The following is a 72,089-nucleotide window of genomic DNA, read 5'->3' on the forward strand; positions in this document are numbered from 1 at the left end:
CGCTCTGCTGTTATCTCAAAAGCTATACGTCAGTTAGGATTCATTACAAAAATCGCTCGAGACTTCAAAGATCCCCACTGCTCGAAAACGCTATATTGCTGGTTGGTAAGGCCTCTGATCGAGAATGTCTCTCCAATTTGGTGCCCTCATCAGCTAGTGTGGAACGTGTACAGAAAAGGTTTCTGCGATTTGCGTTGATAGATCTACCTTGGCGGGATCCTGTAAATCTTCCACCGTATCCTGACCGTTGTCGTCTACTCGGCCTTGACCCACTGGAACGACGAAGAAAAATTCAACAGGCTGTATTTATTGCTAAGTTAATGAACAACAAAACTGACTCTCCGAAAACGCTCCATGTTAAACTTCCGGGCTTCACAGAGAACCCTTCGCTCTACCGGACTGCTGGATGCAACGAACCAAAGACTGCCTGTATTCGTACCTTCTCTGTTGTAGAAAACTTGTTCGAATTTGAAGATCCAACATTAATGTTTAAAAGAAGATTTAATAATACCTCACTTTTATGATTTTGACCGCACAACATTTAATAAGACATTTGTCAGTTAAATAGCATTAAATGAATAAATAAATAAATAAACATACACTTTACTGTTTCGCCTTTCTCCAAGAAAGGTATAGCAACTACTGGTAAAACCAAAGGTATAAAAGTGATCCAAATGGCCGAATGTCATATACCACTCGACTCAGTTCGACAAACTGAGCATTTTCTGTATGAATGTATGTTCGAGTGGCCGCATTTTTTAAGGCCGTTTTTGAAACTATCAATCTTAAGAGTGCCGGGCTGAGAGGGTTTCCTTTTGACCTCTATAATAAGCCACGAAAATTTGAAATTGATAGGTATTTGCTAAATAGACTCACAAAGCGCTTATAATCCAAATTGATTTACATGGACATTGTACATTTTTTTGCTTTTTTAACAAATATTTCTCGATAAACCTATCCAAATACACCTGTATTTTTTAATAGTAGTAATATTATTAATCTGAGTTAAGTTTAAAATGATCTACAGTCTACAGTGGACCGTCGTAATAGTAAAATGTCGCAATAAAACGAAAAAAATATGTAGTGGTAAAAAGATGAGACCGCTCTGCGAGGCAAGACCGCCCACCGTAGTTTAACTGCCAATTTTTATAACAATTGAAAAATTTCCTTAATAGATACGTTACAATATAATTGCATAACCTTTTGCACCCCTTTCTTCTTTGATAGTGCGCGAACGGTCACAGAAATAATCAAAAACAACCTTTCAGCTGGCAACCGGTCAATGCGCTATTGTTTTGCGGCAACGGGACTTAAGGTTTCATTGTCTAAAAATCTATTGTTTTGTTTGCGAATATACGTTTAATCGGTTGCCTGAATTTGTCTTCTTTAGGAAATATCGAAAGCCGTGAGTGATCTTGTTTGACTACTTTTTCGGTGGAATCGTGGAATACACATCAAATTCCCGAAAGCCAATTTCAGTAATCTTTACTGAAATGCAACAATAAAAGCCATATACTTAAATTTCAGCAATTTAATAGTGTACTGAAAATTCAGCAACTCCTTTTGCCTTACTGACATTCAGCAATCTTTATTTCAATTGCTAAATATTCGGTATCTATCATCGACTGCTTCGTACTGCGGCAGTCAAAATGAAGAAAAAAATAGTTTGTTGTCAATTTGTTTAATAAGCGTAGATTTTTCGGGAAGAAGTTTATTTTAAAAATGGGTCCGGACCTCGAGGAAGTGCTTCAGAACCTGAAAGTCGACCATTGCGATGTGGAGAATCTGCTTGGTGAGTAGAATAGTTAATTATTCTCGTATTTTCAGTACGCTGTACAGTAGAGGGCATTGGCATATGTTCCTCGGCCATCGAATGGACTTCGGAGGCGCATTTTACAATAAAAATGGTCATATTTGTACAATAAGGGTAAGATGAAATAAATCTTAAGAAAAAATAGATTTTAAACGTGTTTTCAAACCCATATGAAGAATTCCCACTCAACTAATATTTCAGTAATCTGACGGACCTTTGCTGAATTCTATCAGCAAAGTACTGTCAAAATATGCGGCGGCAGACATTGCTGTATGTTCGGCAACGCTTTGAAAATTGCTGCAAATTCAGTTAAAGTCTGTCAAACATGGATGACATTTCATATTGCTGAAAATTTAGTAAAGTCCCGTCAAACAGAAAGGCATTTCAAATTGCTGAAACGTTCAGTAATTTTTTATTGCTGAATGGATTACTGATGTTTTAGCGTGGCAAAATTCAGTGAAAGTTTATCAAATTTCAGCAAAAAAAATTTTGTGTGTATGAAATTGTTCCACTGAGGGTAAAGCCGCCCACTATACATGAGATAAAACCGCCACGCATACAACTGTTTGTTGTTTTGCTTGAAGACCCAAATGACTCGAAACTACAAAGGGAATATTGACAGGATCGGTAAAGCAATTTCAAACCACATAAAACAACGATGTTAATTGACCAATTTCGATTTGGTTAAGGCTTTTTAAGTAATATTTTTTAACAAGACTAATTTTTGGAAAAAATAAACTTGTTTAAAAATGGTCTTAATGAACAAAAAATAATTTTGGAGCCAGGACGGTTTGTTTGATCTTCGGCAGAGTTGAAAATAGTAGCTTTGTCCTTACGAAAAATGATATACACTGTAAAAAAAATAACAAGAATATTTTATTGAATATTGAGAATAGGTTATGTTTCCATTCCATTCTAATACAAAAAATCGAATACCCTTTAATCGAATAAAGCAGATACGTATTTCGGTTGCTACATACAACCATCATCAGTGCTTATGTGGACTGTTGAAGAGCATAACTGAGTAACCCGTAGTCATATTGAGTTTTTAAATAGTTTATTTGACACGGCACGATGGTCAAACACTGAATAGAGTTGAATACGTAAAGGATCTTGGTGTGACACTCGATTTTAAACTGACTTTTGTTCATCATCGCGCGATAGCTATTTCGAAAGCTACCCGTCAGCTAGGATTCATTTCCAAAATCGGACGCGACTATAAATACCCGTACTGCCTAAAATCACTGTATTGCGCTCTTGTCCGTCCTGTCCTCGAAAATGCAAACCTTGTTTGGATGCCCCACAAGCTCCATTGGAATCTACGTATAGAACGTGTGCATCGAAGATTCATACGTATGGTTCTTCGGGACCTGCCTTGGCGACAACCTGACAATCTGCTCCGTAGTCAGACCGCTGCTGCTTGCTCAACCTAGATACTTTGGAACGTCGCCGCAAGATGCAACAGGTGTTGTTTGTGGCAAGGTGCTAAATGGTGAAGTAGATTCTCCCAAACTTCTTTCCTTGTTGAATTTTCGTGCACCTCATAGAGCCTTAGGACCTTCATCACTATTAACAAACCGTTATCATCGCAAGAACTTCGGTCGCAATGAACACATTGCCTCATGCATTCGTTTGTTCAATCGAGTGGAGGAATCTTTCGAATTTGGTGAACCTTCGTTTAAATTGAAGAAAAAGCTAGCACGTATAAGATTTTATTATTTTATATTAGTTTTATACTGGTTCATTAAGACTATCAGTCAGATGAATTTTATACACAAGTGAATAAATAAGCAAATTGTTAGCTAATTGGCTATAAAGAGAACTAGTCGTAGCAATTGAGGATTGCAACGAATTTTGTCGAAAATTGTTAATAATTTTATTTGACATAGCTTCTAATGTTTCAACACCAGTAAGTCAATGTAATTCGAGTATACAAAACCAAGGAGTACGCTTCAAAAACATTTTCAGAATTTTATTCTGAATTCTTTGAAGCGTTTTACTGTTTCCTTGTTAAACATCAACTTGACCAGATCGGTACAGCATGAAACTGATTTTCACATTTAGCTGCCCCCTAAGACCCTATTGATTTTTATCACGTTTTGAAAAAAAAAACATATTCCAAAGACTGTTTATTCTCACTCTTTTTCCTCGGAGATGGTTAGATGGATTTTCACAAAGTTAGTGTCAAATAACCAGATGTCCAGCTACCCCATAATACACAATTTAGTTACATTGTAATCTTGTAACTTTGTCCGTTATGTACCAAAATGTGAGAATCACAAACCTTCATTACCACCACTACACAACCGATCTGAACAAAGAATTTCATAATGATTGGACATGTGGTTCAAAAGTTATGAAAAGTAATGTACTTCGAAGACTTTCTAAACTCACTAACTTTCCTCGGAGATCGGTTTTGACATTCTTAGAGTCAAATAAAAGGTCTAGTTGCCCCAAAAAATCTAAATTATTATAGTACAGTCATACTGTTACTTTAAGCATTATGTATCAAATTGTCAAAACAACGGAAGCCTCTTATCTCGAAGATTAGGGGTAAGCGGAGTAAGAGTGGTCCATTAAGCAATTCTGTGTATAGAAAAAAACCAAAATTAATCCACCTAGCGGTTAGACCCAGCCTTACTCATTCAAACTTTTATTTGTAAAAATAAATTTACACGAACGCTTCAATCCAGTAAATGTATATTCACTCTTTAGGTTCCAAAATATTGATGTTGTAATCTATACACACAAAAATTCAGTCCGGTCTGTCTGCCTGTCTGATCTATATAGGCTCAAAAACTACCGAACCGATCGACGTGAAAAATTGTATATAGGGGTTTTTGGTGCCGATAAAGGTTCCTATGATAGTTTGAGACCCCTCTTCTCGAAGAGAGGGGTCCCATACAAATGAGAAATTAATTTCTGCACAACTCAAGAACAAACCAAGCAAATGAAACCGAATGTGGCATGTGGATGTTTTAAGAGGTAACAAATATGTCCATAATAGTTTGACGCCCCTCCCTTTTCTGGAAGGGAGGGATTCCATACATACAAATATCTTAAAATAACAATATAGTTCACTCTCTAATTTCCCATATATTTCCGTAAAGACAGACAGGGAACACCCCCTCTTGAGGTGAAAAAGGTAACTAAACTCATTGCACAGTGGTACAGTAAGGTAATTTATGCGGACATAAGCTTTTCGTTGCGATTTTGGTTTGCGATTTAAAGCCATAGTTTTTGTAAAAAGTTGTTTCTTATACATAGTCCTCTATTTATGTGCGAATGAAAATTAGGGTGGTCCTAAAATCAACGAAATAAAAACAAACTAACTTGGTTTTATTTGCATAAATAATTGTAAACCAACTAATTCTAAGCCTTTTCGCTCTATTTTTCAATTCAAATTTAAAAACAAAATTTTTCTTCGGTAACTATAATCAAAAATACGCCAATTTTGATGAAAAAACATTGTCGATATATTGTACAGATGGACTCTTCACTATTTCTATTTTAAAAATAGGCCCTTTTGATATATTGATGTTTCCGTTTAGGGCAAATATAAATTTTTTTTTGTATCATATGAAAGAACAAATATTGTATAAATATTGTGAAGAAATACCGAAATTTGCTTAAAATTAGTTGATCTACAACTGTGCCGATGAATGTATACATTTATTTCTGCAAATAAAAAACTTAGTATTTTTATTTAGTCGATTTCAGGACCACTCTAATTTTCATTTGCACATAAAAAATAGACTAAATATAAGAAACAAGTTCTTAGAAAACATTTTACTCTAAAACCACAAAATCGCATCGAAAAACTCATGTCCGCCTACATTGCCTTACTGTACCACTGTGCATTGTTGTTGAATTTCTGTGAGCGTGTGACCGACATTTTCACACACGAAACTGAATTTACTCAGTTTTAGATTTAGTTGACTCAATTTCATACTTTCACAGAAAAAAATATGTTGCAGATTTCGTGCGTATATTGTTGGTATGTAAAACTAACGCCATTCCGGGAGTTAAATATTGATAATATAATGTGATGTAGCTTATCGAGGCACTTAGAAGAAATATTCAAATAATCAGGCCATGACGTGTAAATGGTAAACTAATCCCAAGTTGCTATATACGTGGTTCCCTGTGTAACTTCACTAGCTCAGATCCATCACGGGAAGCAACTACGAAATGTGCGTCCGTCAAGCTCAAGCTCAATGATCAGGCCACGAAGTGTACAATTAAATGAAGGTTTCAATTACTCGTGGAGAAGATAAAAGGAGAAACCGCACAATGGTTGTCAATAGTCGTATATGGTTGTTGTGCAACTTTTAGCTTAGATAACATTTGAATGTTCTATCAATTTAACAATTTAAGTATGGATACATATAATGTTGTAATTGGTTTAAAAGCTTTATTATATTATATATAAAAGATGTTCAACAAAACAAACATAATTAGTGATAACAACTGTTATGCAAAAACTATTATTTAATGTTTAGTTTTCTTCGCTTTGAAAGTTTTTTTTTTGTTTTTTTTATCCATCCAAATTTTTTGCTTTCGAGTTCTAATCTTCGTATTAATCACTTGCAGCTTTGCTTTAACCAGCATATTTATGTATTTACTAGCTGACCCGGAAAACTTTGTCCCGCCCATTTTTGTGTTTAATTTAATAATTTTCAACATTCCAAATTCATTGATTTCTTGCGATTTGTTTATATCGTTTGAAATTATTGGTCGTAGTATTCGGCTGTTTCCCAGAAGTTGCCATCTCACAATTCAAAATGGTGTCTGAGGTCAATTTTTAGCTCCATGCATTATTCTGGTTAAAGAAACACTCATATTGGGTGGTATTTGGTCACTTTAGGCTATTTTCCAGAAACCGGAAGTCACCACCCTGGATTTTAAAATGGCATTTGGAGACAATTTCTGCCCCCTGAGCTTCATTCTGGTTTAAGAAACACCAATAATAGGTGTTATTTAGTCATTTTCGGCTGTTTTCCAGAAACCGGGAGTCACCATCTTAGAATTCAAAATGGTGTCTGTGGTCGATTCTAGGTCCTGCGTATCATTCTGGTATCGAAGCATCTCACATTGGATGGAAATCGGCCGGTTGAAGAAATACCCATATTGGGTGGTATTTGGTCATTTTCGGCAGTTTCCCATTCACCGGAGGTCGTCATCTTACAATTCATAATGTTGTCTGAGGTCGATTTGTAGCTTCAGTGCATCATAACAATCCCGGAAATACCCATAATGAGTGTTATTTGGTCTTCTGCCACTGTTGTTTAGGAACCGGAAGTCGCCTTATTGGATTTCAAAATGGCATTTGGAGACAATTTCTGGCCTCTGAGCATCATTCTGGTCAAAGAAACACCCATATTTGGTTGTTTTTGGGTCATTTTCGGCAGTTTTCCAGTCACCAAAAGTCGCCATTTTACAATTCAAAATGTTGTCTGAGGTCGATTTGTGATTTCAGTGCATCATCACGATTTCAGAAATACCCATATTGGGTGGTATTTGGTCATATCTCACTGTTACTTAGAAACCGGAAGTCGCCATCTTGGATTTCAAAATGGTATTCAGAGACAATTTCTGGCCTCTGAGCGTCATTCTGGTTAAAGAAACATCCATATTAGGTGGTATTTGGTCATTTTCGTCTCTTTTCCAGTCACTGGAAGTCGCCATCTCACAATTCAAAATGTTGTCTGAGGTCGATTTGTGGCTTCAGTGCATCATAACAATCGCGGAAATACCCATATTTGGTCATTTGCCGCTGTTTTTCAGAAACCGGAAGTCGCCATCTTGGATTTCCAACTGGCATTTGGAGACAATTTCTGGCCTCTGAGCGTCATTCTAGTTAAAAAACACTCATATTAGGTGGTATTTGGTCATTTTCGGCAGTTTTCCAGACACCGGAAGTCGCCATTTTACAACTCAAAATATTGTCGGAGGTCGACAAACGTACAAACCGTGGAACACCACCCATGGATTGCCTCATACGTAGGCGAACTTTATTATTATTAAATTTTCGGCCGAGTCCACTTCAGAATAAAAAATGCATTTTTTTCAGTGTACCCTTTAGGGTAATATTATTGTTAAAGTTACTCTTTTTCGCATGTCGTGTAGAACAAAATCAGAAGTGGCGCACCTAGCGGTCGAAAAGGTGACTAACGCTTCTGTCATTTTCAATTTGTCTTCATAATTTCACGTAAGTGAACTATATTGGTATTTAAGATATTTGATACATATGAAACGCAAATTTCTGCACATCTCGAGAAATAACCGAGTAAATGGAACCAAATTTAGCATGTGAATGTTAGGGGTAACAAATATGTTCATAATAGTTCGACAACTCTCCCTTTTCTGGAAGGGAGGGGTTCCATACAAATGAAACACAAATTTCTCCTCATCTCGAAAACTAACCAACGAAATGGAACCGAATTTGGCAGGTGAATGTTTTTAGAGGTAACAAATATGTGTAAATGTTATATTTTGTTAAAATTATAGATTGAAAAATTTCCTCTAACAGCGGCAAAATTTAAAATACGCAATCAACCTATCTCAAAATCAATATAACAGAGCTTTTTCATTTACTTTTACCTTTAACAAAAGTATTGACGCAATATTTTCTTCCGTTACATCAGTGAAGTTTAAATTTCAATTATTTCTGACTTCGCTATCTTTTGGTATCTAATTCTTCTAACAATTTTTAAACTGTTACGCAACAGAAAATAAATAGCGATTTTGTTCATGGACTGGTAATATCTATTTGTTTGGTTTTATTTCAACCATGTCATGCAGTCTCTAATTTGACCGTGTTTCGTGTGAGAAGATAGAATACAGAAACATCTTAACAGCATAAGAATTGTCAAAACAATTTATCAATCTACAAAATTGGCGTTTTAAAAATATTTCCGCAAAACCAATCGGAGCTTGAGTAAATAAAAACTGGATAAAACTAGCAAATATCTGAAAAAATGGAAGATTTTGGGAATAAACTGTTTGACTGGATCACTTGAGAAAAACTGGAGGAATCCAATTTAAACTGGAATATTGGCAACCCTGGGTATGTGAATGTTTTTAGAGATAACAAATATGTCCATAATGGTTCGACGCCCCTCCCTCTTCAGGAAGCACATGTTTCTGCAAAAATTTCTGCACATCTCGCGAAATAATCAACTAAATGGAACCATATTTGGCAGGTGAATGTTTTTAATTGGAAGATGGCAACTTCCGGTTTCTAGGAAACAGCTGAAAATGACCACACACCACCCAATAATTTCTTTAACCAGAATGACGTTCAAAATCCAGAAATTGTCTCCAAATGCCATTATGGAATCCAAAATGGCGACTTCCGGTTCCGGAAAAACAGCGGCAAACAACCAAAAACCACCCAATATGGGTATTTCCGGAATCGTAATTATGCACTGGAGCCTCAAATCGACTTCAGACAACATTTTGAATTGTAAGATGGCAACTTCCGGTTTCTGAAAAACAGCCTGAAATGGACGATTTCCATTAAATATGAGTATCTCCGGAACCAGAAAGATGCACAGAAGCTAAAAATTGATCACAGACACAATCTTGAATTTTAAGATGGTGACTTCCGGTGTCTGGCAAACAGCCGGAAATGACAAAATACCATTCAATATGAATGTTCTCGGAACTAGAATTACACCCAGATGGAAAGCAGCCAAAAATGCCGATTTCCGTCTAACATGAGTATCTCCGGATCTAGAATTATACACATCAGCTGAAATCGACCACAAACCCCATTTTGGATTCTAGGTTGGCGACTTCCGGTTCCTAGGAAACAGCCGAAAATGATCGAATAACACCCAATATGGCTGTTTTTTTTTTAATCTGCATGACGCTCAGAGGCCAGAAATTATCTTAAATACCATTTTGAAATCCAAGATGGCGACTTCGGGTTTGTAAAAGACAGCCTAAAATAACCAAATATCACCCAATATGAGTATCTATGGAATCAGAATGATGCAATGAGCTAACAATTGACCTCAGGCACCATTTTGAATTGCTAAATGGCAACTTCTAGGAAACAGTTGTAAATGACCGAATAATACTCAATAGAGATGATGCATAGAAACCAAACATGGACCCTGGACACCATTTTGAATTCAAAGACGACCACTTTTAGTTTCTGGAAAACAACCAAAATAACTAAATACCTCCCAATATGGGTATTTCCGGTGTCATATTGATGCCAGAAAATCTGCTGAAAATTACCGAATACCCCCCCATATGAATATATTCAGAATTGAGGCGATGTACAGAATCCAAGTTTCGAGGACTTTGTCATTTAGATAAAACCAATCATTTCAAACGATTTGTTATTTGACTTTGATCATATCCTATGGCCGATTCGTCATGCATTTGCAGACTTTAAACACATCGCAAGAAATCAATGAATTTGGAACGTTCTAATAGTACGATACCACTTTAAAATTATGTTGAGGCCACACATATCGATCAAAGCAGGTATAGTTTCAAATAGACTTTGAATTTCTTTTCTTTCCATAACTTTTGTGCCATATATCGAATTGTTATGAAATTTGTTATTTGTAAGTTTGAGAGATGACTCGTTCGTATCACACTTGTTATGTCCAAATTAGGCATTAATCTTCGAGATGATAGACTTTCGTTGTTTTATTAACAACTTAATATAAGTTCGATTATAATCAAATGAAATGGGGACGTAGAGGGCCTCCAAACTTTGAAATCATATGTTCAATCATAGTTCATCAGTTAACCCTTAACTAGCCCGCTCATCTGATGATAATATTGATCAAATCGGTTGTGTAGTTTCTGAGATAATGAAGTTTCGTGATTTTCACATTTCTGTACATTACAGACGAAGTTACAGTCCGATCACCGTCAAATTCAATAGGGTGTTATGAGGTAGCTAGACTTATTAATTGACACTGATTTTGTGAAAATCGGGTCAGCCATCTCTGAGAAAAGTGAGTAAGTTCAAGTATTCTTCGGAATATGTTCCTTTTCATAGCTGGATTTCACATTTTTAAACATAACAGGCAAAGTTATAGTCCGATTGCAAAACAAATCAACAGTATTTTATGTGGCAACTTGACCTTCCATTTGACACTGATTCCATGATAATCGGTTCAGCCATCTCTGAGAAACATGAGTGAGATTAAACAGTCTTCAGAACACGTTTCTTTTCATAACTTTCGAACCACAAGCTCAATCTTTATAAAATTAAAAAGTTAAGGGTATTTCAAGTAGCCCGTTCATTTGAAACCAGTTTTGCTCAAATCGGTTGTGTAGTTTTTGAGATAATGATGTTTCATGATTTTTACATTTTGATACATAACCTCTAAACCAAAAATCCGTTCTCAATAAAATTGAATAGGGTCTCATGGGACGGCGAGACCATTCATTTGCAAATAATTTCATGAAAATCAGCCAGCCATCTCTGAGAAAAGTGAGTGAGAATAAAAATCTGCACATACACACACACACATACAGGAAATGCTCAGCTCGTCGAGCTGAGCCGAGTGATATATGCCATTCGGCCCTTTGGAGCACTTTTATACTTTCGGTTTTGCAAGTGATTGCTATACCTTTCTAGGAGAAAGGCAAAAAGTTGCCGCTGCAATTTCATTTTTTCTTTGCTAAGATGCTCTTCTATTCAGTACTCGCATCAACAAAATAAGTATGAAAATATTTTTCTCTTTTGGGCGTCTTAGTAGAATGGAATTGTTGGTTATGTTTCCATTTGATTCTACTACAAAAAAATCGAATACCCTTTTACCGTCCGTAGATACGTATTTCGGTTGTTACATACAACCATCATCAGTGCTTATGTGGACTGTTGGAGAGCATAACTGAGCAACCCACTTTTTATATGCGTAGGTAGACGTAAAATTCCTAAATTGAAGTTATGTAGTCATATGTTGTGGTTGTTTTTGTCCTGTACTGGATCTAGGGTTTTCAGGTAGGATTTTGAAAAGCCATGAAAAATGATTACCTACGTCTTCATTGAGCAGTGGGGATGGATGTTGTTTGTAGATTTCTAAACTTTCAGATACGTCCAATTTCCATAAATTATTAACGGGGCGAAGCAGGTGAATGTTATCCGAAGTTAGTGGATGTCCCTCATTAAAGGTATGTTCAGCCACTTTTGATTTGAAAAGGTGTGGTGGATCATTTTTGGAAACTTTGCATGCTTTGGTGACTTCTGCCACATGCTCTTTAAAACGGATTTCTAGGTTTCTTTTGGTTTGTCCAATATAAACCTTGTTGCAGTGGCAACAAGCAACTTTATAAACCCCTACTTTATTTATTCCATCAATTGAGTCCTTGGTGGAGCCCAATATTATTTTGAGTTGGGTATTCCTACTAGTGTAGACAATATCTATGCCAAATCTTTTGAATTTTGAGAGAAGTTGACGTGTTAAGGTCCCATCATATTCCACAGCTATTCTTTTCAGGTCTTCTGAAATTGGGGTGAGTGTTGTAAAAGATTCTCTAAATTGAACTCGCTCCTTTTTGTTTATAATGGCTTGAATGATGCTCTCATTATAACCATTTACTCTTGCAACTTCGAAAATATATTCCAATTCCTTTTTCCTGGCTATTTTACTGAGGGGTAGGGTTTCCATCCGATGTATCATGTGGTGGAAGGATGCTATTTTATGCTAGAAGGAATGGCTTAAAGTGGTGGGTATTACCCGTTTTGTGTTCGTGGGCTTCCTAAAAACTCAATTTTTAAGTCCTTAGACTTTCAAACAACTTCTAGAAAGGGAAAACTATTGTTTTGTTCCTTTTCAATTGTAAATTTTATATCTCTGTGAATATTATTAAGGGATATGAAAAACGTTTCAAGTTCCGTCTCTTTCAAAATACAAAAACCTAAATTAATCCACCTAGCGGTCAGACCCAGCCTTTCTCATGCAAACTTTTATTTGTAAAAATAAATTTACATGAACACTTCAATCCAACAAATGTATATTCACTCTTTAGTATTTTCATTTAGTATATTAGTATATTCACTACACTCTAAAATATTGATGTTGTAATCTATGCATATAAAAATGCAGTCCGGTCTGTCTGTCTGTCTGATCCATATAGGCTCGAAAACTACCGAACCGATCGACGGGAAAATTTGGATTTTGTGCCGATTGTGGTTCCTATGATAGTTTGAGACCCTCCCTCTTCTGAAAGGGAGGGGTCCCATAGAAATTAATCATAAATTTCTGCACAACTCAAGAAAAAACCAAGCAAAATAAACCGAGTTAGGCATGTGGATGTTTTAAGGGGTAACAAATGTGTCCATAATAGTTGGATGCCCCTCCTTTCTCTGGAAGGGAGGGGTTCCATACAAATAAAACACAAATTTCTGCACATCTCGAGAACTAACCGAGTAAATGGAACCAAATTTAGCATGTGAATATCTTTAGGGATAACAAATATGTCATTAATGGTTCGACACCCCTCCCTTTTCTGGAAGGGAGGGGTTTCATACAAATGAAACACAAATTTCTGCACATCTCGAGAGCTAACCAACTAAATCGAACCAAATATGGCAGGTGAATGTTTTTAGAGGTAACAAATACGTGCATAATGGTTTGACACCCCCCCCCCCTTTTCTATAAGGGAGGGGTCCCATACAAATAACCAATCAACTCATGCAAATAATAGAACCAATCAAGAAAACACAACCAAATTTGATATGAGAATGTTTTTAGAGGTAACAAATATGTCCATAATGGTTCGACGAAATACATGTTTTTGCATTATGGCTTAGGAAGTACATGTTTCTGCACAAATTTCTGCAAAAACTTCTGCACAGCTCACGAACTAATTAATAAACTAATTAAAAATTATCTGGCAGGCGAATGTTTTTAGTGGTAACAAATATGACCAAATACCACCCAACATGCGTGTTTCTTTAACCAGTATGACGTTCAAAATTCAGAAATTGTTTGGCGACTTCCGGTTTCGGAAAAAAGCGACAAACGACCAAATACCACCCAATGTGGGTGGACGTGCCGACGCTTAATTCTTCAGCACTATTTTGCTCAACCCACTGTTAATTTATGCATGCTATAAGAAACGATAAAAGTAGCTCAATTCTCTATTGTTCAGTCACTCGAACACTTGTAATTAAAATCTCAATGCTCTCCGATCACACGCGAGAGCCGAAAGCCAATTTGCATATTGCCAGTTCATTCGAGATCGAAATCAAATGTACAGATCATTACAGAATAAATCGTCAGCTTGACCAGTCGTGTTTTTTGCCCCCTAAAATTGTACAAATTTAATCATTTAAATACAGTCCTCTAAGTAAGAAATTAAGTTAAATTTCTGACGAGAAAGTCCCAGAATTGAACATTTGGTCCGTTTAGCCAGATCGTCGGGAATCGCGAAACACAAGTGATAGTGACAAACAAAAATCCACAAGATCGCGTGGTTAGCGTATTGTTCTCGAGAAGGTGGAACAATAGAACACGTTTAACCCTTTCCCGCTCATGGCGACTCTAGAGCACCATGAATTATAATCATCATATCTTGACATAAAATAGTTTGTTGTGCTTACGATTGTTCCATAAACTTTTATATGCTGCCTCAGAGCATCACTGGGCATTTTCTTCAAAATACTACAGTTGACAGTAATTTTAGTTAGTCTACAAAGTGTTCAGTTTGAATTTTCTCGTTAAGCTATAAATTTTAATGATAAACCTTGTGAGCGGGAGAGGGTTAAAAGGGATGCTGTTCTGCTGCTGGTATTTCGGCGGAAAACGGAGCTGCATTTGAAACTCGCAATCAACATTCCAACGGAGAATTGCATGCGGCATGGTCGAGAATTTGGAAGTTCAGGATAAGTACTGAGAGATAAGCAGGTTTGTCTGTGGCACGAGTCCTTGTTGCATGTGTAACCGTTGCGGGCATGATCACGGGGTTGAGCTGAATAAAATAAGTAAATGAATAAATTAAGCTTGCATGAAATTTGGTGTGGTGTCATTTTTAAGCCGAGTTGAATTTCAATAAGTCATCCTTACGATTATAATCGGTTGTTACTGTTCGCTCTGTTGGTTGGTTTGCTTTGGCGTTGGTCTGCTTTTGTTCCCATTGGCTTGATCTGCTATTGAATCTATTGTTCTGTCACACGCGTGGTCGATCGGTATCGTGATCGAGTGTGATTGGTGGTGAATTATCGTGATTGATTATGCCCCAGAATAAAAACTTACGAATTTTGTCCAAGCAGGAGCGGATGCCTAAAGTTTCCCTAGAGAATGTGAAAGAATACGTACAACTGAAAGGATTAGAACACGATAAAAGTGCATTGGAGCTAAGAATGCATAAGCTCGATGGGCTGTTGGAGAAATTCATCAATGTACGAACCCAAATTGAAATTCTATTGGAGGATACGGACAACGTAGATGCATTCACGGATTCAGAAGAGACTGAAGAAGCGCGGTTACAACGACAGCTATCTTTGCAAACCCGACAAGATCATGAAAACGACAAGATTATTGAAGAGTTTGAGAACGAAGTATATCGCCTGAAGCAGCTTATGACTTACCTGCCTAGTTCTTCAGGAAGCCATACTGTGCAGGGTCCAATAATTCCTGCTGCAGCTGCGCAATCCAAAGAAAAATCACCTGAGCTGAAGCTTCCATGTTTCAGTGGTAGAATGGCTGACTGGGTTACATTTCGTGACACCCATAAAAATCTTATTCACAATGATGATAGGTTGTCTAACATGGACAAGATCACGTATCTACGCACTTCGCTGACCGGAGAGGCTTTGCAGGAGATCGCAACAATAGAAATGTCTGCAGTTAACTATCAAATAGCGTGGGAAGCGTTAGAAAATCTGTACGAAAATAAGAAAATGTTGGTAATGACGCATTTAGAATCGCTTTTTGCACAAGAAGTAATGCCTCAAGAAAGTTTTGAGTCCCTTAATAAATTGGTCAGCGGTTTCGAGAAAAATCTCCAAATGTTAAGCAAAATCGGAGAACGTTCAGATGGATGGAGTACTCTTCTCCAATATATGCTTTGTAAACGGCTTCATCCATCAACCCTTAGACAGTGGGAATAACACTATAACTCTAAAGAAGTTCCCAAGTATAGAGATCTAATTGAATTTCTAAAAAGTTATTGTTCAGTGCTGCAATCTATAACTCCAACCAAGGGAGGCAAATCCGACCATCGTTAAGTCACACAGGCGTTCAGCCTGCTACAGAGCTCTGCCCGTTTTGCGGAGAATCATCTCACTCCGCCTTTAGGTGCTCCAAATTCACCAAATTAAGGATCTCCGAAAGAGTAGACGCAGTTCGAAGAAATTCTCTCTGTTTGAACTGCCTTTCCCCCGCTCACATGGCCAGATTTTGCACTCGTGGGTCATGCCACTATTGTGGTCAACCGCATCATTCACTACTGCATGCGAGCCCATCGACCTACGCAAATCCTCAAGTAAAGTCTGGACAAACTTTGAATAAGAAATGTCAAGGGCAACATACGCCACCACCACAGAATCAAACGAAATCAACACCGACTTATCACTCAGCAGACACACAATCTACACCGAAGACCCATACTAAGTCATTAATATCTACAGCAAGCACAGCTCAATCTCCCAATATAGCCACAGACCGGCCTAGTACAAGCTATCACACTGCTTCCTCAGTTAACAATCCTCACACAACAAACTCCGTACTATTTTCAACCGCAATAGTTAGTCTCGGTGATCAGTACGGGAACACTATTCTAGCCCGCGCCTTGTTGGACTCAGGTTCACAGCGTTGCTATATGTCAGAGAACCTTTCTCAGAAACTTAGGTTTAAGCGTAGTCGAGAGCTCCTTCCAATAGTGGGAATTGGTGGAGCACGAACAGCTTCTACACAAGCAATATTTGCGGACGTTAAATCACTCGTTACGTCTTTTCAAAGGCAGCTAAAGTTCCATATACTCCCAAAAGTAACTGTGGATTTGCCAGTGAGGAGCTTTGCAATTAGGGTTTGCAATCCCGGGAACGATTTTCCGGGAAATAGCTTTTCCCGGGATTGCCGGATCCCGGGAACAGAAATATTGATTCCCGGGATTCCGGGATTCCCGAGTTCTGCGAGAATTTTTGTAAAATTCACTATAGTTTCTTATGCAATTGTGCAATGAAATTTAATTAGTCAAACTGGTGCGACCTGAAATAAATCATTTAATAAAACTCAAAGTCAATATGGTATTTAAACCCAAAAATCATCTTTACATGTTAATTAGTAGATATTCATTTTTTTAAGACTGACTTGTCTTAAGTCGTATTGAACTGAATATTTAATATTTTATCGTTTTTTCCGGTTTGTCTCGGTCACAAAAAACCACCGAATGGCGAAATAACGAAATAACGTAGTTAATCAACCAAAATTCTTCCTCGAAGTCCTAGGTACGCTCCAATCAAGAGGGTTTGAAATGTTTTTCTGTCAATGAAAACTAGATTTGTGACGAAGTTCATTGAAAAAAAAATCGCACCGTGTAATGTTATAGCAAATATATTAAATGAAAAAAAAATCACAGGAGGGTTGTGTGCAAAGCCACGACCGCAAGGTTGAAGTAGAATACTTTTACACAGCTCTACTTACGGGTGTAAATTAACCTACGGCCGGCGTATCGGTTCGCGCTGCTTATCGCGTTTAGCCTGACAGAGGCCTAATGAGCACGGCCAACACAATAGAAAGGTGTTTTCACATTGAAAATTAGACACGGCTTTACTGGAGTAAGTGTTGGCAAATGCATCTACCGCTAATACCGCCGCTATCGTACGAAAAATGACGCGCGTCTAAGAACACCCGAACTGTTTTGCCGTGCCGCTTCCATTTACCTCCTTGTTACATCGGCCTTAGGGAAGTACCGGCTGCACCTACCGCTGAGGCTGTTACCATACTGCTACTGGTACCCAAAGCTATTAACTCTTCAAATTAAGTGTTTTATTTGTCCTCAAAATAACAATTGTTCAATTCCATATCGGATATGATGCAATCGCGTCTCTGTAATATTACCGACAATAATATTCTTCTAAACAAAATGATCCTGCTTTTCCATTAGAGGAAGTGCCGGCTGATGTACCGCAAAAATCTCGCCCGATCGCTCGCGTTGGCGTTCAGCCTGGCAGAGGCCTGAGACGTGGTGACCAACCACAGGGCAAGTGATTTGTTTAATTTGAAGGCAGCCACAGGCGCGACCCGCTGCTATGGTCTGTTACTGCTGAGTGCCAACATCTGCTGTTACTGCTGTCAACGTTGTGGACGGTCCATCCAGTTCACCTTCCGACTAATGAATGTAGCTAGTTTTCCCAGAAACACTCTTTTATAGCCGGAGGGTGCTACGTAATAGGCCACGCCTTTCAGTTCAGGTTTACCATTTCCTTATGTTCTTTAGATGAATTATTCCACAATTCGCATTTGATTTTTGTATCCAGCGAATAAACACCGATGGCGCTCTCACATACGCAACGGTTTTAACCCGTATCTTATTGCGGTTTGTAACATCAAGCGATTTCGTTTGCTCGCTGTTGCGTGTTGCATCATGTTGCAACTTGGCAACTGGGAGACGACGAAATTCTGTTACTGCTGATTGATTGAATCGACTTCATATTAGCTCTGCATAGTCGAACTAACTGTCTTTGTGAATGCGGTCTAACAGGGCAGTTTGTTATTCAAAGTTGGTCATGCTGATCGCAGCCTTTGCGCTGCCCCTACAGTAAAAATAAAGTAAAAGTAAAAATTAGACAACTACAACAGAATTTGATTGCATCCCGCACAGAATGTCTGCTTGTGTTGATGCCAGAAAATTATTAACCTTCAATAATTTTTTTTATTTGCCTTGAAAAAAGCATGTTGCGGTTCAATATCGATTGCTAATTACAACCTTTGAGCTGCCCTAACATTGGGGTAATTAAGATACACTGCACTGCACTGTGGAAGCTATTTTACATTCAGTAAATTAGACGGGTGCGACAAATTTAAATTGCTAGGATGCAACACAGAGTGCTTGCTTGCGTTGACAAAAATTATTAACTTTCAATGACTTGTTTATTTGCCTTGAAAAAGGCATTTTGATTTCCGAAATTGGATTTCTTGATAGCAATCTTCATGCTGCCCCAACACGGGGGTAATAATGGCTGTCTGGCGACACACGCTGAGTAAAACCGCGCTGCTCCTGAGACGTGGTGACCAACCACAGGGCTAGTGCTGCTTCTAAGGAAGGACGTCTGCTGTTGTCGCTGTCTAGAACTATTATGAGCGGCTCCGGCTGAAACAGGCTCTTATATAGACCAAATAGCATGTTTTCAATTGCAAGGTATATGATCCTGTCGACCGTGCCTGGGAAGCAAGCATATAACGACCAATCAGAGGTCGAATTTTTCGTTTTGACAAGGCTTGACTATTTTCAATAGGACAATAGTGTGAATAATAAAATTACAATTATCTTATTTTGGGAAGAATCTTAGAAGATTTTCCAATCTATTGCTGCAAGAACGAAGGAAATCCATCGAATACTAACCGATTTATTAGCATTTGAAATTGGACATATTTTTCACTTTTTTCGGTTTGAGATTTTCATTTCACATCCCTATGTAGCCGAACTTCCTGAGAGAAGTATTCTACTTCAAAAATAGCGAATAGGTTTGCTACCGCTCAAGTAAACAGTAAACATTAACTGTAGTGTACAACATATTTTGCCCCGTACCAAATATAGCAAATATTTTCCTCGTCCAATGCATGCCTAACGCTCAGTTTTCTCTTCAACAAACTGAAAGCCTGGATACCAGTTTTCAATTAAATGTAGCAAGAGCTGAAATCGGTGATTTAAAAGTGTTCTAGAAATCGAACATCAGCGGTAATTCAGCGGACTTGAGCAAAGTCTTACAGAAGGAAATAACATTTTTGAACTTAACGGAAATTTGTAGCGGATCTGAAGCGATTGTTTGACGACATAAGGACCTTTAATCCTCCTCTTCGGCAAATATATGCTACAAAAATCGATCACGAATTTTTGTCGTTAACTTGAATATGTTTTGTTTTTCATTTGTTTCTTTTTTTTTTTGTTTTTCATGCGAATTGTATGAAATTGAAATCAATTTTTTGTTACCTTTTACTGATGAACTTCGTTTAAAATTAGCTAAAAATTGTTTTTTGCTAAAAATTTTCCGTTCTCAGTTCCCGGGAATTCCCGGGAAATGAGATTTTTCATTCCCGTTTCCCGGGAAATCGATTTCCGGGAATATTGCAAACCCTATTTGCAATAAGCTCTTTGCAACTTCCAAAAGGGATCATTCTGGCTGATCCAACGTTTACCGAATCAGGAGCAGTTGATCTCATAATCGGAGCTGAAGTTTATTTGGAGCTAATTATATCCGAGCAACAAGTGAAATTGAACGAATTTGGTCCGGTACTACAGAATATGTACTTAGGGTAGATCGTGGCGGGTGTAGTCGCTGAAACCTCAATTTGTTGCAACGCCGTAACATCTGATCCATCGGAGCAGCTGGAAAACCAACTGGCACGATTTTTCGACCTCGAATCGTGTCGAACTACAAGCGTCTTATCATTAGAGGAATCCGCATGTGAAGCATTTTTTGAAGACACTACTACGAGAGATTCATCGAGAAAATTTGTAGTGCAGCTACCCAAAAAGAAGTTATTGCTGAGTCGTCTAGGAGATACTAGAAAGACGGCACTTCGATGTTGCTTTAAAGAGGCGTTTAAGTTCTGATTCAGTCGTGAAGGGAGGTTCCGGCAGAAGAAGAGGAATCTTCAACCGTAAGACCATATTATTTGCCACACCATGTGGTAATTAAACCCGACAGTACAACAACGAAACTACGTGTAGTTTTTGATGCGTCTTGTGATTCGCGGGATCTCACTCAACGACACACTGATGGTAGGCCCGGTAGTTCAACGGGGTCTCTACTCAATCATTTTCTCTTTCCGACTGCGGAAATTCGCCATTACAGCGGACATCGAGAAGATGTATCGCATGATAATGGTGCATCCTGCCGACCACCACTTACAACGAATTGTATTGAGAGATGATCCTTCAAAACTTGTTCGGACGTATGAACTACTGACAGTGACATATGGTACGTCCCCTGCACCATATTTGGCTACTCGTTGCTTAAAGCGATTGGCGGAAGATTTGGCATCAAATAACCCCACTGTAGCAGAAACGATTCTCGATAATTACTATGTCGATGATCTTTTGAAAAGTGTCGACAGTATCGCTGATGGTCAAAAGGTTTGTGCGGAACTGATAACGCTGCTGATTTCTGCTGGGTTCACTCTACACAAATGGAGCTCCAATTCACGAGAAATACTAGACCAAATACCTCGACACTCAAGAGACGAGCGCATGACCACGGATATCGAATCCTCAGAAATAAAAACACTAGGATTGAAATGGGAGCCGCGATCGCATATCTTCAAATTTTCTGTTTCTATGTGGAGCTCTACTACCTTTGCTGCACATCAGTTGCCGATAGTGTTCGAGTTTTGCTGTTGACATCGAAATCGCGGTTGCTCCTCTCGATGACGTCGCGAAGAAAAGGAAAAAAATCTCCATTCCCCGTCTGCCGTTAACCTCCGCACGAGTTTGCAGTCACTTGTTTGAAAAGGTTGTCCAAGGAATAAATATCACCGCCCAACCGTATTTTTGGACGGACTCGATGATCACAAAATGTTGGCTCTCTTCTCCCCTATCTCGTTGGGACGTATTTGTCGCTAACCGAGTGTCAGAAATCCAACATATCACACGAAATGGAATTTGGAACCATATTGCAGGATCAGAGAATCCTGCCGATGTCTTGTCACGTGGAATGACTCCGGATCAATTAACAGGTCATCAAATCTGGTGGCAAGGGCCATCATGGCTACATCTGAGAAAGAAGTACTGGCCAAGAACAGCACAAATCTATGTCGACGGCGTAGACTCTACTCTATTGGAAGAAAGAACAACCGTATCAATCTCAGTCAAATTATTCCGCCTAGTCCAATTTTTGCTTTAAGATCATCGTTTACGGACACTGCCCGAATTGCGGCACTGTTGTTAAGGTTTAAATTCAACTGCACACACAAGCAAGGTCACAGACTAGGGTTTCTGACATGTCAAGAAAAAGAAGAGGCACTCTCCGCACTGATCTCGTTGGCTCAACGAGAATGTTTTGTAGAGGATATAGACGAAATCCAATGAACTGGTGAAGTGAAGACATCGTCAAGACTTAAGTCACTAGCCCCTTGTCTTTTCGGAAGATCACAGAACTCTCTGTTGTACAAAGGAATAAACTTTTTCAATTCGATGCCCAGGTAAGTAAAACGTGCAGCAACAATTACAGAGTTTAAACGGCTTTGTATTTCACACATAAAGTCTGATTTGTAGACAGCATAGATTTTTTGTAAATTTATAAAGAAGATTGTAAAATTGAAATATTTTTTTTAAATTTATGTGGTACATTAAGTTATTATGTTCATTGATGATGATGGATTTTTTTTGAATATAGTTATATAATATTAAATAGTAGAGTAAAAACAAAAAGTGTCGGCTACACATGTTTGAGTCACGCGCGCGGAGACTAACATAGACAATCTTGACATGAGTACATCAGGTTTGAACCCCTGAAATGGAAACAAAAAGCATATCGGGTTGACAAATTGCTTTTTGGCTTGTAATATTTTCTAAATTATTTTACTTTCTTTTTAACAATTCATCTGTTTTCACAATTTAAACTGAAAAGGCTTGAGTTTGCCTGTGATCTGTAGAGCTCGTTATCGAGAACTATAGTATCATTGGATCTCTCTCGTAGTTCTAGATCGTTATCTAGAACCAATTCTGATTAGTGCACGCTCTCAAACATTGGGTTCAATTCCTAATCAAGTCCAGATAATTTTCGGGTTGGAAACGTTCTGGATGAGCCTTGGATTGGAAATCCGTCAATTTTTTTTTTAATTATTGGTATTCATTTGAAGGGTTACTATGTCTGAAATTAATAACCAGTTCGTTATTTATTTGCCAACTGGTTACATTGCATGTTTTTAAAATTATCTCATATAGATAAATCGACCAGCTCAAACCGATGAAGGGGTATGAGGTGGGACCATCATCATCGACAATATGCAGTTCAAATTTATTCCCCCAGAAACGCCGAACTTTGGTGGCCTCTGAGAGGCCGCTGTGTAGGCCATCAAGGGCCATCTTAAGAAAACCTTGATAAATACTGTAATCACTTACGAAGAAATGTGCACGCTAACGGCCCAGATCGAAGCTTGTCTCAATTCCAGGCCGTTAACTCCGCTTTCCAGCGACCCCAATGACTTAGATAATAACACCTGGCCATTTCCTGGTACACCGACTGCTTACGGCAATCCCAGAACCGTCTCTAGAGGATTTAAAGGACACAAGATTATCGAGATGGCAGCGGGTGCAGAATTACCTGCAGCACATCTGGCGGCGCTGGTCAACGCAATATTTATCAGAGTTAAATTCTCGCACAAAATAGACCAGGCAACAAAACAATTTGTTTGTTGACACTACGGTCCCTCCATTGTAATGGCGTATGAGAAGGGTCATTGAAGTTCACACTGGACAGGATGGCAAAATACGCGTGGTGAAAGTGCGTACTAAATATGTAATTTACGTTCGAGAAATCACCAAAGTGTGCATTCTCCCGATAACAGACAATGTAGACCAATAGTATCAACCCACAAGAACCACTGTTTTTGACGCACCCAAGGGCGCTCCCGCGGCTTATAGGCATCCGCGGTCAGGTAATTCTTCCAGCTCGCTGTGGCTCCCGGAATCCCGAGAAATGTTGCAACTTACTGCCATGCATGTGTATCCAGCTCAGCTCAGTTCCTGTCATTATTTTGTATAAAGCGTCAAGTATATTGTGGAGGTTGAGGAACCTCCACGCAAAGTAATGTGTCTCGTATGTGCACCATCTACGTGAAGTCAAACACTTTTGTTCCATTAACAGAAACGTCAAAATTACCACAAGGATCAACCACCTATCTGAAGTCCGAGATCAATTAAGAGGTTCATCCATTCCTCCCACCATCCAATGGGGAAAAGCACCATTAAGAGAAAGGTCTAGTTGCAGACTGCAGTTCACCAACGGCGTGTTAGGTGCCAGCGGTGGCGGAGGGCCTCCGCGTCCCAGGGTAGTCGTTTTATAATTGTTCATTACTTGTAAAAAATTCCCTCTCATTTGATTCGTAGATTTGTACCCGATGGAAGGCCTTGGCAAAGGCTACCAACGAAACCGAAGAGAAATCATGAAGCTGACCGGCTACTAGCACCAGGATGCACCCAGTGCCAGGATACAACCAGCGCCAGGACTCACAGGATGCAGTTCCACTCAGGATTGCTTTGCCGATCCAGCCCAGGATATGATGTTTTGAGTTCCAGTTTTAGTAATCAGTTAATGAGCGATACATTAGCTCGTTGCATTAATTAAGTTGTTTATAATTGTTAATAATGTACAAGTAATTGATTGTTAATGTTAAGGTTGAAATTTGCCTTTCAAGGCGGCCGGTATGAACGCGCCGACGCTTAATTCTTCAGAACTATTTTGCTCAGCCCACTGTTAGTATGTGCATGCTATAAGAAACGATAAAAGGAGCTCAATTCTCTATTGTTCAGTCACCCGAACACTTGTAATTAAAATCTCTATGCTCTCCGATCACACGCGAGAGCCGAAAGCCAATTTGAATATTGCCAGTTCATTCGAGATCGAAATCACATGTACAGATCATTACAGAATAAATTGTTAGCTTGACCAGTCGTGTTTTTTGCCCCCTAAAATTGTACAAATTTAATCATTTATACAGTCCGCTAAATTAAGAAATTAAATTGAATTGCTGACGAGAAAGCCCCAGAATTGAACAATGGGTATTTCCGGAATCGTAATGATGCACTGGAGCTACAAATCGACTTCAGACAACATTTTGAATTGTAAGACGGCATCTTCCGGTTTCTAGAAAACAGCATGACATGGACGATTCCCATCAAAAATGAGTATCTCTGGAATCAGAAAGCTGCACAGAAGCTAGAAATTGATCACAGACACAATCTTGAATTTTAAGACTTCCAGTGTCTGGCAAACAGCCGGAAATGACCAAATACCATTCAATATGAATGTTTTCGGAACCAGAATTACGCCCAGATGACAGAAAGTGACCAAATACCACCCAAAATGAGTATCTCCGGAGCCAGAATGTTGCAAGAAGCTAAAAATTGACCTCAGACACTATCATGAATTGTAGGATGGCAACTTCTGGTTTCTGGAAAACAGCCAAAAATGGCCGATTTCCGTCTAACATGAGTATCTCCGGATCTAGAATGATACACAGCAGCTGAAATCAACCACAGACCCCAGTTTAGATTCTAGGTTGGCGAATTCCGGTTCCTGGAAAACAGCCGAAAATGATCGAATAACACCCAATATGGGTGTTTCTTCAACCAGAATGACGCTCAGAGGCGAGAAATTATCTTAAATACCATTTTGAAATCCAAGATGGCAATTTCCGGTTTGTGAAAAACAGCCTAAAATAACCAAATACCATCCGATATGAGTATCTATGGAATCAGAATGATGCAATGAGCTAACAATTGACTTCAGGCATCATTTTGAATTGCTAAATGGCAACTTCTAGGAAACAGTCGAAAATTTCGTAATCGAGATGATGCATAGAAACCAAACATGGACCCTTGACACCATTTTGAATTTAAAGACGACCACTTTTAGTTTCTGGAAAACAACCAAAATCACTGAATACCTCCCAATATGGGTATTTCCGGTGTCAGATTGATACCAGAAAATCTGCTGAAAATGACCGAGTACCAGCCAATAAGAATATATTCAGAATTAAGGTGATGTACAGAAGCCAAAAGTCGAGGATGTTGTCATTTCGATAAAACTAATCATTTCAAACGATTTGTTATTTGACTTAGATCGTATCCAGCCTTCAAACACATCGCAAGAAATCAATGAATTTAGAAACCCACCACTTACAACGAATTGTATGGAGAGATGATCCTTCAAAACCTGTTCGGACGTATGAACTACTGACAGTGATATATGGTACGTCCCCTGCACCATATTTGGCTACTCGTTGCTTAAAGCGATTGGCGGAAGATTTGGCATCAAATAACGCCATATAGCAGAAACGATTCTCGATAATTTTTATGTCGATGATCTTTTGAAAAGTGTCGACAGTATCGCTGATGGTCAGAAGATTTGTGCGGAACTGATAACGCTGCTGAGTTCTGCTGGGTTCACTCTACGCAAATGGAGCTTCAATCCACGAGAAATACTAGACCAAATACCTCAACACTTAAGAGACGAGCGCATGACTATGGATATCGAATCCTCAGAAGTGAAAAGACTAGGATTGAAATGGGAGTTCTGCTACAGAGATCAACAAGAGAATTATATTGTCTGATTGTGCGAAACTGTTTGACCCACTCGGTTTAGTTGGGCCCGTTATCGTCCGAGCTAAAGTATTTCTTCAGGATCTTTAGAAATCAAAGTTTTCTTGGAATGAAACTATTACTGGAGAGTTCGATCCTGGTGGCTAGAATACCGAGAGATCATTTCAGACCTCACTCGTATCAAGGTTCCTAGATGGATAGGTTTTGGTAGTGACACTGTGTCCGCAGATCTTCATGGCTTCTGCGATGCGTCAGAAAAGGCATATGGCGCACATCAGTTGACGATAGTGTTCGAGTTTTGCTGTTGACATCGAAATCGCGAGTTGCTCCTCTCGATGACGTCGCGAAGAAAAGGAAAAAAACCACCATTCCCCGTCTGCAGTTAACCTCTGCACAAGTTTGCAGTCACTTGTTTGAAAAGGTTGTCCAAGGAATAAATATCACCACCCAACCGTATTTTTGGACGGACTCGATGATCACAAAAAATCACAAAACGTATTTGTCGCTAACCGAGTGTCAGAAATCCAACATATCACACGAAATGGAATTTGGAACCATATTGCAGGATCAGAGAATCCTGCCGATGTCTTGTCACGTGGAATGACTTCGGATCAATTAACAGGTCATCAAATCTGGTGGCAAGGGCCATCATGGCTACATCTGAGAAAGGAGTACTGGCCAAGAACAGCACAAATCCATGTCAACGGCGTAGACCCTACTCTATTGGAAGAAAGAACAACCGTATCAATGCTCAGTCAAATCATTCCGTCCTAGTCGTTTACGGACACTGTCCGAATTGCGGCACTGTTGTTAAGGTTTAAATTCAACTGCACACACAAGCAAGGTCGCAGACTAGGGTTTCTGACATGTCAAGAAAAAGAAGCGGCACTCTCCGCACTGATCTCGTTGGCTCAACGAGAATGTTTTGTAGAGAATATAGACGAAATTCAATGAACTGGTGATATGAAGACATCGTCAAGAATTAAGTCACTAGCCCCTCGTCTAGTTGACGGATTACTCCTGGTAAGCGGACGGCTTAAAAATGCTCGAATAGCTGATAGTCGAATGCATCCTATTATCTTGGCGTCCTGCCACCCGTTGACTACTATGCTTGTGACATACTCCCATCGAGAACTTCTTAATGCAGGACCCCAACTTCTTTCCAGCATTCGTGAACGATATTGGCCACTTTCGGCACGTAGTATGGTGCGCAAAGTTATTCATCAAAACCTAAATCTCACGAGCAGCTGATGGGAGATCTACCCATAGAGCGTGTCACTCCTGCTCCTCCCTTTCGAAGAGTAGGTGTCGATTATTGTGGACCATTCCAAACTCGTTACCCCTAGCAAAAGGGAAAACCGATTAAGTGCTTTATTGTGGTATTTGTATGCCTTGTCATGAAGGCTATTCACCTAGAAGTTGTCGCAGATCTAACGATTGAATGTTTATTGCTGCACTGAAACGATGTTTTTCGCTTAGTTTTCATTTTGCTTGTTGTGTTTTTGTGTCGGTAAAAATGAATCAAATTTGCGAAGTCTGCGCGAAAGACTCCGGTGCCGAAGTGTTCTGGTCGTGTGTTGGAGGGTGTAATCGAAAATTCCATGCCTCCTGTGTGGGAGTATCGTGCCCCCCCGAAGTAGTTGCTAAAAGCAGAAGTTCTCTGCGTATCGTTAAAAAAGACAAACAAGACAAACAAGATAAACCAGCCGTAGATTCAACTGCATTTTTGCTACCGTGCTGCGATTCCTGCCAACTTTTAGTAACGGCATCGTTTGAATTGAACACGTTGACCAAACAGCAGAACAAGCTGACGAAATTGATTGATGATAATACAGAGGTGATTCATCGACTTGTGACCCAACTCGAACAACCAAGCACAATTCCAGAAACTCTAGAGGGTATCGACAAGTCACTTATACAAATAAACCAAGCGCTGACGTCAAACATCAAAGCCAACAGTGTGGCTGGTGTTATGCCTACACTTAAAAATCACCTGACGCAGCTCGTTAACATTGCTTTTTCGGAATTCAAGAACGAACTTCGGAACGAATTAACGGAATCGCTGACCAGCATAAATAACGAACTTTCTCAGTTAGGACAGCTGTTTGTAGAAACAGCAACCAGCTGTTCAATACAAACCAGTCCGTTAGAGATAAACATTGTAGATGAACTAAAAACTCTGTCATCCTGCATCGAAGAACTAAGATCTAAGTCAGCGAGTGTTGCCGCCCCCCCAATAGCTTCACCTGTTTCACTTCCAAGTTTGGCAACAGAACTTAATTTGGATAACGCCAATAATTCAGGTTGGCGGTTTCTAGGTTCCAAAAAAGTTTGGAAAGCGGATTGGACAGATTATGATGAACGTAAAAGGCGTCGTTTGGTACAGTTGAAGAATGCAGATGCAGCCAGAAGAAGGAGGAATCGACGACAACAGGCTTACAACAACAATACTAACAACAACAACCGCAATGGTAACAATTACAACAACCGCAACAATAACAACCACCTGAACAACAATGACAATTACAATCGCAACAATAACATCTACAACCACCGCAGCAATAACAACCACCAGAACCGCAACCATAACAACTACAATCACAACAATAACATCTACAACAACCGCAGCAACAACAACCACCAGAACCGCAACAATAATAACTTCAATCGCAATAATAACATCTACAACAACCGCAACATTAACAACTCCAACAACAACAATAACAGCATCAATAATAACAACAATCAAATCCCGAATCGTTACCTCAATCTTAACAGGAATCTTAACAACAGCTACTACAACCAACTACCACCAGACCGTGTGCTTCTTGCTGCAGCGAAGGATAAATTTTCTCGACCCCCACCTAATCTCCAGCATATCTCTTTTCAACGAGGCGAAATACTTAATCCGTACCCAGCGAATAATGAGTCACAATCATCATTCATGCCTACCGTTTCAACGAGCCCGCTCAACTTAACGACTCCCGCGACCTCTTCAGCTGTATCGTGTCCTTACCATTTGGCTGGCAGCCACAACTATAACAATAACAATAATTTTAGATCAGCAAGTTTCCCGTGTGATGGATGTTATTGTAAGCATTCGTGTTCTCAAAATCAGTGACGCTCAGAGAAAGAAAAAACAACGCCAGTAGTCAATGAAGTATTGATTTATGCTCAGAATTTTAACAGGATGCGCAGTGCACTCAAAATTAATCACATTAATAACAGAATAAGTGGATGTTCATACTCAATCATCTTAGCAACGGAAACGAACTGGAACGAAGATATTAAAAGTGAAGAAGTTGTCAACAGTTCCTTTAATGTGTTCAGGAGCGATCGTGATTTATCACTATCTGATAAGAAATAATTCTGCTTAACCTGTGGCCAAGCATTTGCGTTAATTCTATGTATTGCTGCAGCAGCTCTGCCTTTTAGTTTTAATAGAATGATGTAAACCAGTGGAGCGTGTGATACTCCTTCTGGTATCTCCCGAGCAAAATGCTCGATATGATAAACGAACGCTTCTAGTTCGTCTAGCGATCCATCAAATTCTGGGATGCACTGCATGGCATCTGCTTTTGGGAACGTGTACTCCATTATAAATATAAAATTTTATATATATTTCATAAAAACAATAAAAGGTACTGCGGACTAAATACTATAAGACTATATAAGGCTTATGTAGCCTTCTTCTTTTTTTTTCTAGGTATCACTAACGATTCTGTTGACCAGATGTGATAACGTAGCGTGACCGACTCTAATTTCTTCGTCGCGCCATCAAAAAATCTGAACACCAAGTTTCGAACCATTTAGTGTCAACGGTTCAACGTTTATCTTCATTAATTAAATAAATAACTTTGGGTTTTCATAGTAATTAAATGATTATTTAAAAAAAATCATTTCTATTTAGTGTAATTAAATTAATCAAAGATTGTTAATGGTTACATTAGATGGCGTAAGGTGCCATTCCTTATTCATGAAATAATATTTTAACGTAAACTTCCAACATTATATATCTCTGCCGTCAGTTACTATTTACTCTTCCGGTGGATATGTCACCATCGCTGCGCGCGTTGCGCTTATAGATGTATCCATTTTTTTTACCCTCTTAGCAATTCACCGCTACTGGTAAGCCATGTATGGTAGCAAAACGTTCTTACCATTGGCCATTAAAATTGATGCTTACAAAATACGACCTTGGCCGTGGCTGGCACAGCTGATCGCAATAACACTGCAAAATTCATAAACAGAGACAGCGTACCCGACAATTAGTACAACTGACTAACTTTTGTATGCAACGTGTGAGCGCGCAATTCGTAGTTACCGCTCTCACGCTCTTTATTGGACATTAATGAAATGCGACTTTACCCTTTTTATATTTGCTAACGATAACGTAGCCACCCGTGTGCTAAAATTCTCTCTTAGAATAATTAAGGTGATTTCCATGTGCGCAGCTCTGCGAGTATCTGTTTGCGTTCTTAAATTCGATATGCTAGCGGTGTTACCGCCCGTTTGCTTCCCGCTCTGCCACTTTAATTATTTTGTTGGGCAAATGAACGAAAATCGCTTGCACTCGTGCCGAGAGTTTTATTGCTTGCCGTTTCAGAAATAAAATCAACCGCGCAGCAGCGGCGCGAATTGATTGTTTATACAAATTGGCCTCTCGACCCAAGTAGATGTGATAACCTGTAAATCGTTATTATTACGAACCACTGAAGAATTGTTACGATTGTAGTTCGCCTAATGTAGTCTCCAAGGTCATTTATGTCTCCTAATGTGTATCTCTCCGTCGTTCTCTTCTATCGTCAATAGCTCCTAAATGGTTTTTATTTGGTAATTTTTTGTTCTATCAGTTTTAAAAAAAAAGATTCAATAGATGTTAATTCACTGTGTGCTTCTCACCCCTTGATTCCTGAGTTTCTGCAAGGGTCGATGAAAGCGGGAGATCTTCAAAAATCACCGATCGCTCTAAGTTCGCCAACTGATCTTCTGCAAGATCTGATGTCTCAAACTCAAGACAATTTTCTGATAATCTTCTATTTTTGTTTGGCTCAGGAACAATCGCCGAGTTTTCAAGATTTTCAATGCCAGACACACTTTCGATTGAACGAGTGTGTACTGATCTGTTAATCTATTCCAATGTTCTGGCGTTAAATTCGAATTTTCATACTCTTTTAAAATTTCCGAAAAGTCGTTTAAGGCGTCGCTTAATAATTTTCTTCTATTAGCGACTGCCGCCCGCGTTCTCGGCCTGTTTATGTTATTGCTCAGATTATGGTACTCCTGGTAGACATAATCCTTAAGCTCTTTTAATCTTGACATTTATGGTCATAACCGTCTAACACCTATTCTGTTTTTGCAATATGCCGCATAATAAAAAAGGAAATGACTCACTCACCCGAGTATCCTTGACACAGGGCCGGTCATCGTTGTTGACTTCAATTTCCACTACGTAACTTCGGCACCTTCTTAGTACGACAATTCACTATATCGAATATCTGCCAACGTCGAAACTGACACTTACATGAAAAAAAAAAACGATCGCACTTTACAAGTCGTCTTCAGCAGCAAAACACAGCACCTTTTCCCCGCATACGAATGTCACTCGCTTGGGTTTGCCACCAACTCAGTTCACTTCCATGCAAAAAGCGAGAAAAGAGAACACTTTTTGTCAACGTCTTTTCTCGATTTTCGTTTCTCTTTTTTTTTTTTTTCTCTTTCACTAGCAGCACTACTTTCCAAGCTGCTGACCTCGATAAATCGTTAAGTACTTTTTCTTCAGTTCTCTTTTTTTTTTCCTTTTTTTTTCTTTAAATAACACACTCTTTTTCCTCCGCGAGCACTACTTGGACTAAAACTCCGAAAAACTATTTCATTTTTCACTGAACCACAGATATTTAAACCACTACTTTTTCTTTTTGCTCCCTTAGCGTGATTACTACGACCGAGTTTACGACCGCGTCTGACTTCTGAGATACGTCCGACTAAAGAAAAGATTCAATGGCGCGGAAAAGACCACGCGCTGTCACCAGGATGTGTAGGTTATAACCTACCAGGGAATTCTTCTAATAAATATCCCTGTACGCACCTTTGGCGCGGAATTAATACACAAGATAACGGTGGACTAACTGACTTTATTTTCGTACATCACTACTTAAATATACCCTACCGGTAACTCAGAGAGAGAGACTTTCTCCACTCTCTGTTTACCTTACTAATCTCTTAACCTATAATCTAGTACCGCATGTACGATAGAACGCATGCGAGAGCATCAACACCGTTGAACCGGCGACTTCTGTTTTGTTTATAACACAAAACTTGTTTATTTTATTCGAGTTTGTTTGCCTGTAGCACAGCAGAAGGCTGCGCGAAGTTCTTTGCCACCTGTGGCATAATCTGTTGATACATAGAGTGTTGACAGAGACGTTCGCGGTCCTCTGTCAAGGGAACCAAATGTTTCGCCTGACTAAAGCATAGCAGAAGGCTATGCCCTCCTAGGAACAAAATTAAACTTTAATTATAAGGCTCGTGACGGAGCATAAGGTATTTTCTGCGCGGGTGTGACGTCACACAGGTGGAGGAGTGCTTGTAGCTGTTGGGGTTCAGCATGATTCTGAGCAAATCATAACCCAGAAACATCCCGAATTTGAAGATGTCTGGGTTAAAGTTCTGTTGAAGGGTGAAATCCATATTTTCGTATCTGTTTACTTTCCACCCCACTTTGCCAAAAAGCAATCATATGAAAAATTTTTAAGGACGGTAGAATTAGTGAATGATGAGTCCCACACTAACTCAAAAATTCATATATATGGAGATTTCAATCAAAATGATGCTGATTTTATTGTAAACGATGATAATGAATCGCTTTTACTTCCTGTAGTAGGAGAAAACGAAACTCTGCAATTTATTTTTGACGGTTTTAGTCAACTTGGATTAAATCAGGTAAACTCAATCCGGAATGAGCAAAACTGTTTTTTTAGACTTTTTATTCACCAATTGCACGGAAGATTTTAGTGTTGACAAAGCAGAATATCCCCTATGGAAAAATGAAAAATTTCATACTGCAATTGAGTACTCGCTAATGATTGATACCGAGAGATCACGACCCTCTGATCATCAGCCTGAATATAAATATGACTTCACTAAAGCAAACTTTGAACTAATCAATCGTAAATTAACTGACATCGACTGGCAATCACTTCTAAAAAATGAAATAGATATGAACAAAGCGGTTGATAATTTTTTATCATCACTGTATAGTGTTTTAGACTCAACTGTACCAAAATCAAAAAAGAAAACGGTTAGCTCAAAAGATCCCATTTGGTTCACCAGAGAAATAAAAAATTTAAAGAATAGGAAACAAAAAGCTCATAAAACTCACAAAAAACTTAAAGACCAAAGAAATTTGGACAAATATTTGAACATTTGTGATGAACTGAATACTAAAATATCTATTGCGTATGAGAACCACAACACAAGGGTGGAAAATAACATTAAATCAGACCCAAAACAGTTTTTTAAATTTGCAAACGATAAAATGAAGTCTAATAACTTCCCATCTCGCATGCAATATGAAGACTTTGCCAGTACTGACTCAAAGCAAATCTGCAACAAGTTTGCGAGTTTTTTTCAAACCGTTTATAAAAATAGCGACGAAGTCAGGGACTTTGAATATTTCTCGCACTTGCATGAACAAATAAATAACGTATCTATTAAGCAAATAACTGTTCAAGAAATCCTCGCAACACTCAAAGAACTGGACGCTTCAAAAGGTCCAGGTCCAGATGGAATTCCACCCTCACTCATGAAAAATCTTGCTCCTGCCTTCGTAAAACCCTTGTTTTGGCTTTTCAACTTATCCCTTACGTCCGGACAGTTTCCATCAGTCTGGAAAAAATCTTTTCTTATACCGATTTTCAAGTCAGGTAAGAGATCTGACATCAAAAATTATCGTGGCATTGCAATAATATCATGTATTCCTAAACTTTTTGAAGCTATCGTAAACCAAAAAATATTTAATCAGGTAAAGAATCGCATAACGTGTAACCAACATGGTTTTTACAAAGGGAGGTCTACGGCTACCAACTTACTTGAATTTGTTGATTTCTCTCTTGCGTCTATGGACAGAGGCAACTTCGTGGAAACTCTATACACGGATTTTAGTAAAGCTTTTGACAGAGTAGATATTTCCATGCTTATGTTCAAATTAAAAAAACTGGGATTTGAGTCAGGCCTACTTAAATGGATTGAATCTTATTTGACGAACAGGACACAAACGGTTAGGTTTAAGGGACACCTTTCTGTACCAGTAAAAGTGACATCTGGAGTTCCACAAGGCTCCCATTTAGGCCCTTTGCTCTTCATTCTATTTGTAAATGACGTTACCCTTGTGTTGAATCGTCTCAAAGTATTGATATATGCCGATGACATGAAACTGTACATGGAAATAAAACACAAATCAGACATCCAACAATTCCAACAAGAGGTTGACATTTTCTACATTTGGTGTAAAAAAAGTCTTCTTGATCTCAACGTAAAAAAATGTAATATTATATCCTACACAAGGAAAAGAAATCCTGAACATGCCAGTTGCACTCTTGCACATCAAGTTGTAGAAAGGTGTTATCAAATTAGAGATTTAGGAGTAATTATGGATTCTAAGTTAACATTCATTGATCACTACAATACGATCATCAATAGAGCCAACAGTATGCTAAGTTTTATAAAAAGGTTCAGTTATCATTTCGTAGACCCGTACACTATAAAAACTCTCTTTGTTACATATGTTAGATCTATTATAGAATACTGTAGTGTTGTTTGGTCGCCTTATCAAGACGTCCATTCCAATAGAATCGAATCCGTACAAAAACAGTTTTTGTTATATGCACTAAGAAAACTAGGTTGGAATTCATTTCCTCTCCCTTGTTATGAATCGCGTTGCATGCTTATTAATATAGAAACGCTTGAAAAAAGAAGAGAAATTGCTTCGGTAACTCTTGTCAACGATTTAGTTTCACAACGCATAAGTTCGGAAAATCTGCTTGGAAAACTCAACTTTTATGCTCCTACACGCTCATTATCATTCTGTGCCGAACACGCATCAGTACTGGACGTGTTTGGTGATCGGTCCGATAGAGTATAAAACAAAAGACGTGTGAACAAGTGTTGGCATTGTTTGCCTGGTCAAGTGAAATAAATCCGGGTTCAAGGTCGTGCCTTTGTGCAACTGTTTCGCATCGTGACTGCCAGCTGGTGCGTAAGCCGATTTGGCTGCTGGCTGGATTGTGCTACAGCAGTGGACGAGACACAAACGAGGAAAAAGAAGAAGCCATCAGTGTCAGCGAGTTGTATCGCTGTGTGGAGTGATCTCACACCTGGCTCGCTGCTGGTGGCTGTTTGGTGCTGCTGTATTGGTGCTGCTGGCTGTAACGGCTGCTACTTCGAACGATCGGACAACCAACCTTACTGGAAGGGAGAAATAAAAAGGTACGTGTTCTTGTCAGCGCTAGTGCGCTAGACTTAGCGCAATGGATGTAGATCCCTCGCCTCCCGCGCCACCATCCCCGAACCCCTCTGACCCTGACCCTTCTGTTACCCCCTCCCCTGTTCATTCTTCAGTCCCCCCTCGCCCCAGGCTTTACCCAGACGGAGCCCAGGGCAGCTATACTGTTTATTTTCGGCCAAAGGCAGGACCGAAATCGAAAAAGTTGAACCTCTTGCAGATTTCTAAAGACCTGACGAAGGAGTACAAGGGCGTGACCGAAATTTCCAAGGTCCGGCCTAACAAGCTCCGTGTCGTGGTCGGTAACCTGAAAGAGGCCAACGATATAGCTTGCTCTGAGCTCTTCACACGCGAGTATCGCGTTTACATACCCGCACGAGACGTGGAGATCGACGGTGTCATAACCGATTCGAGTCTGTCCGTCGAGTGTATACTGCAAAGTGCCAAAGGGTGCTTTAAGAACAAAACGTGTCCCGAAGTAAAGGTGCTCGACTGCAAGCAATTGCGGTCAGCATCGATCATCGGTGGCAAAACAGTATACACTCCGTCAGACTCGTTTCGAGTTACGTTCGCCGGGTCTGCACTACCAAGCCACGTCTCGATCCACCGGGTTCGTCTCCCTGTGAGGCTCTACGTGCCCCGCGTCATGAACTGCCTGAATTGCAAGCAGTTAGGCCATACAGCCGCCTACTGCTGCAATAAGGCACGTTGTGGCAAGTGTGGGGAGTCTCATGCGGAAGATTCTTGCAGTGTTAACGCTGAAAAGTGTATTCACTGCGGAGAAAATCTGCATGAGCTCTCGACATGTGCGGTGTACATGCAGCGCAGGGATAAAATAAAACGGTCTCTCAAAGAGCGTTCAAAGCGTTCCTACGCTGACATGCTGAAGAAGACCGTTACCACTTCTCCCGTTACTTCGAACCCCTTCGATCTGTTGTCCTCTGATGAAACCGATTCTGACGATTCACCAGCGGGAGCATCTTACGCCAATCCTGGGGAGTCTAGAAAGAGGAAAAATATTTCCTCTCCTAAACTTCCCAGAAAAGGTCCTAAGATTTCTCAAAGTGAAATGAAAGTTACAAACAAACCAAACAGTGCTGCGGAAAAACCGAAGCAAACTCCTCCTGGGCTGGCAAATTTAAAGTCCCAGAAGGAGTTCCCAGCACTGCCAGGAACATCTAAAACCCCAGTTGCTCCTTTTACACTCCCAGTTGATGAAACAAACTCTGGATTAGTGAAATTTTCTGACATTGTGGACTGGATTTTTGAAACTTTCAATGTACCCGATCCAATTAAAATTTTTCTTACAGCATTCCTCCCAACAGTTAGGTCATTTTTGAAGCAGTTGACTGCCCAATGGCCTCTCCTTGCAGCGATTGTATCCTTCGATGCCTAATTCAACTGCGTATATGAAGGATTCTATCTCTGTCTTACAGTGGAATTGTAGAAGTATTTTACCAAAAATTGATTCGTTTAAAGTTTTGATAAATAAAAACAAATGCGATGCATTTTCCCTTTGTGAAACTTGGCTTACTTCAAATATTGATCTCAACTTCCATGATTTTAATATTATTCGCCTTGATCGAGACACCCCATATGGAGGAGTACTTTTAGGGATTAAAAAGTGCTATTCTTTCTATCGTATTAACCTCCCCTCGATTCCAGGCATCGAAGTTGTCGCATGTCAAATGACAATACAAGGTAAAGAGCTTTGTATTGCCTCAATATATATTCCCCCCAGAGCACAGGTTGGGCAACGGCTGCTCTTTGATTTAATAGAACTTCTTCCCTCGCCACGTTTGATTTTGGGAGACTTCAACTCTCATGGCGTGGCTTGGGGTTCCCCATACAATGATAACCGCTCCTCTTTAATCTATAACCTTTGCGATGACTTCGACATGACTATTTTAAACAACGGTGAAATGACACGTATCCCGAAACCTCCAGCGCGCCCAAGCGCTTTGGATCTATCCTTATGTTCGACGTCGCTACGGTTGGATTGCACATGGAAGGTAATCCTCGATCCTCACGGTAGCGACCATCTGCCTATTCTTATTTCAATTACTAACGGGTCAACTCGCATGCGACCAATTGACATTCCGTATGACCTCACACGAAATGTCGATTGGAAGTTATACGAGGAAATGATTTCAAAAGCGGTCGAGTCGATTCAACATCATTCACCACTTGAAGAATACAACCTCCTCGCGGGCTTGATTCTCGACGCCGCGTTGCAAGCCCAAACGAAGAAATATCCCGGCGTAACGATCAAAGAACGGCCTCCCACTCCGTGGTGGGACCAAGAGTGCTCCGATGTCTACACGCAAAGATCCGACGCGTTTAAGGCCTACCAGACGGGAGGTATACCTGGCGACTATTTACGGTATTCGGAGCTTGATACCAAGCTTAAAAGCTTGGCTAAAGCAAAGAAACGTGGATATTGGCGTCGGTTCGTGAACGAGACGTCGAGGGAGACATCGATGAGCACTCTTTGGAACACAGCCCGAAGAATGCGGAATCGCGTAACGGTCAACGAAAGCGAGGAGTCTTCAAGTAGGTGGATATTTGATTTTGCCAGGAAAGTATGTCCGGACTCTGTTCCTGAGCAAAATATTGTTCGCGATGCGTCTCCGGGCCACGACGCGATAGAATCACCTTTTACGATGGCAGAATTTTCAGTTGCCCTCCTGTCCTGTAACAATAACGCGCCTGGATTAGATAGAATCAAATTCAACTTGTTGAAGAATCTACCCGGCAATGCCAAGAGGCGCTTGTTGAACTTGTTCAATAAGTTCCTGGAGCAAAACATTGTACCGCAGGATTGGAGGCAAGTGATCGCCATCCAAAAACCAGGGAAACCAGCTTCTAATCACAACTCTTATAGGCCGATTGCAATGCTATCCTGTATCCGGAAATTGATGGAAAAAATGATACTCCGTCGTTTAGACCACTGGGTCGAATCAAATGGTCTACTATCAGAAACTCAATTTGGCTTCCGCCGTGCCAAAGGGACGAATGATTGTCTTGCGTTGCTTTCAACAGATATTCAGCTGGCGTATGCTCGTAAAGAACAAATGGCGTCTGCGTTCTTGGACATTAAGGGGGCTTTTGATTCCGTTTCTATTGACATTCTTTCGGGTAAACTTCACCGACAAGGATTTTCTCCAATTTTGAACAATTTTTTGCACAATTTGTTGTCCGAAAAGCACATGCATTTTACGCATGGCGATTTGGCAACTTTTCGCATTAGCTACATGGGTCTTCCCCAGGGCTCATGTTTAAGCCCCCTTCTTTACAACTTTTATGTAAATGACATCGACGAATGTCTGGCAAATTCATGCACGATAAGACAACTTGCAGACGACAGTGTAATCTCTGTTACAGGAGCCAAAGCTGCCGATTTGCAAGGACCATTGCAAGATACCTTGGACAATTTGTCTGCTTGGGCTTTACAGCTAGGTATCGAATTCTCTCCGTAGAAGACTGAGATAGTAGTTTTTTCTAGGAAGCATGAACCTGCTCAGCTTCAAACACAATTAATGGGTAAAACGATTTCTCAGGTTTTGGTACACAAATATCTTGGTGTCTGGTTCGACTCTAAAGGCACCTGGGGTTGTCACGTGAGGTATCTGATGAAAAAATGTCAACAAAGAGTGAATTTTCTTCGTACAATAACCGGACAATGGTGGGGAGCCCATCCAGGAGACCTTATAAGGCTTTACCAAACAACGATATTGTCTGTTATTGAATACGGGTGTTTCTGCTTCCGCTCCGCAGCAAACACACATTTGATCAAACTGGAGCGAATACAATATCGTTGTTTGCGTATCGCCTTAGGTTGCATGCAGTCGACCCATACGATGAGTTTGGAGGTTTTAGCTGGAGTACTACCATTGAAAAACCGCTTCTGGAGCCTGTCTTCTCGTATTCTAATCAAATGTGAGGTCTTGAACCGTCCCGTGATTGAAAATTTTGAAAGGTTAATCGAACTTCATTCTCAAACCCGTTTTATGACATTGTATTTCAATCACATGTCCCAAAATATTAACCCTTCTTCGAATATTCCAAATCGTGTCGACTTATCAAATACTTCTGATTCTACTGTGTTTTTCGATACATCCATGATAGAAGAAACTCGTGGAATCCCGGATCATTTACGCGTGCAGCAGATCCCTAAAATTTTTTCCAATAAATATCGAAACATCAACTGCGACAATATGTACTACACTGACGGATCACTTCTTGATGGGTCCACTGGCTTCGGTATCTTCAATAACAATTTAACCGTCTCCCATAAGCTCGATAATCCTGCTTCTGTTTACGTCGCAGAATTAGCTGCAATTCAGTACACCCTAGGGATTATCGAAAAAATGCCCACGGACCATTATTTCATCTTTACGGACAGTCTCAGTTCCATTGAGGCTCTCCGATCGATGAAAGATGTTAAGCACTCTCCGTATTTCCTGGGGAAAATACGGGAACATCTGAGTGCTTTATCCGAAAAATCTACTCAGATTACCTTAGCGTGGGTCCCTTCTCACTGCTCGATACCGGGTAATGAGAAAGCGGACTCTTTGGCTAAGGTGGGCGCAACAAACGGTGATATTTATGAAAGACCAATTGCCTTTAATGAATTTTTCGCACTTGTACGTCAGAATACGATCATCAGTTGGCAAAATGCTTGGACCAGAGGGGAATTGGGAAGGTGGTTACATTCCATAATCCCCAAAGTATCGACGAACCCGTGGTTCAAGGGGTTGGATGTAGGTCGGGATTTCATTTGCGTGATGTCCCGGCTTATGTCCAATCACTATAGATTTGACGCGCTCCTCCGTCGTGTTGGGCTCGGGGAAAGTGGTATCTGTGCCTGTGGTGAAGGTTATCACGACATAGAGCATGTGGTTTGGTCATGCCCTGTACACCGTGACGCCAGGTCTAAATTAATAGCTTCCCTGCAGGCCGAGGGTAGACAGCCGGCTGTTCCTGTTCGTGATGTCTTGGCGAGCCGTGACCTATCCTACATGTCCCTTATATACGTTTTCCTGAAATCCATCCACGCCCCAGTCTAGTCCCGTTCCCCTCCGTCTACACCCAACAAAACGACAAGAACACGTTTGAACCTTAAGCACAAAACCAGCAACCAGACCCCGCACAATAGAACCAGGACCCAAGGACTACGAGCCTCTGTCCCAACTCACGACATCGTGGCTCAGCAGAACGAATCCATACATGCCATTCGACGATTATCAGACGACCATTGAACAACAAAACACTGATTGGAAATCCCATGCTAGTTTTAAGCTAGACTTAATTTCAGCTCGTAGTCGGCAGCGAGGATAAAAAATTTGGTTTAGTTTTTAAGTCATCAGATATAATTGGCGCCGTTAAACATTAAATTGTATTTGTGCCGTGTCAAATAAATGTTATGTGAAGAAAAAAAAAATACACGCTCATTAAGAACGCGAAAAATTTTCGTATTAAATTCTTATAGAACAGAATATGCCATGGCCGGGCCAGTTAATAGTATGATGAGTCTTTACAATAAATATTGTGAAGTTATTGATTTAACGATGTCACGAAATGCTCTTAGAAAAATATTGAACACTAGGATTACATAACTATATTTGTGATGTTAGCAATAGTTTTTAAGATGTAGTCTACTATGATTGACGAAATAAATAAATAAATAAATGATAAGTCTCCCGTCGGGGTCGCTCTGGAATTATAATGTGTGACAATGCAACCAATTTCGTTGGCGCACGTCGTGAGCTAGATGAATTAAGAATGCCGTTTAACAATCAGAATTTTGCTCGAACAGTTTCACAAGAAGTCGATGGACAATATACAGTTCGAATTTATTCCCCCAAAAACGCCGAACTTTGGTGGCCTCTGGGAGGTCACTGTGAAGGCCATCAAGGGCCATCTTAAGAGAACCTTGGGAAATACTGTAATCAATAAAGAAATGTGCACGCTAACGGCCCAGATCGAAGCTTGTCTCAATTCCAGGCCGTTAACTCCGCTTTCCAGCGACCTCAATGACTTAGAAATATTAACACCTGGCCATTTCCTGGTACACCGACTGCTTACGGCAATCCCAGAACCGTCTCTAGAGGATTTAAAGGACACAAGATTATCGAGATGGCAGCGGGTGCAGAATTACCTGCAGCACATCTGGCGGGGCTGGTCGACGCAATATTTATCAGAGTTAAATTCTCGCACAAAATGGACCAGGCAACGAAACAATTTGTTTGTTGGCACTATGGTCCCTCCATTGGAATGGCGTATGGGAAGGGCCATTGAAGTTCACACTGGACAGGATGGCAAAATACGCGTGGTGAAAGTGCGTACTAAATATGTAATTTACGTTCGAGGAATCACCAAAGTGTGCATTCTTCCGATTTTTTTTCTCTGTGTGGACTCATCACTGCGATCAGAGACATTTTGATCTATTGTGATATTGCCCAGGTGTTTTCTGTACTCCGCACTTCATATTATTGGCAGTATCACTATTGAAGTGAATGATACGCTTTTTTTTATTTATATCCGTGCTTGTGTGTGAGAGTTTACCCTTACATTTCAAGCTTATTGCTCTACTATACCGAGCCTCTTTTCTATCCTACCAATATCGCCAAATTACAATTCCCTGAACTGAGGCTACACCTAACGTTCCTCTCTGGCCAGGTTTATTCTAAGAGGGACTTATCATGTCAAGAGGAAGGAGTCTTATCGAAACCTCGTTCCGTGCCAATATCGCCAATTACAATTCCCTGTAGAGGGTAAATATTTCTGAAATCAGTTTTATTATAATAAGGACTTATTTTGTCAAAAGGAAGGAGTCTTATCGAACCTCGTTCCTCCTACCAACACCGCGTCACAATCACAACTCCCTGAAGAGGCACTCAATGCTACACCTCTGGTCAGGTTTATTAAAAGTAGGACTTATATTTTTTTGTCAAGAGGAAGGAGTCGTATCGAAACCTCGTTCCTCCAGCCAAGACCGTGTCATAATTACAATTCCCTGAAGAGAACTATTATACGTTACTCAGAACAGTTTTATTATAAGAGGGACTTTTTTGTAAGGATGAAAGTCAGCAAGGGTACTATAGAATTCAGCTTGAAGGAAGGGTATGTAGTAGAGAGCCTGAGAATGAACCCATGTTAAAGTCCTTTGACAACCAAATGGCCTGATTCTACTAAGATTCGAACCCACGGCCACTCGCTTATCAAAGCGGACTCTGTAACCTTGCGGCTACGAAGCACTCTCATTCTTCCGATAGCAGACAATGTAGACCAATAGTATCAACCTTGTCGCAGCCAAGGGCGCTGACGCGGCTTATGGGCATCCACGGTCAGTTAATTCTTCCAGCTCGCTGTGGTTCCCGGAATCCCGAGAAATGTTGCTTCGAGTTAATATCAACTTACTGCCATGCATGTGTATCCAGCTCAGCTCAGTTCCTGTCATTATTTTGTATAAAGCGTCAAGTATATTGTGGAGGTTGAGGAACCTCCACGCAAAGTTATGTGTCTCGCATGTGCACCCTCTACGTGAAGTCAAACACTTTTGTTCCATTAACAGAAACGTCAAAATTACCACAAGGATCAACCACTTATCTGAAGTCCGAGATCAATTAAGAGGTTCATCCATTCCTCCCACCACCCAACGGGGAAAAGCACCATTAAGAGAGAGGTCTAGTTGCAGACTGCAATTCACCAACGGCGTGTTAGGCGCCAGCGGAGGCGGACGGCCTCCGCGTCCCAGGGAGGTTGTTTAATAATTGTTCATAAGTTGTAAAAAAATCCCTCTTATTTGATTCGTAGATTTGTACCCGATGTAAGGCCTTGGCAAAGGCTACCAACGAAACCGAAGAGAAATCATGAAGCTGACCGGCTACTAGCACCAGGATGCACCCAGTGCCAGGATATAACCAGAGCCAGGACTCACAGGATGCAGTTCTACTCAGGATTGCTTCACCGATCCAGCCCAGGATATGTTGTTTTGAGTTCCAGTTTTAGTAACCAGTTAATAAGCGATACATTAGCTCGTTGCATTAATTAAGTTGTTTATAATTGTTAATAATGTACAAGTAATTGATTGTTAATGTCAAGGTTGATTTTGCCTTTCAAGGCGGCCGGTATGAACGCGCCGACGCTTAATTCTTCAGAACTATTTTGCTCAGCCCACTGCACAGTGGGGAAGCGCTGGCCATCAGCCAAAAAAACTTTTTTTTCGTTAGCTGTTTCATAATATTTTTCCTTTATTGCTATAACTTTCAAGTGTCTAAATCCAAAATTTGGGCGCAATATCATGAAATCTGAATTTTTTATGACTTTTCAAAGCTCGACGAACTGACGTTTTGAAGTAGAATACTTCTCTCAGGAAGTTCGGCTACATAGGGATGTGATATATAAATCTTAAACCGAAAAAAGTGAAAAATATGTCCAATTTCAAATGCTAATAAATCGGTTGGTATCCGATGGATTTCCTTCGTTCTTGCAGCAATCGATTGGAAAATCTTCTAAAATTCTTCCCAAAATAAGATAATTGTAATTTTATTATTCACACTATTGTACTATTGAAAATAGTCAAGCCTTGTCAAAACGAAAAATACGACCACTGATTGGTCGTTATATGATTGCTTCCCAAGCACGGTCGACAGAATCATATACCTTGCAATTGAAAACATGCTATTTGGCCTATATAAGAGCCTGTTTCAGCCGAAGCCGCTCATAATAGTTCTAGACAGCGACAACAGCAGTCGTCCTTCCTTAGCAGCAGCACTAGCCCTGTGGTTGGTCACCACGTCTCAGAAGCAGCGCGGTTTTTCTCAGTGTGTATCGCCAGACTGCCATTATTCCCCCCGTGTTGGGGCAGCATGAAGATTGCCATCATGAAATCCAATTTTGGAAATCAAAATGCCTTTTTCAAAGCATATAAACAAGTCATTGAAAGTTAATAATTTTTGACAACGCAAACAAGATTCTGTGTTGGATCCTAGCAATTTAAATTTGTCGCACCCGTCTAATTTACTGAATGTGAAATAGCTTCCACAGTGCATGTTGTCCGTGTATCTTAATTCCCCCTAATGTTAGGGCAGCTCAAAGGTTGTAATCAGCAACCGATTTTGAACCGCAAAATGCTTCTTTCAAGGCAAATCAACAAATAATTGAAGGTTAATAATTTTCTGGCATCAACACGAGCAGACATTCTGTGCGGGATACAATCAAATTCTGTTGTAGTTGTCTAATTTTGACTTTTACTTTATTTAGTAAACCCCCACTGTAGGGGCAGCGCAAAGGCTGCGATCAGCATGACCGACTTTGAATAACAAACTGCCCTGTTAGACCGCATTCACAAAGACAGTTAGTTCGACTTTGCAGAGCTAATATGAAGTCGATTCAATCAATCAACATTAACAGAATTTCGTCGTCTCCCAGCTGCCAAATTGCAACATGATGCAACCAGTGATGGAAACGAAACGAATATGATGCAATCGTCGTTTATTCATCATACGTGCACTTCACGAAGGGTACAGGCCGGGACTAAATTCGAATCCTCTCAACCCATAATGAAATGATGATAGGGTGCATAGGTTACTGGGAGAAAACAAACACATGACAAGACTACATCAGCTCTGAGAAGCGATTCGATCGTTGCGTTTGTCTCTCCATAGGCCGGTAGTTACGGGAAGAAAGGATAGCAACCGGAGAAAATTATGTCGCCTGAACAGCAGCAGGGGTGTGGTGCGGTGAGAGGGAATGTGTGGGGGAAGGAACTACTTTGGCAGTGGTTGAGTTTAAGCGAGAGTAGGAGAGCATACACTGTCATTTTCTTTCTTTTTCTGACAAAAAATCATATTCATGAGTCAAAAGAATAAGGATATAACAAGTTCTGATCGCTCTCTGTAACAGAGACGAATAACTTCATATACCGAGTTGTGCACATTGAGAACCACGTGTTGTGGTGTACACTAATGAATAGAGATATATCGTAAAGAGGAAAGCAAAAAGAGTGCACCAGCACCGATACTTTGTTTTTCGCATACTGACGACGATGTCAACGCATCCTAGGCTTGTTTTATATGTATTCATTAATCGCTAGAGGTGATTTTTTTCCTTCGCTGGATGCAACACGCAACAGCGAGCAAACGGAATCGCTTGATGTTACAAACCGCAATAAGATACGGGTTAAAACCGTTGCGCGTGTGAGAGCACCATCGGTGTTTATTCGCTGGATACAAAAATCAAATGCGAATTGTGAATCATTCGTCTCAAGAACATTAAAAAATGGTAAAACTGAACTGAAAGGCGTGGCCTATTACGTAGCACCCTTCGGCTATGAAAGAGTATTTCTGGGAAAACTAGCTACATTCAGTAGTCGGAAGGTGAGCTGGATGGACCGTCCACAACGTTGACAGCAGTAGCAGCAAATATCGGCAATCAGAAGTAACAGACCAGGCCATAGCAGCGGGTTGCGCCTGTGGCTGCCTTCAAATTAAACACTTGCCCTGTGGTTGGTCACCACGTCTCAGAAGCAGCGCGGTTCTTCTCCATGTGTGTCGCCAGACTGCCATTATTCCCCCACTGTTGGGGCAACAAGAAGATTGCCATCAGGAAATCCAATTTTGGAATTAAAAATGCCTTTTTCAAGGCAAATAAACAAGTCACTGAAAGTTAATAATTTTTTGACATCGCAAGCAAGCATTCTGTGTTGGATCCTAGCAATTTAAATCTGTCGCACCCGTCGAATCTACTGAATGTGAAATAGCTTCCACAGTGCATGTTGTTCGTGTATCTTAATTCCCCCACTGTTAGGGCAGCTCAAAGGTTGCGATCAGCATAACCGACTTTGAATAATAAACTGCCCTGTTAGAACGCATTCACAAAGACAGTTAGTTCGACTATGCAGAGCTAATATGAAGTCGATTCAGTCAATCAGCATTAACAGAATTTCTTCGTCTCCCAGCTGCCAAGTTGCAACATGATGCAACACGCAACAGCGAGCAAACGAAATCGCTTGATGTTACAAGCCGCAATAAGATACGGGTTAAAACCGTTGCGTGTGTGAGAGCACCATCGATGTTTATTCGCTAGATTCAAAAATCATATGCGAATTGTCGAATAATTTGTCTGAAGAACATTAGGGAATGGAACAACTCAACTGAAAGGCGGGGCCTATTTCGTAGCGCCCTTCGGCTATAAAAAAGTGTTTCTGGGAAAACTAGCTACATTCATTAGTCGGAAGGTGAGCTGGATGGACCGTCCGGGTTGCGCCTGTGGCTGCCTTCAAGTTAAACAAATCACTTGCCCTGTGGTTGGTCACCACGCCTCAGGCCTCTGCTTAAGAACGAACGCCAACGCGAGCGATCGGGCGAGATTTTTGCCGTACATCAGCCGGCACTTCCTCTAATGGAAAAGTTGGATCATTTTGTTCAGAAGAATATTACTGTTGGTAATATTACAGAGATGCGATTGCACTTTATCCTATATGGAATTGAACAATTGTTCTTTTGAGGACAAATAAAACACTTATTTTGAAGAGTTAATAGTTTTGGGTACCAGTAGCAGTATGGTACAGCCTCAGCGGTAGGTGTAGCCGGTACTTCCGTGAGGCGGATGTTATAAGGAAGTAAATGGAAGCGGCACGGCGAAACAGTTCGGGTGTGCTTAGACGCGCGTCATTTTCCGTTGTTGATATTATTCCCCACATGAAACGACTCGCTTTCGTACGATAGCGGCGGTACTAGCGGTAGATGCATTTGCCAACACTTACTCCAGTAAAGCCGTGTCTAATTTTCAATGTGAAAACACCTTTCTATTGTGTTGGCCGTGCGCATTAGGCCTCTGCCAGGCTAAACGCGAAAAGCGGTGTGAGCCGATTCGCCCGGCCGTAGGTTAATGTACAGCCGTAAGTAAGCAAAGCAGAGCCTTGGTGCTACATTCCTATTCGGAACTTGACCTTCTGTTTACTATACACAGGCTTCGCAGCCAACCGTTAAGTGTACAGGACAATTGCGGGGCTAGCGCTACGATCCTACTGACACTAACAGTCTCTCCCGAGACAAGACTCGAACCTACGACGACTGGCTTGTTAGGCCAGCATCGTACCTCGAGACCAGCTGGGTAGGACAGCCGTAAGTAGAGCTGTGTAAAAGTATTCTACTTCAACCTTGCGGTCGTGGCTTTTTGTCTTTGTTTTTGAAAAAAAAGTACATTACTTTGAAACGTTCTGTAGCTTCAATGATAGCTTGGATTTTTTAGCTTAAAAGTTTAGTTGCCGCAGTTTGCCACGGTTGTGACTACATTCAAAATTTATGTAAAAACGTAAGCTTTCAAATGCATACTGTCCGCTGTTGCGCAAAACTGCGCAAATTGTCACTTTAGTGAAAAAAAACGATAGCAGATTTTTTTAGTTTTTATTTTTGAAGTTGAAATTTCATCCAGGATTAATTTTAACCCTCTAGTGCCCAAGTTAATTTCTAGGCGAGCCTCGGTAAAATCACTATGAATCGTTATAAACACTCTTTAAGTATTTGTTGAAGCTTTTTAGAGTTGTGACTGAAGCCCGCCAAATGGCGGCATTGGGCACTAGAGGGATAATCATAACCATGATACCCCATTAATGAATATTTATGGTATCGTACTCAATCCGTATGGATAAAATATAAATTTTACGAAAATCACAAAATTTATCAATGAGAAGTTATGAAATAAGTGTTAAACAAGAAAACAGTAAACAAAGCTTTATGAAATTTTATTTATGTCAAACTTTATCACTTGCTGCAAACTTAAAACAATATTAAAAACATTCAGCCCTTTTCAATTTATGATCATGAAGTTCGCTAAACTGATTGAAGTATCAAATACTAGCAGCAAATTCATACCATCAAAATCCTTGAACAATAGTCCGTTTGAAGATTGCTTTTACTTCGCACTCGTTTTCATACAAAAGTAAAGCACACATTTTGCTTTATGAGAAAAAAACAAAAAATAGTCGTCGCCCTTGCATCTTTTCGTATTCATTTAGAACGTTGTGTCATTCCAGTGTCTTGGTTTTCAAATTCATAAATTCGTTGAATTTTATTATTGAGCCTTCAACTTCAGCAGCACCACCTAATTCAATGTCTAGTAAGTTGTCAATTCATGGTGTTATACATGTATTTAAATGTCCTCTTTCAACCATAGAAACCGGATTAGGAAGATAACATATATATATGTAACAATGAAAATCGAAAATCACTAGAAAAAATGAAAATTGCAGCGAAAGACATTTTTCCTGTTGAAACTTATCATGAACTTCAAATTTTCTGGAAACAATTCAACACAAGTTTTAAGCGATCACAGCGGAAGATGATGATGAATTTTTCAATTTGTAATTAGTTTGTATTACTTGTTGTTTTAGTCTATTTAAAAAAATATATATATTTAGGAAAAATTTGTTTAGTTCGAGGGGTCGTCCATAATTCACGTTTTTTTTTTTCAATGAGGAGGACGCCCGGTGGCACCACCTGTGGTCAAAGATCATATAACTCTATAAAAATAAAAAAAAAGTGCCAAAAAATATTAAAAATTGGATTTCGTGCTTTATGGACGGCCCCAAACAAAAATGGATGCCAAATTCGTATTCAGCGCCCCAAAATTATGCATATACCAAGTTGTTGTCGCATTTATCGACACTTTTTTTGCTTGGCCAGCCTTTGTATGGAGTCGCCCCACTGTGCACTGTTAATTAATGCATGCTATAAGAAACGATAAAAGTAGCTCAATTCTCTATTGTTCAGTCACCCGAGTACTTGTAATTTAAATCTCAATGCTCTCCGATCACACGCGAGAGCCGGAAGCCAATTTGCATATTGCCAGTTCATTCGAGATCGAAATCAAATGTACAGATCATTACAAAATAAATCGTCAGCTTGACCAGTCGTGTTTTTTGCCCCCTAAAATTGTACAAATTTAATCATTTAAATACAGTCCGCTGAAGTAAGAAATCAAATTTCTGACGAGAAAGTCCCAGAATTGAACAATGGGTATTTCTGGAATCGTAGTGATGCACTGGAGCCACAAATCGACTTCAGACAACATTTTGAATTGTAAGATGGCAACTTCCGGCTTCTAGAAAACAGCCTGACATGGACGATTCCCATCAAACATGAGTATCTCTGGAACCAGAAAGCTGCACAGAAGCTGGAAATTGACCACAGACACAATCTTTAATTTCAAGATGGTGACTTCCAGTGCCTTGCAAACAGCCGAAAATGATCGAATAACACCTAATATGGGTGTTTCTTCAACCAGAATGACGCTCAGAGGCCAGAAATTATCTTAAATACCATTTTGTAATCCAAGATGGCAATTTCCGGTTTGTGAAAACAGCCTAAAATAACCAAATATCATCCAATACATGGACCCTGGACACCATTTTGAATTTAAAGACGACCACTTTTAGTTTCTGGAAAACAACCAAATTCACTGAATACCTCCCAATATGGGTATTTCCGGTGTCAGATTGATGCCAGAAAATCTCCTGAATAAGAATATATTCAGAATTAAGGTGATGTACAGAAGCCAAAAGTCGAGGATGTTGTCATTTCGATAAAACCAATCATTTCAAACGATTTGTTATTTGACTTAGATCGTATCCAGTCTTTAAACACATCGCAAGGAATCAATGAATTTGGAAACCCACCACTTACAACGAATTGTATGGAGAGATGATCCTTCAAAAACTGTTCGGACGTATGAACTACTGACAGTGACATATGGTACGTCCCCTGCACCATATTTGGCTACTCGTTGCCTAAAGCGATTGGTGGAAGATTTGGCATCAAATAACCCCACTGTATCAGAAACGATTCTCGATAATTTTTATGTCAATGATCTTTTGAAAAGTGTCGACAGTATCGCTGATGGTCAAAAGATTTGTGCGGAACTGATAACGCTGCTGAGTTCTGCTGGGTTCACTCTACGCAAATGGAGCTCCAATTCACGAGAAATACTAGACCAAATACCTCAACACTTAGGAGACGAGCGCATGACTATGGATATCGAATCCTCAGAAGTAAAAACACTAGGAGCCGCGATCGGATATCTTCAAATTTTCTGTTCCTGTGTGGAGTTCTGCTACAGAGATCAACAAAAGAATTATATTGTCTGATTGTGCGGAACTGTTTGACCCACTCGGTTTAGTTGGGCCCGTTATCGTCCGAGCTAAAGTATTTCTTCAGGATCTTTAGAAATCAAAGTTTTCTTGGAATGAAACTATTACTGGAGAGCTTCGATCCTGGTGGCTAGAATACCGAGAGATCATTTCAGACCTCACTCGTATCAAGGTTCCTAGATGGATAGGTTTTGGTAGTGACACTGTATCCGCAGAACTCCATGGCTTTTGCGATGCGTCTGGAAAGGCATATTGCGCATGTTTTTACCTTCGCTGCACATCAGTTGACGATAGTGTTCGAGTTTTGCTGTTGACATCGACATCGCGAGTTGCTCCTCTCGATGACGTCACGAAGAAAAGGAAAAAAACCACCATTCCCCGTTTGCAGTTAACCTCCGCACAAGTTTGCAGTCACTTGTTTGAAAAGGTTGTCCAAGGAATAAATATCACCGCCCAACCGTATTTTTGGACGGACTCGATGATCACAAAATGTTGGCTCTCTTCTCCCCCCGTTGGAACATATTTGTCGCTAACCGAGTGTCAGAAATCCAACATATCACACGAAATGGAATTTGTAACCATATTTCAGGATCAGAGAATCCTGCCGATGTCTTGTCACGTGGAATGACTCCGGATCAATTAACAGATCATCAAATCTGGTGGCAAGGGCCATCATGGCTACATCTGGGTAAGGAGTACTGGCCAAGAACAGCACAAATCCATGTCAACGGCGTAGACCCTACTCTCTTGGAAGAAAGAACAACCTATCAATGCTCAGTCAAATTATTCCGCCTAGTCCGATTTTTGATTCAAGATCATCGTTTACGGACACTTTCCGAATTGCTGCACTGTTGTTAAGGTTTAAATTCAACTGCACACACAAGCAAGGTCGCAGACTAGGGTTTCTGACATGTCAAGAAAAAGAAGAGGCACTCTCCGCACTGATCTCGTTGGCTCAACGAGAATGTTTTGTAGAGGATATAGACGAAATCCAATGAATTGGTGAAGTGAAGACATCGTCAAGACTTAAGTCACTAGCCCCTCGTCTAGTTGACGGATTACTCCTGGTAGGCGGACGGCTTAAAAATGCTCGAATAGCTGATAGTCGAATGCATCCTATTATATTGGCGTCCTGCCACCCGTTGACTACTATTCTTGTGGCATACCACCATCGAAAACTTCTTCATGCAGGACCCCAACTCGTTCTTTCCAGCATTCGTGAACGATATTGGCCACTTTCGGCACGTAGTATGGTGCGCAAAGTTATTCATCAAAACCTAAATCTCACGAGCAGCTGATGGGAGATCTACCCATAGAGCGTGTCACTCCTGCTCCTCCCTTTCAAAGAGCAGGTGTCGATTATTGTGGACCATTCCAAACTCGTTACCCTACCAAAAGGGAAAACCGATTAAGTGCTCTATTGCGGTATTTGTATGCCTTGTCATGAAGGCTATTCACCTAGAAGTTGTCGCAGATCTAACCACCAACCAGCAATCGTTCATTGCTGCACTGAAACGATTTGTCTCCCGTCGGGGTCGCCCTGAAATTATAATGTGTGACAATGCAACCAATTTCGTTGGCGCACGTCGTGAGCTAGATGAATTAAGAATGCCGTTTAACAATTAGAATTTTGCTCGAACAGTTTCACAAAAAGCCGCGATGGACAATATACAGTTCAAATTTATTCCCCCAAAAACGCCGAACTTCGGTGGCTTCTAGGAGGCCGCTGTGAAGGCTATCAAGGGCCATCTTAGGAGAACCTTGGGAAATACTGTAATCACTTACGAAGAAATGTGCACGCTAACGGCCCAGATCGAAGCTTGTCTCAATTCCAGGCCGTTTACTCCGCTTTCCAGCGACCCCAATGACTTAGAAATATTAACACCTGGCCATTTCCTGGTACACCGACTGCTTACGGCAATCCCAGAACCGTCTCTAGAGGATTTGAAGAGGATTTATAAGAGTTAAGTTCTCGCACAAAATTGACCAGGCAACGAAACAATTTGTTTGTTGGCACTATGGTCCTTCCATTGTAATGGCGTATGGGAAGGGTCATTGAAGTTCACACTGGACAGGATAGCAAAATACGCGTGGTGAAAGTGCGTACTAAATATGTAATTTACGTTCGAGGAATCACCAAAGTGTGCATTCTTCCGATAGCAGACAATGTAGACCAATAGTATCAACCCACAAGAACCACTGTCTTGTCGCACCCAAGGGCGCTGCCGCGGCTTATAGGCATCCGTGGTCAGTTAATTTCTCCAGCTCGCTGTGGTTCCCGGAATCCGGAGAACTGTTGCTTTAAGTTAATATCAACTTACTGCCATGCATGTGTATCCAGCTCAGCTCAGTTCCTGTCATTATTTTGTATAAAGCGTCAAGTATATTGTGGAGGTTGAGGAACCTCCACGCAAAGTTATATGTCTCGCATGTGCACCCTCTACATGAAGTCAAACACTTTTGTTCCATTAACAGAAACGTCAAAATTACCACAAGGATCAACCACCTATCTGAAGTCCGAGATCAACTAAGAGGTTCGTTCATTCCTCCCACCTCCCAACGGTGAAAAGCACCATTAAGAGAAAGGTCTAGTTGCAGACTGCAATTCACCAACGGCGTGTTAGGCGCCAGCGGAGGCGGACGGCCTCCGCGTCCCAGGGAAGTCGTTTTATAATTGTTCATTACTTGTACAAAATCCCTCTCATTTGATTCGTAGATTTGTACCCGATGGAAGGCAGCGCCAGGATGCACCCAGTGCCAGGATACAACCAGCGCCAGGACTCACAGGATGCAGTTCCACTGAAGATTGCTTCGCCGATCCAGCCCAGGATATGATGTTTTGAGTTCCAGTTTTAGTAACCAGTTAATAAGCGATACATTAGCTCGTTGCATTAATTAAGTTGTTTATAACTGTTAATAATGTACAAGTAATTGATTGTTAATGTTAAGGTTGAAATTTGCCTTTCAAGGCGGCCGGTATGAACGCGCCGACGCTTAATTCTTCAGAACTATTTTGCTCAGCCCACTGTTAGTTTATGCATGCTATAAGAAACGATAAAAGTAGCTCAATTCTCTATTGTTCAGTCACCCGAGTACTTGTAATTAAAATCTCAATGCTCTCCGATCACACGCGAGAGCCGAAAGCCAATTTGCATATTGCCAGTTCATTCGAGATCGAAATCAAATGTACAGATCATTACAGAATAAATCGTCAGCTTGACCAGTCGTGTTTTTGCCCCCTAAAATTGAACAAATTTAATCATTTAAATACAGTCCGCCAAAGTAAGAAATTGAATTCCTGACGAGAAGTCGCAGAATTGAACAATGGGTATTTCCAGATTCGTAATGATGGACTGGAGCTACAAATCGACTTCAGACAACATTTTGAATTGTAAGATGGCAACTTCCGGTTTCTAGAAAACAGCCTGACATGGACGATTCCCATCAAACATGAGTATCTCTGGAACCAGAAAGCTGCACAGAAGCTGGAAATTGATCACAGGCACAATCTTGGATTTTAAGATGGTGACTTCCAGTGTCTGGAAAACAGCTGGAAATGACTAAATACCATTCAATATGAATGTTTTCGGAACCAGAATTACGCCCAGATGACAGGAAGTGACCAAATACCATCCAAAATGAGTATCTCCGGAGCCAGAATATTGCAAGAAGCTAAAAATTTACCTCAGACACTATCATGAATTGTAGGATGGCAACTTCTTATTTCTGGAAAACAGCCAAAAATGGCCGCTTTCCGTCTAACATGAGTATATCCGGATCTAGAATGATACACAGCAGCTGAAATCGACCACAGACCCCATTTTAGATTCTAGGTTGGTGACTTCCGGTTCCTGGGAAACAGCCGAAAATGATCGCATAACACCCAATATGGGTGTTTCTTCAACCAGAATGACGCTCAGAGGCCAGAAATTATCTTAAATACCATTTTGAAATCCAAGATGGCAATTTCCGATTTGTGAAAACAGCCTAAAATAACCAAATATCATCCAATATGAGTATCGATGGAATCAGAATGATGCAATGAGCTAACAATTGACCTCAGGCATCATTTTGAATTGCTAAATGGCAACTTCTAGGAAACAGGCGAAAATTCCGTAATCGAGATGATGCATAGAAACCAAACATGGACCCTGGACACCATTTTGAATTTAAGGACGACCACTTTTAGTTTCTGGAAAACAACCAAAATCACTGAATACCTCCCAATATGGTTATTTCCGGTGTCAGATTGATGCCAGAAAATCTGCTGAAAATGGCCGAATATCACCCAATATGAATATATTCACAATAAAAGTGATTTACAAAAGCCAAAAGTCGAGGATGTTGTCATTTCGATAAAACCAATCATTTCAAACGATTTGTTATTTCACTTAGATCATATCCAGCCTTTAAACACATCGCAAGAAATCAATGAATTTGGAAAGTTCAAATAATACGATACCACATTTGAATTATGTTGAGGCCACATATATCGATCAAAACATGTATAGTTTCAAATAGTCTTTGAAATTCTTTTCTTTTCATAACTTTTGAGCCATATATCAAATTGTTATGAAGTTTGTTTTTTGTAAGTTTGAGAGATGACTCATCCGTATGACACTAGTTATGTTCAAATAAATCATGTAATCTTTGAGATAATAGACATTCGTTGTTTTATTAACAATTTGATTCGTACCGGTTGCTCAAGTTCGCTTATAATCAAATGAAATGGGAACGTATAGGGCAGCCAAACTTTGAAACCAAGTGTTCAATCATATTTAATCAGTTTACCCTTAACTAACCCGCTCATCTGATAATAATATTGATCAAATCGGTTGTGTAGTTTCTAAGATAATGAAGTTTCGTGATTTTCACATTTCGGTTCATTACAGACGAAGTTACAGTCAGATTACAGTAAAATTCAATAGGGTGTTATGAGCCAGCTAGAATTAATAATTGACACTGATTTTGTGGAAATCGGGTCTGCCATCTCTGAGAAAAGTGAGTGAGTTCAAGTAGTCTTCGGAATATGTTCCTTTTCATAGCTGAATTTCACATTTTTAAACAAAACAGGCAAAGTAATAGTCTGCTTGCAAAACAAATCAATAGTGTCTTATGGGGCAACTTGACCTTCCATTTGACACTGATTTTATGAAAATCGGTTCAGCCATCTCTGAGAAACGTGAGTGAGATTATTCAGCCTTCAGAACACGTTTCTTTTCATAACTTTTAAACCACAAGTTCAATCTTTATAAAATTTAAAACTCAAAGGTATCTCAGGTAGCACGTTCATTTCAAACCAATTTTGTTCAAATCGGCAGTGCAGTTTTCGAGATGATGATTTTTACATTTTGATACATAACCTCTAAACTAAAAATCTGATTACAATAAAATTAGATAGGGTCTTATGGGACAATAAGAGCTTTATTTTGCAATCAATTTCATGAAAATCGGTCCAGCCATCTCTGAGAAAAGTGAGTGAGAATAAAAATCTGCACATACACATACACACACACACACACACACACACACACACACACACACACACACATACTGAAAATGCTCAACTCGTCGAGCTGAGCCGAGTGATATATGCCATTTGACCCTTTGGAGCACTTTAATACTTTTATACTTTCGGTTTTGCAAGTAATTGCTATACCTTCCTAGGAGAAATGCAAAAATATCATCCACATATCTCCACCACTGGATTGGTAAAAGGTTATTGGTTTCTAATTTGTTTTCTATGTTTGTCATGAATAGCTCACATAGGAAGGGAGAAAGAGGCTTTTCCATTAGAGCTCCTTTTGTTTGTTTGTAAAATTTATATCAAAAAGTAAAATAATTTTCGTTCATACAAAGGCGGGTTAGTTTCATGAGACTCACGTTTTTTTCCAAGTGCTATCAGTATATTGGGGAATTAGCCAATCCTCAAGAAGATTCAAGGTTTCATTCACTGGAACACTCGGAAACAAAGCCGTCACGTCAAACGAGACCATTATCTCATCCGCTTCAACGTTACCCGAAGATTTCAAATTTTCAACGAAAACTTCCGTACTCTTAACCTCTTGAAACTCTTTTACTAACCACTTTGCTATATTTTGTGCTGGAACCCCTACAGCTGAAATAATTTTCCTCATTTCGTTTCCTGGTTTATGGATTTTTGGTAGGCCTTTTATTCTTGGAAGAACTGGATTTGAAACTCGAAGATGTTGTAATGTATCGCCTAAAGTGGGTTTGCAGTCTTTAGTTGTGTTCTCAACTCGTTTTACTATCTCAGCAAGTGGATTAGTTCGTAGTTTAAAATATGGACCGTTATCTATTTTTTGGGTCATCTGTTCATCATAGTCAGTTTTGTCCATGATGACAGTTTTATTTCCCTTGTCTGCTTTTAAGTAGAAAACTTTTTAATGACCTTTGTAACAGATGAATTTTTACTGCGTGGAATCGTTTTGGCAACATTTGAAAAAATTTGGCGTACCTCACTAGCTTGTGTTGAAGAAAGTTTGCAACTATCGTTGCTTGTTGCCACTGCAACAAGGTTTATATTGGACAAATCAAAATAAACCTGGGAATCTGGTTTAAAGACCATGTGGCAGAAGTCACCAAAGCATGCAAAGTTTCCAAAAATGATCCACCACACCTTTTCAAATCAAAAGTGGCTGAACATATCTTTGATGAGGGACATCCACTAACTTCGGATAACATTCACCTGCTTTACCCCGTTAATAATTTATGGAAATTGGACGTATCTGAAAGTTTAGAAATCTACAAACAACATCCATCCACACTGCTCAATAAAGACGTAGGTAATCATTTTTCATGGCTTTTCAAAATCCTACCTAAAAACCTTAGACCCAGTACAGGACAAAAACAACCACAACATATGACTACATATCATTCTGTGCCGAACACGCATCAGTACTGGACGTGTTTGGTGATCGGTCCGATAGAGTATAAAACAAAAGACGTGTGAACAAGTGTTGGCATTGTTTGCCTGGTCGAGTGAAATAAATCCGGGTTCAAGGTCGTTCCTTTGTGCAACTGTTTCGCATCGTGACTGCCAGCTGGTGCGTAAGCCGATTTGGCTGCTGGCTGGATTGTGCTACAGCAGTGGACGAGACACAAACGAGGAAAAAGAAGAAGCCATCAGTGTCAGCGAGTCGTATCGCTGTGTGGAGTGATCTCACACCTGGCTCGCTGCTGGTGGCTGTTTGGTGCTGCTGTATTGGTGCTGCTGGCTGTAACGGCTGCTACTTCGAACGATCGGACAACCAACCTTACTGGAAGGGAGAAATAAAAAGGTACGTGTTCTTGTCAGCGCTAGTGCGCTAGACTTAGCGCAATGGATGTAGATCCCTCGCCTCCCGCGCCACCATCCCCGAACCCCTCTGACCCTGACCCTTCTGTTACCCCCTCCCCTGTTCATTCTTCAGTCCCCCCTCGCCCCAGGCTTTACCCAGACGGAGCCCAGGGCAGCTATACTGTTTATTTTCGGCCAAAGGCAGGACCGAAATCGAAAAAGTTGAACCTCTTGCAGATTTCTAAAGACCTGACGAAGGAGTACAAGGGCGTGACCGAAATTTCCAAGGTCCGGCCTAACAAGCTCCGTGTCGTGGTCGGTAACCTGAAAGAGGCCAACGATATAGCTTGCTCTGAGCTCTTCACACGCGAGTATCGCGTTTACATACCCGCACGAGACGTGGAGATCGACGGTGTCATAACCGATTCGAGTCTGTCCGTCGAGTGTATACTGCAAAGTGCCAAAGGGTGCTTTAAGAACAAAACGTGTCCCGAAGTAAAGGTGCTCGACTGCAAGCAATTGCGGTCAGCATCGATCATCGGTGGCAAAACAGTATACACTCCGTCAGACTCGTTTCGAGTTACGTTCGCCGGGTCTGCACTACCAAGCCACGTCTCGATCTACCGGGTTCGTCTCCCTGTGAGGCTCTACGTGCCCCGCGTCATGAACTGCCTGAATTGCAAGCAGTTAGGCCATACAGCCGCCTACTGCTGCAATAAGGCACGTTGTGGCAAGTGTGGGGAGTCTCATGCGGAAGATTCTTGCAGTGTTAACGCTGAAAAGTGTATTCACTGCGGAGAAAATCTGCATGAGCTCTCGACATGTGCGGTGTACATGCAGCGCAGGGATAAAATAAAACGGTCTCTCAAAGAGCGTTCAAAGCGTTCCTACGCTGACATGCTGAAGAAGACCGTTACCACTTCTCCCGTTACTTCGAACCCCTTCGATCTGTTGCCCTCTGAGGAAACCGATTCTGACGATTCACCAGCGGGAGCATCTTACGCCAATCCTGGGGAGTCTAGAAAGAGGAAAAGTGTTTCCTCTCCTAAACTTCCCAGAAAAGGTCCTAAGATTTCTCAAAGTGAAATGAAGGTTACAAACAAACCAAACAGTGCTGCGGAAAAACCGAAGCAAACTCCTCCTGGGCTGGCAAATTTAAAGTCCCAGAAGGAGTTCCCAGCACTGCCAGGAACATCTAAAACCCCAGTTGCTCCTTTTACACTCCCAGTTGATGAAACAAACTCTGGATTAGTGAAATTTTCTGACATTGTGGACTGGATTTTTGAAACTTTCAATGTACCCGATCCAATTAAAATTTTTCTTACAGCATTCCTCCCAACAGTTAGATCATTTTTGAAGCAGTTGACTGCCCAATGGCCTCTCCTTGCAGCGATTGTATCCTTCGATGCCTAATTCAACTGCGTATATGAAGGATTCTATCTCTGTCTTACAGTGGAATTGTAGAAGTATTTTACCAAAAATTGATTCGTTTAAAGTTTTGATAAATAAAAACAAATGCGATGCATTTTCCCTTTGTGAAACTTGGCTTACTTCAAATATTGATCTCAACTTCCATGATTTTAATATTATTCGCCTTGATCGAGACACCCCATATGGAGGAGTACTTTTAGGGATTAAAAAGTGCTATTCTTTCTATCGTATTAACCTCCCCTCGATTCCAGGCATCGAAGTTGTCGCATGTCAAATGACAATACAAGGTAAAGAGCTTTGTATTGCCTCAATATATATTCCCCCCAGAGCACAGGTTGGGCAACGGCTGCTCTTTGATTTAATAGAACTTCTTCCCTCGCCACGTTTGATTTTGGGAGACTTCAACTCTCATGGCGTGGCTTGGGGTTCCCCATACAATGATAACCGCTCCTCTTTAATCTATAACCTTTGCGATGACTTCGACATGACTATTTTAAACAACGGTGAAATGACACGTATCCCGAAACCTCCAGCGCGCCCAAGCGCTTTGGATCTATCCTTATGTTCGACGTCGCTACGGTTGGATTGCACATGGAAGGTAATCCTCGATCCTCACGGTAGCGACCATCTGCCTATTCTTATTTCAATTACTAACGGGTCAACTCGCATGCGACCAATTGACATTCCGTATGACCTCACACGAAATGTCGATTGGAAGTTATACGAGGAAATGATTTCAAAAGCGGTCGAGTCGATTCAACATCATTCACCACTTGAAGAATACAACCTCCTCGCGGGCTTGATTCTCGACGCCGCGTTGCAAGCCCAAACGAAGAAATATCCCGGCGTAACGATCAAAGAACGGCCTCCCACTCCGTGGTGGGACCAAGAGTGCTCCGATGTCTACACGCAAAGATCCGACGCGTTTAAGGCCTACCAGACGGGAGGTATACCTGGCGACTATTTACGGTATTCGGAGCTTGATACCAAGCTTAAAAGCTTGGCTAAAGCAAAGAAACGTGGATATTGGCGTCGGTTCGTGAACGAGACGTCGAGGGAGACATCGATGAGCACTCTTTGGAACACAGCCCGAAGAATGCGGAATCGCGTAACGGTCAACGAAAGCGAGGAGTCTTCAAGTAGGTGGATATTTGATTTTGCCAGGAAAGTATGTCCGGACTCTGTTCCTGAGCAAAATATTGTTCGCGATGCGTCTCCGGGCCACGACGCGATAGAATCACCTTTTACGATGGCAGAACTTTCAGTTGCCCTCCTGTCCTGTAACAATAACGCGCCTGGATTAGATAGAATCAAATTCAACTTGTTGAAGAATCTACCCGGCAATGCCAAGAGGCGCTTGTTGAACTTGTTCAATAAGTTCCTGGAGCAAAACATTGTACCGCAGGATTGGAGGCAAGTGAAGGTGATCGCCATCCAAAAACCAGGGAAACCAGCTTCTAATCACAACTCTTATAGGCCGATTGCAATGCTATCCTGTATCCGGAAATTGATGGAAAAATGATACTCCGTCGTTTAGACCACTGGGTCGAATCAAATGGTCTACTATCAGAAACTCAATTTGGCTTCCGCCGTGCCAAAGGGACGAATGATTGTCTTGCGTTGCTTTCAACAGATATTCAGCTGGCGTATGCTCGTAAAGAACAAATGGCGTCTGCGTTCTTGGACATTAAGGGGGCTTTTGATTCCGTTTTTATTGACATTCTTTCGGGTAAACTTCACCGACAAGGATTTTCTCCAATTTTGAACAATTTTTTGCACAACTTGTTGTCCGAAAAGCACATGCATTTTACGCATGGCGATTTGGCAACTTTTCGCATTAGCTACATGGGTCTTCCCCAGGGCTCATGTTTAAGCCCCCTTCTTTACAACTTTTATGTAAATGACATCGACGAATGTCTGGCAAATTCATGCACGATAAGACAACTTGCAGACGACAGTGTAATCTCTGTTACAGGAGCCAAAGCTGCCGATTTGCAAGGACCATTGCAAGATACCTTGGACAATTTGTCTGCTTGGGCTTTACAGCTAGGTATCGAATTCTCTCCGGAGAAGACTGAGATAGTAGTTTTTTCTAGGAAGCATGAACCTGCTCAGCTTCAAACACAATTAATGGGTAAAACGATTTCTCAGGTTTTGGTACACAAATATCTTGGTGTCTGGTTCGACTCTAAAGGCACCTGGGGTTGTCACGTGAGGTATCTGATGAAAAAATGTCAACAAAGAGTGAATTTTCTTCGTACAATAACCGGACAATGGTGGGGAGCCCATCCAGGAGACCTTATAAGGCTTTACCAAACAACGATATTGTCTGTTATTGAATACGGGTGTTTCTGCTTCCGCTCCGCAGCAAACACACATTTGATCAAACTGGAGCGAATACAATATCGTTGTTTGCGTATCGCCTTAGGTTGCATGCAGTCGACCCATACGATGAGTTTGGAGGTTTTAGCTGGAGTACTACCATTGAAAAACCGCTTCTGGAGCCTGTCTTCTCGTATTCTAATCAAATGTGAGGTCTTGAACCGTCCCGTGATTGAAAATTTTGAAAGGTTAATCGAACTTAATTCTCAAACCCGTTTTATGACATTGTATTTCAATCACATGTCCCAAAATATTAACCCTTCTTCGAATATTCCAAATCGTGTCGACTTATCAAATACTTCTGATTCTACTGTGTTTTTCGATACATCCATGATAGAAGAAACTCGTGGAATCCCGGATCATTTACGCGTGCAGCAGATCCCTAAAATTTTTTCCAATAAATATCGAAACATCAACTGCGACAATATGTACTACACTGACGGATCACTTCTTGATGGGTCCACTGGCTTCGGTATCTTCAATAACAATTTAACCGTCTCCCATAAGCTCGATAATCCTGCTTCTGTTTACGTCGCAGAATTAGCTGCAATTCAGTACACCCTAGGGATTATCGAAAAAATGCCCACGGACCATTATTTCATCTTTACGGACAGTCTCAGTTCCATTGAGGCTCTCCGATCGATGAAAGATGTTAAGCACTCTCCGTATTTCCTGGGGAAAATACGGGAACATCTGAGTGCTTTATCCGAAAAATCTACTCAGATTACCTTAGCGTGGGTCCCTTCTCACTGCTCGATACCGGGTAATGAGAAAGCGGACTCTTTGGCTAAGGTGGGCGCAACAAACGGTGATATTTATGAAAGACCAATTGCCTTTAATGAATTTTTCGCACTTGTACGTCAGAATACGATCATCAGTTGGCAAAATGCTTGGACCAGAGGGGAATTGGGAAGGTGGTTACATTCCATAATCCCCAAAGTATCGACGAACCCGTGGTTCAAGGGGTTGGATGTAGGTCGGGATTTCATTTGCGTGATGTCCCGGCTTATGTCCAATCACTATAGATTTGACGCGCTCCTCCGTCGTGTTGGGCTCGGGGAAAGTGGTATCTGTGCCTGTGGTGAAGGTTATCACGACATAGAGCATGTGGTTTGGTCATGCCCTGTACACCGTGACGCCAGGTCTAAATTAATAGCTTCCCTGCAGGCCGAGGGTAGACAGCCGGCTGTTCCTGTTCGTGATGTCTTGGCGAGCCGTGACCTATCCTACATGTCCCTTATACACGTTTTCCTGAAATCCATCCACGCCCCAGTTTAGTCCCGTTCCCCTCCGTCTACACCCAACAAAACGACAAGAACACGTTTGAACCTTAAGCACAAAACCAGCAACCAGACCCCGCACAACAGAACCAGGACCCAAGGACTACGAGCCTCTGTCCCAACTCACGACATCGTGGCTCAGCAGAACGAATCCATACATGCCATTCGACGATTATCAGACGACCATTGAACAACAAAACACTGATTGGAAATCCCATGCTAGTTTTAAGTTAGACTTAATTTCAGCTCGTAGTCGGCAGCGAGGATAAAAAATTTGCTTTAGTTTTTAAGTCATCAGATATAATTGGCGCCGTTAAACATTAAATTGTATTTGTGCCGTGTCAAATAAATGTTATGTGAAGAAAAAAAAAAAAATATGACTACATAACTTCAATTTAGGAATTTCTACTTACACCTACGCATATAAAAAGGAGGTTGCTCAGTTATGCTCTTCATATGGTATCTGCGGACGGTATTCGATTTTTTGTAGTAGAATCAAATTGAAACATAACCTATTCTCAATATTCAATTCCATTCTACTAAGACGCTCAAAACAGAAAAAAAATTATTACTTATTTTTTAGATGCGGGTATTCAATAGAAGAGCATCTTAGCAAAGAAAAAATGAAATTGCAGCGGCAACTTTTTGCCTTTCTCCTAGAAAGGTATAGCAATCACTTGCAAAACCGGAAGTATAAAAGTGCTCCCAAGGGCCGAATGGCATATATCACTCGATTCAGCTCGACGAGCTGAGCATTTTCTGTATGTGTGTGTGTATATGCAGATTTTCATTCTCACTCACTTTTCTCAGAGATGGCTGGACCGATTTTCATGAAATTATTTGCAAATGAAAGGTCTCGTTTTCTAATAAGACCCTATTCAATTTCATTGTAATCGGATTTTTAATTTAGAGGTTATGTATCAAAATGTAAAAATCATGAAACATCATTATTCCAAAAACTACACAAGCGATTTGAACTAAATTGATTTCAAACGAGCGGGCTACTTGAATTACCCTTAATTTATGAATTTTATGAAGATTGAACTGGTGGTTCAAAAGTTATGAAAAGAAACGTGTTCTGAAGCCTATTTAATCTCACTCACGTTTCTCAGAGATGGCTACACCGATTTCATAAAATCAGTGTCAAATGGAAGGTCTAGTTGCCCTATAAGACCCTATTGATTTGTTTTGCAATCGGACTACTACTTTGCCTGTTAATGTTCAAAAATGTGAAATCCAGCTATTACAAGGAACATATTCCGACGACTACTTGGACTCACTCACTTTTCTCAGAGATGGCTGACCTAATAACAACAAAATTAATGTCAATTAATAAGTCTAGCTGCCTCATAACACCCTATTGAATTTTACTGTAATCGAACTGTAACTTCGTCTGTTATGTACCGAAATGTGAAAATCACGAAACTTCATTATCTCATAAACTAAACAACCGGTTTGATCCATATTATTATCAGATGAGCTGGCTAGTTAAGGGTTAACTGATGAATCATGACTGAACACGTGGTTTCAAAGTTTGGCTGCCCTATGCGTTCCCATTTCATTTGATTGTAATCGAACTTAAGCAACCGTGATGTATTAAATTGTTAATAAAACAACGAATGTCTATTATCTCAAAGATTACATGACTTATTTGAACATAACTAGTGTCTTACAAACGAGTCATCTCTCAAACGTACAAACAACAAACTTCACAACAATTTGATGTGGCTCAAAAGTTATGGAAAGAAAAGAAATTCTAAGACTGTTTAAAACTATACCTGCTTTAAACGATATATGTGGCCTCATAATTTAAATGTGGTATCGTACTATTAGAACTTTCCAAATTCATTGATTTCTTGCGATGTGTTTAAAGTCTGCAAATGCACGACGAATCGGCCATAGGATATGATCAAAGTCAAATAACAATTCGTTTGAAATTATTGGTTTTATCGAAATGGCAACATCCTCGACTTTTGGCTTCTGTACATCGCCTTAATTCTGAATATATTCATATTGGGTGGTATTCGGTCATTTTCAGCAGAGTTTCTGGCATCAATCTGACACCGGAAATAACCATATTGGGAGGTATTTAGTTATTTTGGTTGTTTTCGACAAACTAAAAGTCTGTAAATTCAAAATGGTGTCCAGATTCAATGTTTGGTTTCTATGCATCATCTCGATTACGGAAATATCCATCGGTCATTTTCGACTGTTTCCTAGAAGTTGCCATTTAGCCATTCAAAATGGTGCCTGAGGTCAATTGTTAGCTCATTGCATCATTCTGTTTCCAGAGATACTCATATTGGATGGTATTTGGTTAATTCAGGCTGTTTTTCACAATCCGGAAGTCGCCATCTTGGATTTCAAAATGGTATTTAAGATAATTTATGGCATCTGAGCGTCATTCTGGTTGAATATTTTTAGAAGTAACAAATATGTTTATAATGGTTCGACGCCCCTCCCTCTTCTGGAAGCACATGTTCCTGTGAAACAGCCGAAAATGATCGAATAACACCCAATACCGGAAGTCGCCATCTTAGAATCCAAAATGGTATCTGTGGTCGATTTTAGCTCCTGTGTGTCATTCTAGATTCGGATATTGTTATATTGAGTGGAAATCGGCCATTTTTAGCTGTTTTCCAGAAACCGGAATATGCCATCTTACAATCCAAAATATTGCCTGAGGTCGATTATGAAATATATTTGTTACATCTTAAAACATTCACCTGCCAAATTTGGTTCCATTTAGTTGGTTAGCTCTTGAGATGTGCAGAAATTTGTGTTTCATTTGTATGTAAACCCTCCCTTCCAGAAAAGGGAGGGGTGTCGAACCTTTATGGACACATTTGTTACATCTAAAAACATTTACATGCTAAGTTTGGTTCCCTTTACTCGGTTAGTTCTCGAGATGTGCAGAAATTTGTGTTTCATTTGTATGGCACCCCACCCTTTCAAAAGAAGGAGGGGTGTCAAAACATTATGGACATATTTTTTACCTCTAAAAACATTTACCTGCCAACTATTAAGGACTATTATGGACATATTTGTTACATCTTAACACATCCACATGCCAAATTCAGTTGAATTTGCTTGGTTTGCTCTTGAGTTGTGCAGAAATATATGTTTCATTTGTATGGAACCCCTCCCTTCCAGAAGAGGGAGGAGTCTCAAACTATCATAGGAACCTTTATCGGCATCAAAAACTCCTACATACAAATTTTCACGTCGATCGGTTCGATAGTGTTTGAGGCTATATGGATCAGACACACCGGACTGCATTTTTGCCTTTCTCCTAGAAAGTTATAGCAATCACTTGCAAAACCGAAAGTATAAAAGTGCTCCAAAGGGCCGAATAGCATATATCGCTCGACTCAGCTCGACGAGCTAAGCATTTTCTGTATGTGTGTGTGTATGTGCAGATTTTTATTCTCACTCATGTTTCTCAGAGATGGCTGGAGCGATTTTCATGAAATTATTTGCAAATGAAAGGTCTCGTTGTCTCAGAAGACCATATTAAATTTTATTGTAATCGGATTATTAGTTTAGAGGTTATGTATCAAAATGTAAATATCATGAAACATCATTATCTCAAAAACTACACAACCGATTTGAACAAAATTAATTTCAAATGAACGGCTTACCTTAAAAACCCCTTACTTTAGAATTTCATAAAGAATGAACTTGTGGTTCAAAAGTTATGAAAAGAAAGGTGTTCTGAAGACTGTTTAATCTCACTCATGTTTCTCAGAGATGGCTTTACCGATTCTCATAAAATCAGTGTCAAATGGAAGGTCTAGTTGCCCTATAAGACCCTATTGATTTGTTTTGCAATCGGACTATTACTTTGCCTATTTGTTTAAAAATGTGAAATCCAGCTATGAGAAGGAACATTTTCCGAAGACTACTTGGACTCACTCACTTTTCCCAGAGATGGCTGACCTGTTTTCAACAAAATTAATGTCAATTAATAAGTCTAGCTGGCTCATAACATCCTATTGAATTTTACTGTAATCGGAATGTAACTTCGCCTGTAATGTACCGAAATGTGAAAGTTTGGCTGCCCTACACGTTCCCATTTCACCTGATTATGATCGAACTTAAGGCAGCTTTTATGTATTAAATTGTTAATGAAACAACGAAAGTCTATTATCTTAAAGATTACATGACTTATTTGAACATAACTGCTTGGTTTGTTCTTGAGCTGTGCAGAAATTTGTGTTTCCCGAAGAGCCATACGTATGAATCTTCGCTGCACACGTTCTATACTAGGGTGGTTTAGCGGTGAAACAAAAACCGGTAAAACCGGTAAAACCGATATTTTTTTCAATACCGAAATACCGGTATTGGAAAGGCGAAAAAACCGGTATTTTCGGTATTTTTCTTAAAATTAAAAAAAAAATTCACAATATGATTGTGTTTGTGTGAATCGATAATATGTCAAAAAACTTCATATCAATAAAGCAAAACATTTATTTTCTAATTAGAACAGCTAATCTTTACACACTCATACTTACAGAGGTAACTCGTGGGTTTTGAAGCTATCAGTTCAACTACAAATTCTGAAAATCATAGTTCGAGGTAGTAAATACAATCATTCGCGAAAAAACGAAGGTCATTATTCGTTTTGTGCTATTTAAAAGTAAAACTAAAAAATTATATGTCAATATAAATTTGTATTGGAGATTTATTTTTTGTTTGACGTCTCCGTGTGCATTGCACAGGTTGCACCTAGCTATGGACAAGTTGCTCGTGATACAAAGTGTTTACAGAGTGAAAGAATCAATCAAAAATAAATTTCATCCTAAAAATTAATGCTCCTCGAAAAAGTGAAATTCAAATAGTTGTAGCATGGTCAAAGCTTCGTCGTCCACACCGCAGCGGATTTTATTAGCAATAATTCTAGCTGAGAAAATGCTTTCTCAGGTTCAACTGAATTTGGACGAACTATTTAAGCATCGAACGGAATAGAGAAGTATTTATCTCGATTCCCTCGTAAAATGTAAATTCTTGTCTGAAAAACTCTGCATGGTTTTGTTAGTATGAGTTTTAAAATGATGTCGTTCGTAATCATATGTATTCACTCATTGAAGTTTTCCAAACACTGTTAAATTTAACCAGTGTTGTATCCGGATCGTATATCAAAAGAGATCCGAATCTTACAAAAAAAAACTGTAGTGTAATGAAGCATGGGTTCTTATAAGTGCAAAAGCATAATTATGCAGCAACACGTCCATAAATGCAACGCTGAGACGCTAAAGACGCTAGTAAAATCAATTTCAATACCAAATTTATGTATATATTCAATTATTTTTCAGTTTTAGAGAGGAGCTGGCAACACGACTAACCGATAATACGTGCCCCGAAAGCAATCCGTTAAAGTTATTGATTTATAAGTGAAATGAGGGGCCAAACTTGCTAAAAAGTGTACAGTTGTGATCTGTGATGCTTTGTTTAAGTGAGAAAAGTGGAGGTTTTGTGAAAAACACTGTGTTCTATGCGTGGAAGTTATAATTTATCCACGAAATCAAATTGAAAATTGTTAGGCCAGTTAGGTTGCGTGAGTGTGAGTGCCTACTTCGTGCGTCGCGCTAACAAGCGGTTCATTATTAACGTGCGATAATGGAGTGCATATGGTGGTGTGAACGAAGAGAACGGCACTTCCTGGAGAGCGGAGAGAATAGCGTTGCGCTGTGCTAGTCGGCGTTTGTTTCGCTGGCATAGGCATAACCAAACTAAAACAGATGAGTATATGTTTTTTGTATCAAACATTTCATGAATGTAAGGCTATGTGTGTAGTGGCTTTTAGCGGGCTTTGGACTTTGGCAGAAGCGTGAATGTGTGATCTGTTGGGTGCACGAGGTGTGGTAGCTTTTCGGCTGCGAGTAGGGTTTTTTTTTGTTTGCGCGATGAGTCTTGAAATGTTTTACTTTTTTTCTCCCACAAGAAAAAGCAATGAGAATCGTCAGGTGAGGTAGGTCAACTTATCAACGGGCTCGATACGACATACACGATTCGCTTTTGGAATTTTATTTTTTTTTCCTAATTGGTCCGCGTTCGAACATGGTTTACATCATGTGATGATCAACCGGATACCACGTAGTTGCCAGTTTGAGGAACGACGTAGCGTACCGTTTTGATTGTGGCCGTTATGAATGTTTAACTGTTACAGTTTCGATTGTCCAAATAGAAAACAGGGTGCAATTAAGATGTTTTTCTGGAGACTTTTTTCGTGTGGTTTTGTGTAATAGTGTTGTTTATGAGAATTTATGGTAGAATAGATTAATTAAGTTGTATTTACTGATGTGTCGTGTGCCATGAATTTTTAAACGCACTCATGACTCTCGCATGACAGGTAATAGAAAATTCAATGGAGTCGAGTTTGACTTTCGAGGATTATTTAGTCAGCCTGAAATAATCATGATTGGTTTGGTCCTGTCAATAATTTCAAGACTTTTGATTAGTATGTACATCTACACCTGATGTTTGCACTTAATGTTTTAGATGCACCAAGCTTTGCCATTTTTCTATCTTTCCAACAGTATCACACCCATTATAAGGTAATGGGTAGCTCAACTGAGTAATGAGCCAATATGACGCATAGTATACTTTGAATCCGTCATCTAACACGGTTTTGCACGGTCAGGCTTCAAGTAGGGTTTTATTAGCAAACATGTTCTCACCTCGAGAGCAATGGTGTGGTTTATGGAAGCTGGGAGTATGGTGCAATGATAATACATGAAATCTTATGCTTCACTTTTCCGATTTTTCTAGCTTTTGGGCTGTTTATGTTTTGTTCCAATAATGACTAGGTCGGCATTTTGTTAACAAACTTAAGACCATATATTGGTCAATATGGAAATTTGCATTTTTAAATTATTAAGGCTTTGCATGCATGAAACTTTGCCAATTTTTTTTTATTTAATAGGCAACATTCGCATCGACAACTAAGATAGAATCGGCGTGAAAAGTCGTGTCCCCGAGTTTCTGCGTCGGTAGGAGGGAATAGAGCAGTCGTGCATAGTGCTTCGATGTAAACTGCGTTTCCGGCTCGGGAGCATTTTACTTATATGAACGTTTTTAGAATATAGTGATTTCGAACCGAAGATTTCGTCCGGTCGATAAATATCGCGATTAACGAAAACACAATGTATACCCTCTAAAGAATCGCGTCGGCCGACGTGCAGTCGTTACTTCGAAAGTACTCGGGATTGACAAATAGCTGATGGCTACGAGTAGCAAAGGCTACATCGCGGACCGTTTGGCAAGAAATATACTCATGGTTCGTTTTCGTAATAAGCGCGCATCATTGTTATATTCTGTTTTTCAGGTGTGTTTTTCGCGGGATCGTATCGTTTTTTTTAGAGCAGACAAAGTGTATACGAGAAACGTCGTTGGTCGATTTGTTAGATAGAAATGTCCGGTTGAACGAACCCCTAGACTCCGCCTCGATACATTCATGAGGTCGAATTATCTAAAGATAAATCAACAACGCGCCCTTGATTTCGGTGTAAAGAGGAAAAGAGGATCACCTTACGAGGAGATACCATATCATTTGAAGTTGTACCAATTCGATCAAAGGTCTAGTATTCTCGCGTACGATTTATTGTTGCGGTGTTACATTGTCAAACTGAATAAGTTTGAATCGCATTATGAATATCGTGGTGGATATAATGAACTTGTTCGCGCGATACTTGTTCTAAAGAACCCGACACTCGAAACCAGCGCATCGTTTACCAAAACGAACCCTGCTGTGTACCTTGCCCTTTCTCCAACATCCCAGTGATTTCTCGTGGAAGTGCAGGGGTGTTCTCGGCTTCCAATAAGCGAGTATCACGTCAACATTTTCCTATACAAATTCCTTCTTTGACCTGCATTCGGATGCGGCCGGCGCTGGTATTGCCTAATACAAAGATTAAGGTCACCAGTTTTCACACATTGAGGATGCATGTTGGTCCCAAGCATCATCTGTTGGTTCTCTGTGTAATTACAGCTGATCTGGCAATAACGGAGTAGCAACCGCGGGCGGTCAATCATGCTCATGCTCATGCTCATATTTAATTATTTTTCAGTTTTATTTTTAAATAGTACAGAGAGAATGACTTGCGTTTTTTCGCGGACATCATTGTCATTACTTCCCCAGACTATAATTTTCAGAATTTTTTAGTTGAACAAGTAGGTTCAAAGACCACGAGTCGCCCCTGGTTTTCAGTAATCTGAAAAAAAATAAAAGTACCGGTTTTTTACCGGTTTTACCGGTTTTTATTTTTATGAATACCGAAATACCGGTTTTTCAAAAAGTCGTTAATACCGACCACCCTATTCTATACGTATATTCCAATTGAGCTGGTGGGGCATCCAAACAAGGTTTGCGTTTTCGAGGACAGGACGGACAAGAGCGCAATACAGTGATTTTAGGTAGCACGGGTCTTTGAAGTCGCGTCCGATTTTTGAAATGAATCCTAGCTGACGGGTAGCTTTTGAAATAGCTATCGCGCTATAGCTATTAACCACAAAGTCGTCAAAAAGGTGTGCTTTGGACGCTTTTTGACATGGGATTTCGTCTTTGTTTTCTATACTGGTATGCATTCTGTAAAATTGGAAATAAAACTGGCAAATGTTGCGTCAGATTTCAAACGATAATAACAGCATAACCACATGATGGATAACAATATGTCATTCGATAAATAAAATGTTGAACAATTTTGTAATGCGCTAGTTATCATTTTTTTTTCATTGCAAAGCGGTAAAATCGATAAAAG

General features: G+C 40.1%; 3 protein-coding genes across 8 annotated transcripts; all 3 read left to right on the forward strand.

The window, feature by feature from the left end:
* The first annotated feature begins 6,265 nt into the window (after positions 1–6,265).
* On the forward strand, positions 6,266–30,069 carry LOC129722764 (putative uncharacterized protein DDB_G0286901). 4 transcript variants are annotated; one of them, XR_008727639.1, is made up of 4 exons: positions 6,266–23,462; positions 23,527–24,009; positions 24,068–29,922; positions 29,988–30,069. XR_008727639.1 is itself a non-coding variant. In XM_055676478.1 (2 exons), the coding sequence occupies exon 2, from the start codon at positions 27,723–27,725 to the stop codon at positions 29,400–29,402; it is 1,680 nt and encodes a 559-aa protein (XP_055532453.1). In that variant the 5' UTR covers positions 6,266–24,009; positions 24,068–27,722; the 3' UTR covers positions 29,403–29,978. The 4 variants fall into 4 exon arrangements, 1 of the variants encoding a protein (XP_055532453.1); XR_008727638.1 differs by having other exon boundaries at positions 6,266–24,012; XR_008727637.1 differs by having other exon boundaries at positions 6,266–24,009.
* On the forward strand, positions 15,027–15,905 carry LOC129720062 (uncharacterized). The gene has a single exon (XM_055671473.1). It carries the CDS (start codon positions 15,027–15,029, stop codon positions 15,903–15,905), a length of 879 nt encoding a protein of 292 aa, XP_055527448.1.
* A 9,203-nt stretch (positions 30,070–39,272) lies between the features above and the next one.
* On the forward strand, positions 39,273–55,545 carry LOC129723073 (uncharacterized). Of its 3 annotated transcripts, none has more exons than XM_055677033.1 (2): positions 39,273–53,599; positions 53,654–55,545. In XM_055677033.1, exon 1 carries the CDS (start codon positions 39,323–39,325, stop codon positions 40,850–40,852), a length of 1,530 nt encoding a protein of 509 aa, XP_055533008.1. In that variant the 5' UTR covers positions 39,273–39,322; the 3' UTR covers positions 40,853–53,599; positions 53,654–55,545. The 3 variants fall into 3 exon arrangements, with proteins under 3 accessions (XP_055533008.1, XP_055533007.1, XP_055533009.1); XM_055677032.1 differs by having other exon boundaries at positions 39,273–43,546; positions 43,602–55,545; XM_055677034.1 differs by having other exon boundaries at positions 39,273–43,299; positions 43,360–55,545.
* The last annotated feature ends 16,544 nt before the right edge of the window (positions 55,546–72,089 follow it).

Source organism: Wyeomyia smithii, chromosome 2 (assembly GCF_029784165.1).
Source record: "Wyeomyia smithii strain HCP4-BCI-WySm-NY-G18 chromosome 2, ASM2978416v1, whole genome shotgun sequence".
NCBI classification, from domain to species: domain Eukaryota; kingdom Metazoa; phylum Arthropoda; class Insecta; order Diptera; family Culicidae; genus Wyeomyia; species Wyeomyia smithii.

Bases quoted from the DNA above. Each gene is read 5' to 3' on its own strand.
- LOC129720062 (XM_055671473.1), top strand. From the start codon at position 15,027: ATGCCCCAGAATAAAAACTTACGAATTTTGTCCAAGCAGGAGCGGATG.
- LOC129722764 (XM_055676478.1), top strand. From the start codon at position 27,723: ATGTTTATTGCTGCACTGAAACGATGTTTTTCGCTTAGTTTTCATTTT.
- LOC129723073 (XM_055677033.1), top strand. From the start codon at position 39,323: ATGGGTAAAACGATTTCTCAGGTTTTGGTACACAAATATCTTGGTGTC.